This window comes from Haliotis rubra, unplaced genomic scaffold (genome assembly GCF_003918875.1).
Source record: "Haliotis rubra isolate DU_JTF1 unplaced genomic scaffold, ASM391887v1 Scf306, whole genome shotgun sequence".
NCBI classification, from domain to species: Eukaryota; Metazoa; Mollusca; class Gastropoda; order Lepetellida; family Haliotidae; genus Haliotis; species Haliotis rubra.
The window spans coordinates 1060056-1132144 of NW_025766976.1; the positions used below are offsets into that span (position 1 = coordinate 1060056).

The 72089-nt window shown below is 40.0% G+C and overlaps 2 protein-coding genes and 1 long non-coding RNA gene across 3 annotated transcripts; 2 read left to right on the forward strand and 1 right to left on the reverse strand.

Moving 5' to 3' along the window:
• The first annotated feature begins 5605 nt into the window (after positions 1-5605).
• On the forward strand, positions 5606-18837 carry LOC124282910 (EGF-like domain-containing protein 2). Its single transcript, XM_046718960.1, has 11 exons — positions 5606-5757; positions 9461-9531; positions 9884-10018; positions 10891-11022; positions 11414-11640; positions 14453-14607; positions 14999-15141; positions 15619-15703; positions 17111-17291; positions 18095-18215; positions 18653-18837. Exons 2-11 carry the CDS (start codon positions 9483-9485, stop codon positions 18820-18822), a joined length of 1398 nt encoding a protein of 465 aa, XP_046574916.1. The 5' UTR covers positions 5606-5757; positions 9461-9482; the 3' UTR covers positions 18823-18837.
• A 3964-nt stretch (positions 18838-22801) lies between these two features.
• Positions 22802-39299, forward strand: LOC124282887 (cytochrome P450 3A8-like). The gene is made up of 13 exons (XM_046718920.1): positions 22802-22875; positions 24477-24564; positions 27109-27161; positions 27792-27888; positions 28153-28269; positions 28931-29019; positions 29734-29941; positions 32052-32151; positions 32544-32701; positions 35075-35163; positions 36915-37052; positions 37399-37549; positions 39222-39299. The coding sequence occupies exons 1-13, from the start codon at positions 22802-22804 to the stop codon at positions 39297-39299; spliced, it is 1440 nt and encodes a 479-aa protein (XP_046574876.1).
• Positions 39300-58721: 19422 nt separating this feature from the next.
• LOC124282913 lies at positions 58722-70020 on the reverse strand. Its single transcript, XR_006900280.1, has 5 exons — positions 70008-70020; positions 68603-68610; positions 68515-68522; positions 68251-68258; positions 58722-58813 (listed from the first exon to the last, which is right to left on the reverse strand). It is a non-coding gene; the product is annotated as an uncharacterized LOC124282913 (long non-coding RNA).
• Positions 70021-72089: the final 2069 nt, after the last annotated feature.

Genomic DNA, 72089 nt, shown 5'->3' on the forward strand with positions numbered 1-72089 from the left:
ATATGTGATGGGGACAGTATCTTAACAAAACACATGTCGAGTGTGGAACCGTTATTCGTCGCGAGATGCTATCACTCTGTAAACAAATACCTGTGTACAGGTGCGCATTCTCACCGAAGGTAATCAGTGTAAGAATGTGGGATGGTATTCGTTCAAAGATTCCTTGATATAACTATTTGTTTAGAGCTGTCGCAGAACGTCCAATAACTAAGCACATACTCTTACCATTTATGGCTATTGTTACCGTTTCCTCTGTGCATACATACATGCATGATACATACATACATACATACATACATACATACATACATACATACATACATACATACATACATACATACATACATACATACATACATACATACATACATACATACATACATACATACATACATTGTTTTTAACAAGTTTTTTATAATATGAATGAATAAGAATGTTTAAAATTGGCTCTATGAAACGCATATGAAAACCCGTGAACCTGTGTAACTGAAACTGGTAACTGAAACTATGCGGAAACTATGTCGGATTGTTGGTAACCGAAACTCTGCGGAAACTTCTTGGATATTCCGCGGAAACCCCTTAAAAGTGGGTAATTGTAAGTTTCCTTTCCTGCGGAAATTCAAATGTAAAAGAGCTTGCCGCACTCGTCAATATTCCAGTTTTATGGGGGCAGTCTGTAAATAATTGAGTCTGGACCAGACAATCCAGGGATCAACAGCAGGAACATTGATCTACGCAACTGAGATACGGTGATATGTGTCAACCCAGTCAACGAGCCTGACCACTGCACCCGACCCCGTTAGTCGCCTCTTACGACAGGCACGGGTTACTGAAGATCAATATTCTAACCCGGACCTTCTCGGATTTCAGAGTAAAGAACGGAAACTCACTGGATTCTAGGTAGAAACTTAAGTTTCACTCAACTTTCTATCAGGTTTGAATTATTTATTATTTATTATGTATATCCTTCGTCGTGTCCCACCTCTACAGACATGAAGAAAACGATATGGTGTAAAATTACGTTACCTAGATCCGGGATCGGGTGGTATTTCTTGGTGAACATTCCATTATTAACCATGCATTAGTTTCTTGGCAAGATGATGATCGTCACGATGTATCATGGATTCGAACCCACCAGAGTAGTCCCCTACACCGTTTCGGGAGTAAGAAGATGCACAAAATACCATAATTATTATAAGCAAGCGTATGAATGAAATTCTCTATTTTTTCAGATTGCGTGTACCAAATGCCCTTCAGTACTAACTTGCAAGCATGTGTGTTGTAACATGTGTCTAGACACACCTGTAGACACATTCCCACCTCAACAGACATGAAGAAAACGGTGAATCGTTCGACATGTCAACGGGTTTATATGGTGTAAAATTACGTTACCTAGATCCGGGTTAACATTAGCCTCAGGCAACCCAACCTAACGGGATCGGGTGGTCAGGCTCGATTTGGCTGCTGCATGTTGTCGATTCTGAAATTCCTCGATGCTCACGATGTCAATCACCGGATTGCCTGGTCGAGACCTGTTATTTATATACACATGGAACTGACTGTGGCGTTAAACACGAACAAACATACATGCGTGATTCCTTACCACAACACCTTGAAGCCTATGTTAAAATTAATAATCTGTTTATTATTGTCCTCAGATGAAAGGTCCTGCAAATTAGGAATACTTTTGACCTCTGAGAACGATGTTTGATTTTCATCACATTTAAACTTTTAATGTGTGTTCAACCGTTGATCTGAAAGTAGCCGAATCCGATGACTTGGTTGAGAGTGTGGCACTCCAACGGTGCAGATCATTTCTCAATATGTCGGTCGCTGATTGTCTGATCAAGGTTCGAACGTTTAATGTCAACGCACGACTGGCTTAGGAACTGGGATCTGTGGCGATTGGCGAGATCAAATATTTTTCACGGAATGTGAAAGGTTATAGTTAGGATAAGCAACGTATTTTCTTTCCAAGGACACCCGGTGTCGTCTAAATTTGGACATTCCATTTCCTGTGATTAGGATCCTTTCGGTGATTAGTATGGGTCCTTTTTCAACAGATATCAGACATTTTCAAACATTTTTACCCACAGAACCATTGCAAATATCAGTATATACAGCAACACCAGAGAAAATACAGTCTCGATTATCTGCCGAAAAATATTCCATACTTTTGAAGACATACATGAGAATACAAGTTGTCTCATGTGTTTGGGTTGCAGTAAAATTATGCAAAAAGGTGTATAATAAACTTTCCTTTTCTTATGATTGGAAAGCGTGACTTGGACCTGTTATTTCACCAATCTGTGTTTTAGCATGATTAAGTCCTATTTTCCTATTTGGAGTTTCGGTCCAGCTAATGTGATTATTCAATTCGTGTCATGACTTTATAATTATCAGTTAATAGGCATCATAAAATGAAGGCTTGAAGACAGTCGTGATAAGGATTGGTTGGTTCAAATCACATTTGCCGTATCACAAGCATGATGTCCAATACCATTCCGTACTTTTGCTTTCGGGAACAAACGACCTGCATTTACAGTGTTGGTGAAGGCAGAATACGCTCATCTTTACGCAAACACTTGTTGATTCGTTAACACATGCTCATGATGATGTCAAGATAGTACAGGACACTGCTTTTGGCAGATATTTATCATGATAACAGAACGTACTTGGTCGTTTCTATTTGCTGGAGTTACGATGCCAAACGTAACGAGCAGAGTCACTTTTTAACTGTATTAGTAACGGCCCTTTACAAAGATGAAGCTTACAGTCACCTGTTCTAAATATACACATATCACCAAATAAACTAATGGAAACGATACTTTTACGCCGACAATATGCTAAAGCTTTATTTTCCACAACGACATGTATAACAGATAACACTTAAAAGCATATATCTTCTATATGGATTTATAATGGTACATCTCAACATTAAAGGTATTTCATTATGTGTCACGTCTGATTTCTATAGTTTCTTTTTATATAATCCCATAATTTCTTATATTTGGTGATAATATCTATTAATGATACACAGCTTTGTGCTTGAAAGAAAAGGCAATGAAATGAAACGTTGTGGATCACAGAACAATGAATGTCATAAAGAAGAAGATTGAGAAATGTAATGTTATATGGTGGAGATTGGTATGTGTTCAACTAGGAGTAACCCAAATGAATGGATTCACGCAGGACGACGTGATTCATCACGACATCTGGACATTTGTAGGTTACGGTGCTGCTGGTCGGGATACGGGCAGGGTGGCCAGCGATATTACCGCGGGCAACATTCATCACCAACACTGCCAGCTGATACCCAAATCACTGATAGAATTTGTCAGCTGCTGAAATTAGTCTAACTATTCTCTTTAAAACTGAGGAAAGTTCTATAAGAAACAGTCAGTCATTGCACACTCTGTAAGCATTACATTTTAGTATATTTGGTAGGATTTGTCCTTTTTTCATTCAACTGCTTAAGTGTAAGAAACGAACACTATTCTGTTACAAAACTGAGGAAAGTTCTATATGAAACACCGTCAGTCATTGGACACTTTGTAAGCATGACATTTTAGTATATTTGGTAGGATTTGTCCTTTGATTATTTTACTGCTGAAGGTGAAGAAAACAAAATATTTAATGTGTTAAAATTAACAAAAAGGATTTACCGGTGCTAATATGGCGTTAAACAATATTTGCCCACTGACTCTATCCTACTGCAAAATACCCTACACTTTTTGGTTTATTGTAAGAGCGACAACAGAAGACTCTCAAAAGCTACTTTTTGATTTTCATGGAGGCGGTGTGTGTTGATTTCAGATCGAAATCTTTTTAAAGCACAGGAGCTCGTTTTTCATACTGATGCTCAAATCTTTCTTTTTTTAAAAACAATCATTGTGGCTAGAAGCACAGTTATGGGGCACTTTACTTTAATTTGAAAGTAAATGGTCATTATTTCTTTTCCTACAATGCAAATGAAGTTTTTGAATGGCATTTGGAAGTGACACTCAAAGACACATACAGGGTGAATATTTGTGGATATCAACTTATGTAATAGTCTTACTCCTTTATCAGGTCGTGGCCCTAATATTACAGAAGTTGACCTTGTGAAATGTTCACTTTTTAATGCAAGGTGTATTCACTAAAACTAGACTTGACTATCTTTAGAAAAAAAACCACCATGAAATCGTCAACAATAATTATTTTTGTCTAGATTTGTGGGTGTTAGTCGTTGCTACAGAACTCGGAGTTCTGTTAGGACTGTTTCAGTGCATTAATCCTTACAAACACTAGCTTTTGTGGAAAACACGTGATTTTTGACATTGAAAAATTCACATAAACTGTTATCAGTTCTTTTTGATCGACCAAAACAGTAGTGAAAATACACAGCGTCATTGGAAAACAAAAGCAAGCAAAACTTTGCCAGTATAATGAAGAAAACATAAACTATTGCGCAGTTTGAAAATATTTAATCAGTTCTAAAAACGATAAATAACTTATATTTTGACATAAAATCTTAAAAAATGAGAATAATATTCGTAATACTATAGGGATAGGAATTCATACGCATGGATCCAAGCCCAATTACAAAAATGTTTATCAACCAGCTGGTTACACGTTCTACAATGTTTTCTCCATGTTTAAACAATAAGGGCTCATGGTCTCCCAGGTATAATACTATTGCCAAAGTATTATATCTAAATGATAATACGTGGCTGGACAAGTCACGAAAACAAAACCTGTGTCACGCTGTTTGACGCGCAGCGCCCTCCCTACCCCATCTTGTATCCCTGGTACAATATGATTCATATCAAGCCGCGTAACCGACAGTTGTTTTTATTAACATTTCCTTTTTCAGAAGAGTCCGGTTTTTGTCAGACGATGACAGAAGGGTTTGAGTTTTGAAGATGATTATCGGTGTATTATGACGGTTGTTTGTGAGGGTGCACTACCCTGTGGCTATCAACAACACAAACACACTTATCTACGCCAAGATAGCATCATATTTGTGCTAAATCTACTTTAAAACACGCATCAATACACGCACAGAGATTTACATATTCGCTAATGCTTTAAAGGTTCGATTCTGACCTTCATACATGTGTGCACAGGGAAGTATACTAATAAACAATATTCTGACGTTATGTCGTTACGGGTGGTTCATGGGAGTTGGAATAATAGTATGAATTACCAATATTCCTACATACAAATCATGCAGATAAAATATACTCTTCCATTCACTATTAAGTCTGTTTTCTCTGTCTGAAAGTAAATCTCAAAACTACTCAGAGCTCATAATATTCTATTACCTTCGCTCGTGCATCCAAAGTAGATACTCAGAACAATCTTTGTATCACACACAGAGCGCTGGTTACAAACTAAAGAGAAAAACGATATTGTGTAATATATTAGTAGGACTATACGTGGTTGGATAATCTCGTTCTGTGTCCAACAGTTGACATGAAGCCTAAGGTTATATAGGATCTATATATAAATTCAGCCATTCTGGGTTGGACATGCGTGTGGGCGGTTCTTGTATAACCCACGTGGTGCGACGGTGTTGATTTTCTATTGGCCACTTTATTTACTGCTCTATTCCAACGATCCAGGTGAATATACAGATAATAAGAACGTTATCAACACGACAGTCGTCATTTCCAGATGATGTGTATAAAAGGACTTCGCAATCGAAACAAACTGCAGCAGTGTCCAAGAATTTCGACAGCTTCTTACTCTGCCTGAACTTGTCAAGGGCCAAAGGTAAGAAATTGTGTTCTTCTTTTCAAAATAATATTTCAACTTACACTTATATTTATGACAATGTTTTATTTATTGTCATGGTTTGGAGTGGTGGGGTAGCCTAGTGGTTAAACGTTTGCTCGTCAAGCCGAAGACCCAGGTTCGATTCCCCTCATGGATGCCATGTGTGAAGCCCGTTTCTGGTGTCCCCTGCTGCGATATTGCTGCAATATTTCTAAAAACGGCGTAAAACTAAACTCACTCACTGATTCACTATCATCATTGTTTAAAACGAGGGTTGTCAAAATGACAAATTTATTGATGCTTTTTGTATGTAATATAATACTGTCTTGGCTTACCAAACCAAGTCATCATTGACCTATCAGATTACCTTATTAAATATTGTTTACTTTGTACGTATTTTTGCATGTATCTACATACTTTTCAAATTGCATTAAACATGATCTGTATAGTAAAATACTTCTATGGTGCACTGTCATGATGTCTGCTACACCATATAAGGGGTCAATAAATGACAGACAAAACGGCTGTGGTTCAGCTCAACTGTTTACTTTCCATGCCATGTGATGATGATACAAAAATTAGGAATAGAACAATTACGAAAGTGGACTTTAGGTGAAATAAAAATGAACCGGGAACGGTTTGATTATTATAAAATGATATTACAACATGCACTATAGATGTTACCAGTCTTTGTGTGGAGTTGTATCCCTTTACTGTCAGGTACAGCTGGGTTTGAATCCAAGATTTCCTCTTGTTATGAATCTATGAATCTTGGTTTTCAAGCGTGCATTAATGGTTCACAAAGATCTAAAAGCCCATTGCCAGTACGCCTGGGGTCTCCTCACAAATTCAACCCCATGAAATGTCAAAATTACCGATACGATGATCACTTCACATAATACAGTTCTTCCATGCAACATTGCTAAAAGCGGCGTAAAACCAAACTCAATCAGTCAGTCAGTCAGTCGTACATGCACGCCTTGAGAGAAAACTTTCAGAGAATTCGTTCCTACTGGTGCGATCACTAAGTCAAGTCATTTCATATACGACCTTTCATTGGTCATATACTTAGGTTCAAATTAACCGTGATAAAAAATGTGGGCGTTATGCAAGTATATAAAATCGGAACTTTCCCTAAATCATAAGAAACGTCTTCCAAATGTCTTTCGTACGACCTTGACTACACCAGAGTAGCAGAATATACACAGAAGTATCCTTTTAACTTTGCTTCATAAATGTCTCGGCGAGGGGTAGATGTTGAGCGGAGAATAAACAAAGCTCTTTTAAAACTTTTTTTTGTCAATTATGGATAACGTTAAATGTCGCACTGAATTAGTGAGTGAGTGAGTTTAGTTTTACATTCCAGCAATATCACGGCGGGGGACACCAGAAATGGGTTTCACACATTGTACCCATGTGGGGAATCGAAGCCAGATGTTCGGCGTGACGAGCGAACGCTTTAACCACTAGGCTACCCCACCGCCACATACTGAATTAAAGTTTAAGATGTCACTTACGGACAAGCATCAGTTGCGGAACAGTCCACTGTCGGAGGTCCGTTTGTCTCGAAGTACAGACAAAACATTGTTCGGGGAGGTCAACAAATTGATTGTAGCTTCCGGACGAAGGTTATTTAATCCCTTTGTTATGGAGTTGCAATGTTCGTAGTGCTAGGATCGCATAGTGGAACAGGATTCTGGAGGTGTAAAAGGCCTAATTAAGGCAGATTTGGATTTGTTGCTAAGACACGAGATAGGTGACTTTCTAAAAGGTTTTAAAACGAGAATTTCGTAACTTCTAGAACATGTCTAGAATAAATATTAAAAGGACTCAAAGCAGTTTATCGATAGCGTAATCATGTGTTTAACATCTGCGTTATACAATACAAAATCCGTAGCCAACATCACATATTAAAAGTGAGTGAGTGAGTCAGTGCGTGCGTGCGTGCGTGCGGGAGTGAGTGAGTGAGCGGCCTGAGTCGAATTGTTTCCCCTCTCTTTTCTTTCCTTCGTTGAGCGGATAGGTGAGTGAGTGAGTGAGTGAGTGAGTGAGTAAGTGTTTCACGCATGACAGAACAATCTTCGGTAACGCTAGTGTTCGTGTTAAGAAAACTTCCGATGTAATATGAGGACTTTGATCTTCACGGAAATTTGTTAAATCAGGTAACAAATTTTCTTCGACTCCGACGCATGCCTTCAACTGACACACTGTTCTTGGTGATTGTAACGTCGATAAGTACTATTTGTGTGTAGTGACACTAATACCACTACCAGCTCACCCACATCATCTACAAGGTATCAATTATTGACGAAAGGCATTCTGTGTAATTTCATAGCCACATTTCCTGCTCTACCTAATATAGCAGTATTGTACCTTAAGCTTTTGAAGTCATTCGGTCTTTTGGGGCTTATGTTAGTTTCTTGTCGTGGTATGTGGTTGAGGGCTTAAGTATGCCGGTATTCTCTATCGCGTGTTTTGGACAAAACATTGGTCATTGCCGGTCAGGCAAACAAATACGGTTAATATAGACCCCCTTTAGCGATCGCCCGTGCTATCTAAAGGTTATCTACCGTGAATTATAATAAAAGATGATTTGATGGCTTCCCGTTATTGCCTACAAAACGGAACAATGAAGGACAAAGGATGTGTACATGAGTAAACACACAGGTCGGGCATCTATGGAGGTCACAATAGAATTGTATATGCTAGTTTGTTTCAAATAAAGATCACAATGTATTCCGTGCGAGTTAATATATTTATCCATCGTAAATGCGATGACTAGATATCTGAGTCATACTATACAAAGTCCGTAGCTAACATCACGTATGAAAAGTGCGTGCGTGCGTGCATGAGTGAGTGCCCTGACTCGCACCGTTTGTCTCTGGCAAGGTGGTGCATCTCTCCATTACTCTTCATTTCCCTTGATTCCTTATTTCTTTTTCTTTCTGTCTCTCTATTCCTTCCCCCTCCTATTTACTCTCTCTCCCACTCCTGTATGCTTCATTATGTTCCCCACTGAGTGTGTGTCTCACTCATTATCTCGTGTATCTGGCTCTTTTTCTCCCACCCTCCACTCTTCTCTCTTTCACTTCTTTCTTCTCTCCGTCTTATCTCTTAAGGGAAGAGTCTTGAGCCTCTCCTCTCTTCTCGCTTTCTTATCTCTTAAGAGAGAACTATTTAACCTCCCCTTCCCTCTCTCCCTTCACTCTTTCTTATCTCTTAAGAGGGAATTCTTTATCCTTTCATTCTCTCTCGTTCTCTTGCTCTATCTTCCCTTCAGACTCCTTCTCTGTCTCTGTCCCTAAACGTCTTAGTTCGGACACCTGTTATTTCGAAATTGTTTTCCGTACGACAATGTAGAAGCAGCTACATGTTCTGACATACCTTCTGTGAAAACATTGCCTGTCTCAGACAACAGAGTTTAGATAACACTCCTGAAAAACTATCAGAGGAGATATGTGCCAGTTTGGACATCCAAATGGCCAGTTTCACAGTTTACCCGATGCAGAAAATATCACCATAGTTCTGTTAAATCGTTCGCCAAAATTATTTTGACTGTTTATGAAACTACTTTTTATACGAACATCTTTCGGTTACATGCAGAGGCATGTTGAAGTTATGTACTTCGCCATTAACAACCTTTCACGGGATTTAAGGCACACCGGGAACCATTGCTTTACATGTACCCCTGTTTTCCAAGGCGATCTTCCCACGGAATCTGCATGATGAGGAGTTTGACCTTCTGTTTTGTGGCTTTGCTGGCTCATCTAGGTGAGTTCAAGTATCACCTTGCCATTGTCCACCTTTCACTGTAATGATAAAGTGGTAATTGATAATTAATGTTCCAACATTAAAGTTCCATCAGAATATTATATTATAGAACAAGTTTTTGAATAGATATTAAGTATTTATGAAAAAAATATTCAAATAATTATTTGCATCGTCATTGAAAAATAAACTGAAGTGCGATAGAAAGTACACACCTGGGATTATAACCCCGAAAATAAACCAGCGTAGATATCTTGAAACTTACGTGTACGTGTTGCCAAAACACCAGATCGTATTATATGTGAAATATGTCATGTCTTTGTGAAAGGGTATTAACCTGATGTCCAATGTCTAGGGGCTGCGTCATTTGATTGCCGTCGAACATCGCAATCCTGTACAGCACCAACAACCTGTGCTTTCACTTCAAGCACCTGCGATTGTTCCTCCGCCACAAGCCCATCGGAGGGGTACGACTGTGGTTTAGTAACAGGTAAGTTCTCACCTCTGAACTGTCCTATTCATGTGGTCTTTGATTTTGCCTATCTACACTTTGTAGTGAGTGAGTGAGTGAGTTGACTTTTTTTGCAATATGCCAGCAATACCGCCAGAAATGGGCTTCACACATTGTACCCATGTCGGGAATGGAACCTGGGCCTTCGGTGTGACGAGCGAACGCTTTAATCACAAGGCTACCCACGCACACCTTGTAGAATAAGCGAGTGAGTGACTGTGGTTTACCAGCGCCAGTATTCCAGTCATATCAGGTCGTGACAGCTTAACGTGGGCGGAAAGCCCGAAATGAAATTGACGAGCACTGGTATGGTGGTGGAACACTAATCCAAACAAACCGGGATTCGAGCACAGAATCGACTAACGCAACTGCGTACCTACAGCAACTTACAGCGCCTTTAGCAACTCAGTAAGCCCAGACCTCATTGTACAGCGAGCAACAATTCAGAATTTAGAACTCTGAATTAAGAGTCCTGGTTTCTGTATTAATATTCATATTTCCCTGGAAACATGTATTGCAGTAAGGCTGTTTATATTGCAATGATGAGTTTGTCACCAGGGATTCATTGACAAAACCCCATTAGGTTACAGAACACATTTGAGTTGATCCAAGCTAGGCAGCGGCGGTACACGCCAGATGATTTGTTTCTCAAAACTTGGCCTATCTTCATATGCTTCTTCTTCTTCCATGTCTTGGCTAAGGGGCATAATTCAAAAGTATCTCGACGCCGTTGACCCCGTGACGCTCGGGTATGTGTCGTTATCATACGACTGACATGAATCGGTGTTAATTAGCATTTAACATCGTCTTGTATGATTGTGAATATTAATGCGAAAATATGTTCCATTTAGCACAGATAAGAGCCGGCGCTTGTGCGACTTCGGATCCGTGCAGCACCCACGGTACCTGCTACGACAGTGCTGGAACAGCCCTCTGCTATTGTACTGCTGATTCCTATGGTACCAACTGTGACGAAAAACGACGTAAGTGAAGCATTGGGTTAGTGGTCGTCAGATATGAAACGATGACGTTGTGAAGTTACAATAACAACTGAAATATCTCAGTTATATTACCTTTGGGTCTTCCTTTATCGAAGTAGTTTCCGTTGCAAAGACGTTAAGAATGTATTACATTGGGGCGATGTTCAGTTTCAAACGTGCATTAGTTTATGACGGGTAGCAGTTGGGGCAGGATACGGTCATCAGTTCGTGAACCTCCGGTAACATCACTGTTTGACAGCGATTCATTAACACATGCTCGCGGTATGTTTGGAATCGTACAACCGGCTCTGCTTTTAACAGGTTTCTATCGGGTGTGGGAAGGGTTTTGTTGCTTTTATTAATTGTGAATGTTTATTATGTTATCTACATCCAGTGACAGTGGCGTGTGAAACAGGGAAAATGGTGATAGGCGTGAACCCAGCTGGAGCGTCGTTCACAGGGCATGCCTACGTCCAAGGTTACCGCGCCGATGCAAACTGTAATCTTGCTCAAGTCCCAGATCCCACGTTGGCCTCTGACAGCATTCCAGATACGTGGATGGGATATGCACTTGACTTGGACAACACCGGAACAGCCTGTGGAGACGTTGTAGCCGTGAACGTACGTTGTATTGATACTACTACTACTACTACTACTACTACTACTACTACTACTACTACTACTGCTAATGCTAATGCTGCAACTGTTATTACTACTACTTTACTTCTACTACTACTACCGCGTCTTCTCTACTACTGCTACTACTACTACGTCTACTATACTACTACTACGTCTACTATACTACTTCTACTATACTACTACTACTGCTCTTCTACTACGCCTCTACTCTGGTGCTAGACATCTACTACTACGACGTCTACTATACTACTTCTACTGCTCTACTACTACTACTACCTCTACTCTGGTGCTAGACATCTACTACTACGACGTCTACTATACATCTTCTACTGCTCTACTACTACTACTACTGCTCTACTCTGGTGCTAGACATATACTACTACTACGTCTACTATACTACTTCTACTGCTCTAATACTACTACTACCTCTACTCTGGTGCTTTAGACATCTCTACTACGACGTCTACTATACTACTTCTGGGCGGTTGGGTAGCCTATTGGTTAAAGCGTTGGTTCATCACGCCGAAGACATCTACTACTACGACGTCTACTATACTACTTCTACTGCTCTAATACTACTCTGATTCCCCACATGGGCACTAATGTCTTAAGCCCATTTCTGGTGTCCCCCGCCGTGATATTGCTGGAATATTGCTAAAAGCGGCGTAAAACTAAACTCAGTCAGTCAGACTATACTACTTCTACGTCTACTATACTACTTATACTGCGTCTACTATACTACTACTACGTCTAGTCTACTATGCTACTACTACGTCTACTATACTACTACTACCTCTACTATACTACTTCTGCTCTACTACTTCGACGTCTACTATACTACTTCTACGTCTACTATACTACTACTACTTTTACTATACTACTACTACGTCTACTCTACTACTTCTACTATACTACTTCGACGTCTACTATACTACTTCTGCGTCTACTATATTACTACTACGTCTACTATACTACTTCTACTATACTACTTCTACTGCTCTACTACTTCTACTATACTACTACTACGTCTACTATACTACATCAACTGCTTTACTACTTCTACTATACTACTACTACTTTTACTATATTACTACGACGTCTACTATACTACTTTCTACTGTACTACTACTACTTTTAGGACTATACAAGTTACAGCCCCACTATACTGCTCGACTGCACGACGTCTACTATACTACTGATCCACTGCTCTACTCACTTCTAATACGTTATACTACTAGATTTGCGCTATCAAGTGCTACTATCTACTACTACTTCGACGTCTACTATATACTTTTTCTACGTCTACTACTACTACTACTACTACTCACTACCACTACTACGTACTAATGTAAACTACTACTACCACGTCTGCTGCTATATGTACTACTACGTCTATCTATGTATACTCACTTCTATCCTGCTACCACCTACGTCTAGCTTTACTACTGCTACTGCTAGCCTACTACTCTACTCACTATACTACTTCTACGTCTACTATACTACTGCTGCTACTCTACTACGTCTACTGTCTACTACTACTACGTCTACTACTACTACTACAACGCCTACTACTACTCTACTACTTCACTACTGCTCACTACTACTACGTCTACTATACTACTTCTACTGCTCTACTACTACTCTACTACTACTACTACTATACTACTTCTACTACTACTACTACGTCTACTACTACTACTACTACTTCTCTACTACTACTCTACTACTACGTCTCTATATACTCTACTCTACTATACTACTACTACTTCTACCTATACTACTTCTACTATACTACTACTACTACTATACTACTACTACTACTACTATGCTACTACTACTGCTATACTACTACTACTACTACTCTACCTACTACTACTACTACTACTACTACTACTACTACTACTACTACTACTACTACTACTACTACTACTACTACTACTACTACTACTACTACTACTACTACTACTACTACTACCACTACTACTACTACTACTACTATACTACTACTACACTACTACTACTGACTATACTATTCTCCTGCTCTACTACCATCACTATTACTTCTAATTCTACCACAACCACTACTGCTACTACTACTCTACTACTGCATCTTACAACCACCACTACTACTACTACTACTACTATCACTACCACTACTTGACGACTACTATGACTACTACAATGTAAATGCTACCAATACCACGCTACTACTGCTACAGTCATGCTTGTCGCAAGAGGCTACTAAAGGGACCAGGTGGACAGGCCCTCTGACTGCCATGTCCATCTGCATGTATCGACGTCAGTCACATGGTTGTCTGATCCAGATGCGATTACTCACCTTTAGTAGTCATAAAGCTATATATTTTATTATCAAGTGCTGCATTAAGCAACAATAGCCAAACACTATTTCTTCGTCTCCATCTACTTCTACTACTGCTACTGCTACTACTACTACGTCTACTACTATTACTACTCCTACTCTACTACTACTCTACTACCACTATCACTACTACTACGTCTACTACTACTACTACTACTTCTACGACTACTACTACCAATGCCACTAGTACCACTACTTCTACTGGAAACACTATTACAACTACTGCTACTACTATCACAACTATAACAATCAAATGATTTTTATATGATTAAATTTATTCTCCGTTTGTGAGCCCTCGGGAATATTTTATTACAGAAAGTGGTTCAGTTTCAGGATGATCATGTTAGTTAAGTAATGTTTCAATCTGTGGTATATGTAGTCATACAGGCTTAAACTTAGACAATATTTTTACAGACTGGAGGTAAAACTGAATACACACGCATTATCGTCGTTCAATACGAGAGTGATTTCTTGACCTCCATCGACGACCTTTTCACTGCAAAGTGTGTGTTCAACCACGCTGGGGCTTTGGTATTCAGCGGTATCGCCAAGCTTGATCCAACGGCTCTGTGAGTGTCGTTTATACGCGTCAAATATTGAAATAACTGATATGATTCAACCCAGTTAGCAAATTGACATTCCGTTGAAGAATAATAGAACACAATAATAAAACAGAATAGAACAGAATAATGGGATCATACAATGCAGTCTTTAAATTTAAACACGGCTATGTTACGAATGTATACCATGTCACGACTTTGTGGCATTCAAACTCAAGGAGCTAAGAGTAAATGTTGAAAAAAAATGTGACCGATTTGTAATGATAAAATTTGTTTTAATCACGTTTTATATAGCAATAGCGACGTTACTTTGTGTAACGTCACTTACAGCTATTGACGTGCTCATGCTGCCTGTTATATGGCTTTTAGTGAGATAATATTGATTGGGTGTTATGCGCAGGACCGGAAACCTGAACGAAATATCTGCAGAAACAGAGTTCTCTCCCGTGAGCTTGGCACTGACGAGCGGAGGTTCACCGGTCGTTTCAACAACGCCTATTAACGTGGGCTCTGAGATCGTGTTTACCTTCACAATACCTACAGGTAAAACATTTGGGATAAGATTAGACTTTTTATTATATTATGATATTAATAGTGTCCAGGTTTGCGTAAATCCGAATATGAGATCTAACATCCTCGAACGTCCTTTCCTTTTCTAGTCTTAAACGACATGTGAGTGGTTCTGTAACCACGATTTATTACGTGTCATTGTCCAACTGCTGTGTTTTGTTAGTCGTTTCAAAATAACGCCGCACTCAGCAATATTCCAGCTATATGACGGCAGTCTGTAAATATTCAAGTATGGACTAGACAATCCAGTGATCGGCATCATGTGCATCAATCAACGCAGTTGGGATTCGATGACATGTGTCAAGATTTTCCAAATGTGAACTGGGATAGTTATACGAGTTATCCTCCTCGAACTTTGTGAAGTCTTTCACTTTACATCTATATTTTCTCAAAGTGTATGGTAAACAAATCATTTGAAGGTATGCTTACACATCGTTTGTTAATGTGCAGAATACGAGTCGATGAGGATTGTCACAGCCGTCGCTGACAACACAGTTACTGCAGATTTGAAAACTCTTAATATCGTCACCGCCAGGTATGTATATGAAACTATGTTAAAGTTGATCATAAATAGCGAAGACATGCTACATTAATTCCTCAGGGGTAGTACTTAGTGCAGTAAATGTTCATCATTTAAACCTTCCATTCTTTATCAAAACATGCAAGCTATACTAATAATAACACAGCAAGTGATCTATTTTCGTCTGTATTGGTTCAAAAGGTGGCCTTGTACTGTCATGGCCCTTTAGCCCATTAACAAAATATAAACAAGCCCCTTATCACCTTAATAAGTATAGTTATCTCCCTTATACCAGTGGTGAAGGGCTTGGGAAATTAAGCTCCCAAGAGTTATGTCCCTTTACCTTAGCCTACGTGGGTTATGATGTCAGATTTAATATCAAATAAAATAGTTTTATTTTCAACGTAAATATGTTTAATATATTTATTTATGTTACAATTGATCACAGTGTAAGCCAAACCTACAAGGAGATAACTGTCTTCCGATCTGATTAGCTGATGGTTGTTTGTTTTTGTTTTGCAATATTAATGGCGCGGTCGCAGTCTCAAGCAATATCAGCAGCATGAGCATCGAGCTGGGATACATATGGCGGCGGAAGGCAGTAATGGTTAAGTTATATGACGGTGGTCTGAAATTGTCTGGGCCAGAGAATCCAGTGATCATGAGCATCGATCTACGCATTTGGCATTCGGTAACATGATTATCTGATAGTAGGTTAAAGTGGTTTGGATTCCATTATTGCGTGATGGCACAGATCGACCCCATGTGTTATTGTCGACGGCTTTTTTGGCGTTGATATAAATATTAAGGAATCTGAGACGTTTTCATTGTTATCCTATTTATTTAAGAGAATATACTTCATTGTGTTTTTGAAGGTGGTATATGAAGATATAAACGTAAAACTATTTGTACACACTATAATCACGCCCAGTATAGGGGCAGTGGGGTAGCCTAGTGGTTAAAGCGTTCGCTCGTCACGCCGAAGAACCGGGTTCAATTCTCCACATGGGTACAATGTGAGAAGCCTATTTCCGGCGTCCCCCAACGTGATATTACTGGAATACTGCTAAATGCGGCGTAAAACTAAATTTAATCACTGAATCGTTTACAGGCGGCCGACACACGTGCTAGTGTGCGACGTCGGATTGTAGTTACGTTTTCGATACACTGATTAAATGGCAGGTGAAACGGCAGGACATGCTTACCCTTTCAGCGAACCCCAAGTGGCGTCACGGATGTTCAGTGGTCCATGTATAAGATTTTCAGAGAATTTTCATGCCATTTTCTACACTTTGGTTGGGCAAGGCTGGTATTTAGTTTTACTTTTAGGTGTATACATACATAAACGAAAAATATATTGAAGTTAATTCGTAGTTATAATACGTATGTCGATACTTAAATTAATTCTGTTATGTTCAACAGTTGCATGGATAATGCTGCCTATCCCATCTCCGTTGAAGCCCCAACCCGGGGCTCAACCGGAACAGATAAAAGGGAGATAACTCTCAAACTGAAAGCCTTCCACTTTGATGGCAATGACGAGGTCGGTTTCAAGTTCACCGTTAAAGTATGCCTCACAGCAAATGATGCAGACTGCAACCCTGTAAGTATTGACCTCTGAATATTCTAATGTTTAATAGAAAAGTTTCTAAGAATTATAAAAAATGGTCAATAAAGTTTCCCGTTCCAATCGTTCCTTTCGGTATCGCCTTTTAAAAATACATAAGATAGCTACAGTAGAGTTCCCACAGAAGAGTGCAAAACGTGGAATGGCTGTATGCAAAAACGTGAAATTGGTTTGTTTCATATTCATTTTTCGTTCAATAATGTGCGCACTATAACCCCGGGACTATCAACTGATTTCTGAAATGACTATCAACTGATTTCTTGAAATGTACCGTCCTGGTTGATACCGCAACCATGGCACCTGTTGGTGTTTTGTGTTGGTTCCGACTCGATGGTATGACGTCACACAATCACGTGATTTGCGTCCAAAAATGTGGATTATTACATTCATGCTGGTTTGTGTGCACCAGGTTTTGCTGAATAATTTTGTTTCTTTTTGAACTCATACGATTGAGATGTTAAGTAAATGTCAGAAGTTTCCATTGGTGGTATTGTATACCATTTATTAAGAAAATTGGATTTTACAAGAAATGTTTACCGTATCATTCAAGTACATCGTGCTGGTGACCCAAATACGGATGGAACCTTGCGAAGCGCCTAATTTATACTTATCCAAAGATTTAAAGAACACCCATTTATTTCAAATTACAGTCTGTCCTGCCATATAACTTGTGAGTAGTATATATATATATATATAATCCCTTCCCACTGGATTATATTTTATGGACAAATATGTTCTTTTTATCCAGCTGTAAACAAAAACAACAACATCTATTTCAGGAAACGTGTAACGGTGTTGCTGCCAGTGGCTTTGGCCGAAAGAAACGAGAGGCTAGTGCTGGTGAGAAAGTCATCACTAGATTCATCACTGTGCGAGACCCCCAGTCTTTCGGACAAGACGGTAAGGACGTTATGTTTAGAAATGATTTTACAACTATCTTATTAACATATTTTATTGACATTAAAGTCAAATTGATTGGTTGAAAGTTGTTCAACCAATGGTTGTGAGGATGGTTTGTTGTTTAACGCCACACTCAGCAATATTCCAGCTGCATGGCGGCGGTCTGTAAATAATCGAGTCTGGACCAGACAATCCAGTGATCAACAGCATGAGTATTGATCTTCGCAATTGGGACTCGATGACATGTGTCAACCAAGTCAGCGAGCCTTGCGACAAGCATGGGTTGTTGACCATCCATTCTAATCCGGGTCTTGACGGTTTAATTTAAACGGTTTAAATGTTTCTATAGTTTTCCAGGAACTTATTTATCGTCTAATGACGCTCAGTACATCGGCATCTTGCATTAGACAACTCATGTAACTCTTCAATCTTTTCAGGTCAAACTGGACTGACAAACAGCAACTGTCAGATAACTGGACAGACAACTGCTGCCATGGTTGCCATGGGAATTGTTATCTTCACACTCCTCATCCTTTGCCTTGTGCTCATCGTCCGCTTTGTGTCCCACCGTAATCGCTCCGAATCCAAGCAGGACCTCCATGCTTAAAAGACATGATAGCGACCGGTGGCACAAAATATCTACAGGAGTAATGTTCTTATATCACCTGAACAATTGACAGTTTCGTACACATTCTTACACAATAATTTAGAAAATATGTATTCAATGACAACTTAGTTCTTAAGAGTTGTCTAATTCATATTTGTGAGCGCAAAGATTTTGTAATAATGTCACTTAGGTTTAGAATATAAGATACACCAGAAGAAGGTTCTCTTTATCGGGCCCGTATTCATACTGTCGCAAACAGAATGTTTTGTCACTCCTATGCATGTGATAGTACCTACCTTAGATCTCCTTCTGCTTATATCGATATCGACATTGCAAATCTTTATGTTATATTCTTTATAGTTTTATATTTTCGTAATAAAACATCTGACGCTTTGCATTGTTTTCATTCTTCTAAACTAAACTGTAGAAGGAAAATATTCATTCAGCATTATGATTTCGCCGAAACATTAGGGCGGTGGGGTAGCCTGATCGTCATGCTGAAACCCGGGTTCGAGTCCCCATATGGGCACAATGTGTGAAGCCCATTTCTGGTGTCCCCCGCGGTGATATCATACTCACTCACTCACCGACACATTGCAAATATCACCGAATCATTACCAGACCGCGGGGGTAGCCCAGTGGTTAAGGCGTTCGCTTGTCACGCCGAAGACCCGGGTTCGAGTCCCCACATGGCTGTAATGTGTGAAGCCCATTTCTGGTGTCCCCCACAGTGATATCATACTCACTCACTCACCGACACATTGCAAATATCACCGAATCATTACCAGACCGCGGGGGATAGCCCAGTGGTTAAGGCGTTCGCTCGTCACGCCGTAGACCCGGGTTCGAGTCCCCACATGGCTGTAATGTGTGAAGCCCATTTCTGGTGTCCCCCACAGTGATATCATACTCACTCACTCACCGACACATTGCAAATATCACCGAATCATTACCAGACTGCGGGGGTAGCCCAGTGGTAAAAGCGTTCGCTCGTCACGCCGAAGACCCGGGTTCGATTTCCCACATGGGTGCAATGTGTTAAGCCCACTTCTAGTGTCTCCTGCCGTGATATTACTAGAATATAGTTATAAGCGGCGTAAAACATCTTCAGCTTCTACAAACCATTGAGTGAGTTCATTTTAACAATGCTTTAATCAGCTGAACTCCTCATCTCTGTGTTTACAAACCTTCGCCCTTTACAATTTAATAAAAACCAGGTGTATGGTAAATACACCATCACATATGTTACTATTAGTTACACACTGTAACATGCAGCATTCAGCTAGGCATTGTGACTTGTAGGAAACTGACTGCCAAAGAACATTTACCACCTTAAAAATGAAATTGCACAAATTTTAAAAGTACAAGTTCAAAATACATCAATACAATTGTCCAAACACAACAAGCGTGTAGTCTGTTGGAGCTGTTAGGATATTGCTTGACGACATATATAGAAATTTGACTTTGGAACTATTGACCAAATAGCTGAAGTGGCCATGATTTGTTTACTTAGATCGGAAGTAGTAGATACAATTTGAAAATTAATCTGTGTGATTGACATCTTAGATAATCTCAGATCAATGATAAGAAATGTGTGATACTTAATGGATGACAACGTCTTCATTATATACTCATGCCAATAATGGTTGTCACTCCCCTCCCCACCCCAAAGCCACACACCTCACACACCACCCCACACCCCCTCTCCAATTAAAAAAAATTGAAGGGGGTGACAACCATTATTGGCATGAGTATATTATTGATGCGACGTTTCGGTATAGACTGTTCTACCGTTGTCAAGCAAGAGTGAGGAATTATCAAGTTGGTTATTCTATACACTGAAAGTGACATTCATGGGCAGTGTTGTGTTGACCTATGACAGGCCCATCATCGGATAGCAAGAAACGCATCAGTGATTGATACTAGTGACTAACCGTAAATATGTATAATCAGTAAATATGTATACTTACCCATTTTTTTCAGTTATTATGTATATTTACTGGAATCAGCACGCGCTTGTTCGCTTGATTATTCTTATAGAGCTGTGCTTGAAACGCTGCTTTCACCTTCATCTCATCCATGGTGAAAATGTGAATTTCTTTGGGAAAATCAGACATAATACACCTGCCTAGAGATGATTGTCTTAATTAGGGAGTCATGATAAGGAGATGTCATAAACAGACGTACTAAACAGGATTAAAACAAGATAAGTATTTTTTTTAGGAATCATGAGCTGGAGAAGTAATAACTTGCATGACGTTCTTGAAAGGCTTTTAGAAGTTTGACGAACATGAATGCATGACACATTTTCATAGATAACTTCTTTGTACGACGTTTCAGGGCTTATTCTTGCTCCTTCATCAGGTGCACAGAGTGAATATATATAGATGAACCATGTTTACACAAAGCAAGGTGGGAGAATGTACAAAGATAACAATATAACTACGAAGCCAATTAGATACTTAGATGAATGTAGAAAGATAGCAATATAACTACGAAGCCAATTAGATACTTGGATGAATGTAGAAAGATAACAATATAAATACGAAGCCAATTAGACACTTGGATGAATGTACAAAGATAACAATATAACTTCGAAGCTAATTAGATACTTGGATGAATGTAGAAAGATAACAATATAAATACGAAGCCAATTAGACACTTGGATGAATGTAGATAGATAACAATTTAACTACGAAGCCAATTAGACACTTGGATGAATGTACAAAGATAACAATATATCTACGAAGCCAATTAGATACTTGGATGAATGTAGAAAGATAACAATATAACTACGAAGCCAATTAGATACTTGAATGACTGACTGACTGACTGAGTTTGGTTTTACACCGCTTTTAGCAATATTCCAGCAACATCACAGCGGGGGACACCAGAAATGGGCTTCACACAGTGTACCCATGTGAGGATTCGAACCCGGGTCTTCGGCTTGACGAGCCAAAGCTTTAACCACTAGGCTACCCCACCGCCCCAGATACTTGAATGAATGTAGAAAGATAACAATATAACTACGAAGCCAATCAGATACTTGGATGAACGTAGAAAGATAACAATATATAACTACGAAGCCAATTAGATACTTGGATGAATGTACAAAGATAACAATATAACTACGAAGCTAATTAGATACTTGGATGAATGTAGAAAGACAACAATATAACTACGAAGCCAATTAGATACTTGGATGAATGTAGAAAGATAACAATATAACTACGAAGCCAATTGGATACTTGGATGAATGTAGAAAGATAACAATATAACTACGAAGCCAATTAGATACTTGGATGAATGTAGAAAGATAACAGTATAACTACGAAGCCAATTAGATACTTGGATGAATATACACAGATAACAATATCTTGTAATGACAAAGCCAAGACTAGGGGTGGGAGGTGTTAATGTACGAAGATAACAACATAAAACGAAGCCAATTAGATAGGATTATTTTCAATGAATACATGTGATGAATCAGTGTAGATTTCAATATATATGTAAATATACATATTCCATGACGGAATCAGTAAATATAAATATTTACTGTAACATGTACATGCCAGGTCTCCAAATGTTAAGGTGTACGGCGTAACGTCAAACAGAGACTACTCAGTTACAGAGTTAGGCAATTTGTGAACATATTACTATTTATATACCGTTCTCACCTCGATGCATTTGCGGTATCTAGCTGAACTAACCATGTCCAGCTGGTCTTATATTGAAAAGTCGAACGCAGTTTAATTGAAATAGTGCCCCCTGAGTATTTAATTAAATATATCAAAATACTCTCTGCAGGGTACAATTAATTAGGCTCCCTAATAATGTCCACAAGGACATGTTAAAAACCCTCGCTGTGCCAACATCAGTGGACTTGCCCTTCAACGCAGCCCTGAATGCGTGGACAGCCCCTAGTTCCTATCGTTTTGTTCATTAGGAGGGACGTGCACGATTAACGCCTCACATCAACATGGAGATCTTGGGTCTGGTCGACGTCCCACTGTATCTCCTTCTGGCCCTGACGGCCATTGTGCTGACCTATACGTAAGTATGCATTTGTATGCACAAGCGCTTGGCTTCAGGAAAGTTACTTACGCCAACAGCAGGTTCAAAGTCTTCACCCCTAGTTCCCGAAGATGAAGCGCTGGAATTTAACGGCATTTTGATCGGAGTTTCATATTGTTATCAGTGTGTGTCAGTTTGAAGTGATTCAGTTCATGGATGTTTATCTCTTTGGTGAGTTAGTGAGTGAGTTCTGGTTTACGCAGATTTCAGCAATATTCCAGCAATATCACTGCGGGGGACACCAGAAATGGGCTTCACTCATTGTATCCATGTGGGGAATCGAACCCGGGTCGTCGGCGTGACGAGCGAACGCTTCAACCACTAGGCCACCCAACTGCCCCCCCCTTTTTGTTGATGCCCTTATGGATATATGTAGAACATGCTGAGAACGTAAAATCATAGTCACGGCGAGTCATTTTTATTCGACCGTCGGCCACAGATTCATGGCCTAAGGGAAGCAACTCTTTACAGTCAGCTGCAGTATCTGACACGACCGAGCGGACCCTGCACAGTCTTCAGAATGAGGGGTTTCGATGGAATATACGCATATATTGTTGACAATAACTACTTGAATCTATTCAAATATGGCAAAACTTGAAGCGGTATTCAGAAGTTTGTGCCTTTTACAGAGACAAACCAACTGCAACATTACGGTTTAGGCAACGTTTGGGTGTAGATTCGAACACATTATCACCTGTACCTACTGTCATCACAAGTGTCATCACCTGTACCTACTGTCATCACAAGCGGCATCACCTGTATCTATTCATATATATTTCACGGTGGTGGAGTAGCCCAGTGGTTAAAGAGTTCGCTCGACACGCCGAACATCCGGCTTCGATTCCCCACATGGGTACAATGAGCGAAACCCATTACTAGTGTCCCCCTCCGTGATATTGCTGGAATATTGCTAAAAGCGGTTTAAAACTAAACTCACTCACAATAACCGTTAATTTGCCTCTTACATCCAATGGAGTCTGGTTTAGTTGATAATCGTAGTTTTCTAGCGAAGACATTATATATTTACATTCTACACTTAAGCTACCCATATTGAAAGAATCATGACAATACTTTTAAAATGTCTTCTTTGAGAGTCATTTTAGAAGCTGTAAAGATGAAGGAAAACCAAGTTCTATCATGCAACTGATGCAAAGAGAGACGGCGTATAGCTTCTTTGAAAGGCATTCTAGAAGTTGTAAAGATAAACTTGCTTGATAAAGGTGTTAGTACCTATACCGAAACGTCGCATTCTTTTCAATAAAAAAGTTGACTATCCATAAAACTTGGTTTTCCTTTTAAAATGTCAATGTGTTTCATGCCAATATAAACCACATACGTGGTCAGGTAGACATGTCATCCGTCACACCAAAACACGTTGCAAGATGGTGGTAGTTTCACTGACATTGAGGCAGGACTGTGACTGAGTGGGATACCCGTGTCAAACTGTGGCATGGTATTACAAACACACGCATGTATGCATGTAACACTCTCGTCTTGAATATTGCGTTAAACTTCTTTTCTTCTCACGTTATCTTCAGAACCTTAAAGGTTAAATTATCTTGGTTGAATTTATTCTACAGATATGCAACCTGGAACTATGATTACTTCAAGAAGCGGTGCATCCCTGGTCCAACACCGTATCCTTTTATTGGAAGCAGCTTTAGTTTTGTAGGTTTAGACATACTTATTAAAACCATTTTGTACGTACTTCATTGCTTTTGTCAATATATATACGGTGTTGTTAGCAATTCAGAAAACGCAAATATCTTACATCATATAAATATACTAGGCACATAAAGAAACTGTGCATTGTCAAAATATTATCCCAGTTGTTAAGTACGATAACAATGTCAAAGGTACATATAAACCTTAATGGAGGGATCATGAGACCATAACAAGTCGGGAGAATTTCAACTGAAAAGTCAGTCACAATGACGTCACGAGTCCTCAAGCGGGACAGGGGTCAAACGACCATGTCACAACCTCAATAACGGGTATGTCCACCATCGGCATTGAGGACAGCAGTGCATCGACGACGCATATAGCCTATCAAACGTGCAAGGAAGGCTTGTGGGATGTCACGCCAGATTCTCTCAAGTTCTGTTGCAAGGTCAAGGACGTTATCTGGCGGATGAGGAAGACGGCGTAGACGTCGATCTATCTCGTTCCAAACATGTTCTATCGGGGAGAGATCCGGTGAATTTGCATGCCAAGGCAGTAAGTCAACGTTGTGGTGTTGCAAGAAATCCATAGCAACCCTTGCCGTATGAGGGCGGGCATTGTCCTGTTGGAATGTTAACCCAGGGCCATGACGTTGCAGAAAAGGAATCGCCACAGGTCGAAGAATCTGATCCCTGTAGCCCACACCAGTTAAGTTGCCCTGAACAATCACCAAAGGAGTTCTTTGGTGTGCTTTTATTCACCCCAAATCATATCATCACGGAACCACCACCAAAGCGATTACTCTCCAAGACACAGGCCTGTGCATAACGTTCTCCCACGCGTCTATAGGCACGTTGACGTCCATCACTATGGGAAATGTTAAACCTGGACTCATCTGTAAAAACAACATTTCTCCACTAAAACAAGGGTCTGCGAACATGATTTCGGCACCACATTCGGCGAGCCTGTCGATGACGTTGTGTCAGGATAGGCCGTATGGCGGGACGTCGTGGTCTGATCCCGTGATGACGTAAATGTTGTCGAACTGTGTTGGGGTGGATACGGCGAAGTCCTAGGGTGGTCCGGGCAGTCATCACTGCAGTCTGAAACCTATGGCGAAGATGGGTCACCCTTATCCATCTGTCCTGTCTTGACGTTGTTACACGTGGACGTCCAGAACGTGGCCGATCGATGACGTCATTTGTGTTCTGGTAGCGTCTCACCAGAGCAGAAATGGTGTTCCGATGGCAGTGGAAATGTGCAGCCACTTGTCGTTGAGACATTCCCCCACGGACCATCCCAATGGCCTCATGACGTTGTGCAGACGTAAGGCTTGGCATGCTATGAGTTTCAATAGCCGTTTAATTGTTTGAACGATCGCAAGGGCAGGGGTTGAGCTTTCCAAAGTGACAGTATTGTGTGGCATTCATTTGCTCTGTTTCTCTTTCCCGGAATGCACGTGCAACAACGTCTTGCACGTCTCAAGGTCAAACCACTGACATCACGGAACGTGGCACGTGCATGCATGTTGGATACATATCACTAATATCTGAGTTTAAATCCTTATGTGTCTACACAGGTTTGATACATTTTTAATTTAAATTTTTGTATGCACAGTTTCTTTATGTGCCTAGTATACTAACCGTTTCGTTAAATGACAAGGTCAGTGATGATCAGCTTTTCATAAAATAACAAGAGTGATATAGTCACCCTTGACTGTTAATGGTATTTACGTCAATTATATACTGAGGGAAACAAATGAGGCAACACATGAAAGTACAAGTGTTCCTTTACTCTTGTTTATATGTTTTGAATGACAATGTTGGTGAAACTCTGCGAATACATAAACAACACTGCTACTGCGCGGTGTTCCCTTATTTATTGTTTTCAGTATATTGACAGAAGCACAAAGAGAATGTTGTGTTTCGTATGGTCTGTCCCCAGGTCTTGTCAAGTCTAAGGTGCATGTGCCTAACGCCTATATATTGGTCTGAGAAAAATGAAATACCGCCTGGATCACGAGAAGTTGAAATCTAGGCGCTGGTCCCGCACCTATGACAGACAAGCATGTGCTATTTTCTGAAAGTATTACGCTTTCTCGAAAAGAGCACAATAGTCATGGCGTTTTAGAAAGAGTCATTGTTGGACAATTACTTTTGTATTATTGATAAAATAATTACTTTACTTATGTATGGCGCTGCAGGGTCGGGGGACGCGCGAGGGATGGGGAAGGGGGAAGGGTTCTATGTGGTCTGATTTACGAATACGTCATTTTCAGAACCACGTTCTGGTTTTTCTCCTACTTCTTTTCATTTCACATATTATCAATACGAAAAGGTTTCTCCTCAAAACGTTTACGTAGCCTAGTGGTTAAAGAGTTCGATTCCCCCATAGTTACAGAGTGTGAAGGACCTTTTTAGTTTCCCTGACTTGCTGTTGCGTTCCACACAATATCTCAAAACATACCTCATGGCAGTGAAACATGAAATGTGATGATTTCGTCTGGAATAAAATGGGAACGATAATATATTTGTGTTTCTTTTCCTACAGTCACTCTTCTCCAACTTCCCCACCTGGAAACAGACGTATGGAAGCGTATTTGGGTAGGCTCACATCACTATCCTTATTACAAACGTTTAGTCATACACATGGCCTGAAAGTGATTTTGAATAGAATGTATATTTGGACACAGTCAGCAAGCTCTTCCATCCGATCCCGTAAGTTTTCACTCACAACAAGCATTGGTTGCTGAAGAGCACTTATAATCGACCCTGAATATAATGGCAATATCACCTCTAATTCATATCGTTGAATAAATACATCATCTAGGAATTTACATAGAAATATGATCAGAAAACAGTGAGTGAGTGAGTTTAGTTTTATGCCGCACTCAGCAATATCCCGGCTCTATGGCTGCGGTCTGTAAAAAACGAGTCTGGACCAGACAATCCAGTGATCAACAGCATGAGCATCGATCTGCGCAGCTGGTAAGCGATTACATGTGTCAACCAAGTCAGCGAGCCTGATTACCCGATCCAGTCAGTCGCCTCTTACGACAAGCATGGGTTACTGAAGATCAATTCTAGCCCGGACCTTTACGGGTCGATCAGAAAACAAGAGTCTACAAATTCCACTCATTTGTCTTATCATTTGATCTGTATGAACACATGTTTTTGTTTAAAACACTGGCCCTTGCTATCATAACTATGCCCGCTATTGTTTCACTGCTACAGAGTCTTCATAGGCAAGGTTCCAGCCCTGGTCATATCCGATCTGGACATTCTGAATGTGGTTTTTGTCAAGAGTTTCAACGTTTTCAGGAACAGGATGGTAAGCAATATGTCCTATTTACGTTACTTATAAACATATAGAAATTGCTTTAAGATGCGTCAAATTTGGCAACTTCCTAAACATGTCTACAATAAAACTGAGGCCTTGAATGCCAAAAGAACTTCAATCAAGCAATACTTGAACAAGAGTGGTATGAACAATGACCTACAAGCTAAAAATGGATTGTCAAAACTCAGTCACACAGACAACTAGTGAGTACAGTTGACAAGTGTTCAGAAAAATAAAAGTTAAATTTATTTTCAGAGATCCATAATCATACCTTATCCATTTAATCTGGCTGTGGTTTACTTGGAAAATGCCCATTGGAAAAGAGTGAGAAACCTTATGACACCCACCTTCAGCACCGCTAAACTGAGACTGGTATGTATCAGTCCGTGTTGGGTATCTGTACATGATATGGGTGAAACTTATAGTGAGTGAGTGAATGAGTGAGTGTAGTTTAACGCAACTTTGACGCAACAATATTCAAGCACTATCACGACAGGGCAAACTAGAAATGGGCTTCCCACACTGTACACATTGGGGAATCAAACAGGGCCTTCGGCTTTAACCACTAGGCTACCCAACCGTCCCGACAAACTATGTAGATATATCGACGGGTGCAGTCCATCGAAACTGATACCATCAATCTGAGCATACATCATTGTAATCTCACCGATTGAAATATGTTTAAATTACATTGCAATTTTAAATTTTAAATTTTGATATCCCAAATTCCCAAATATGCGACACGACTTGGCAAATGGATACCCCATTTGCGATGTGATCAATATTTATTACAGCAGATAGATTCTTATACGGAAGCATTTTTCTTTTTTTTAAATTGTTCTTGAAATTTCAAGATAACGACTGAATATATCTTGATACTTCAGCTTAGCATCTTGAAATTTCAAATATGAATTTTTATATCTTCCAAACTTCATAAATACCCTGATAGATTTCCCGTGTCTACAAAAATTGTGCCCAAAATGATTCATTGCAGATCATTAGATGATGTATGGAACATCCTTTTTATTTTTAGATGTGCTTTAGCATCAACAATTCCGCAAAGACTCTTTCTAAAAACTTATCAGATGCCGTCAAGAATAATGAAGTGGTGATTACGAGACAGTAAGTATTATAACGTGCTAAACGTTATTAAACAATTTACCTACATTTGCATGTGTTTGTGACTTGATCTCACCTGATAATGATCGAATGCCTATAATAACTGAAAAGTTGTGCTATTGCATCAGAAATGCGTGCAACGAGCTGTTTTACACCTTGGGTAATGCACTGATCACGTTGTATATTCTAACTAACAATGACATTATGGATTCCTTACAATCTACAAACAGTTTCCAGTGCATTCAACAATGCAGTGAATCATAACTGTAAAATGCTTTACTGAATTTGTGAGTCTCATTTTACGCCATTATTGTCATTCCACAGCTTTTTGTAGAATCCACAATGACGGATTATCACATAAAATCATAATTTATACATAATATCATGAAGGTTCTCAGAAACGTCCTTGATGTGAAGTGGGGCGGTAGCCTAGTGGTTGAAGGGTTTGCTCTTCACGCCTAAAACACGGGTTCGATTCCCCACACGGGTACAATGTGTGAAGCCAATTTCTGGTGTCCCACGCCGTGATATTGCTGGAATATTGCTAAAAGCGGCGTAAACCCTAACTCATTTACTAACTCACACGCCAATTTCAAAGAGATAAACAACCATGACCGGAATCACTGTATTGTAAATAACCTAAGGCAATTATGATGTGATCCTTTGATGAATGTATGTAATTAATGCCGCGTATTAATCTAACATAATCTCTTTCAGATTCTTTGAAGCGTTCACCATGGATGTTATTTCACGAATTGCATTTGGTATAAAGATCGATTCTCAAAATGAAGTCGACAACCCTTTTGTTGCCCATGCTAAACAAATGTTTGAACTATCAAATATGAGAAGATTGACGTCAATGATGGCAGGTACCTTCCCCTTTAGTTTTACAACAGTAGATGCACTCGATTTCATGTCCCTTAAGGTAATGAATTATATTGTCATCTATTATTGTCCTGTAATGGCAATGGTGAGTATTACAAGAATGGTGTTTATGGTTGTCCACCGGGTATACGGGGAACCAAATGAGACCGCCTGAGACCATGCTGTCCTCATTGAGCACCCCGTAGCAGCATATGACCATCTGAGCCCTCATGTTGCATGGTGTTTAGAAAACGGACTAGGAATCGGGGACGATTCACGAATAAACGACTGATGTATTGGAGGCATCTATTCCCTTGTTGTCACCAGTTCGAGAACCATCCTGTTGCCACAAAACCTTATTACATGGATACTAACGCACGAATGTGCTGTACCGACAACATACTTCCAGAACAATGCAGTGACCCTGCCCGCCATCATATCAGATCTGATGAGTCCTCGTGACATCCTTAGTTGTCGGATGAAGTTTTTGCACTCCCTGAACTGAATCTGAAGTTGACACAGCTTAGCATCAGGCATGACTGCAGTTTCCGCGATGGATGACTCCCAGCATGGTGTTGGTTGTCCGGGCTTCTGGAGGGTTTACTCGATAATAAGCTTGTGATCTTCCGGTGTCATTTGGCGACAGAGTGTTTCATACTTATCGAGACGAGATCTGCAGCTCTATGGCAATATTTGTAGGGGTATTTAACTTGTGTGGTCTGAGCCCATATCACAAATCAGTTAACGTTAAGCAACGTTGGTCACAGAGAGACCGTGGATGGGTACCGTGTTTGGCAGCTTAACTCCTAAGAGTTTCTACGGCTTCCGTTCCCCAACGAAGCAGATGTGACACATGTGGTCTCACTTTAGGCAAGTGTATGTTCAAAATTGCCTCTGTTCACCCAGCAGTGAATGGGTACCCGGTGGAATTAAACAGTTAGGCAGATTTACTTAACCGGGGGAATAATGCTTTGGACATACTTTGTCCGTAACGCCACTTAGCTGTACAAATAGTTTATGACTACTTTATAGTCATATATATGATTGAAGGGAAACATTACCGAAGTTTGTGTTAAATTATCGCCATTGCAATCAAACCCCAGCCGACAGTGTTCACGGTTTATATTTGTCAGAGCAGTGTTCTTACAGATAACGTTAGTTTAATCGAGCTTATTTTGTTAGTACTTACAACGGTTGTTTTATTTGTTACTGCAATGTCCTGGGTGTATTTCTGGATGCATAGAATAGTGCGTTCTTTTTGTCTGTGGTTTGTTCAGATGAAGAATACATGGTTTCCATGCCGGAAACATGTACAACGAATTCAAAAATCAGCAGCAGTTGTTGATGGAAATTGTCATGAAACTAAGTCACAACCATTAAATGGAAGGAACAGAAAAAGGCAATACAACCATTCATTGGCAGGAGTAGAGATTACGACAATAATTGCGACATTGCCATGAGCGTGGAATTCAAGTTGGATCTATTTATTTATGGATTTATATGCGCACTGTTTATTATATGGATATTACTTGCACTAATAGAGTCGATGTCGTTCTTGTGGAGCAGTGAGAACGGGTTCGGTAATGTGATCACATGACATTGGTTAGTTTTCAAATATACATGATAACGTTTTTTTAAGGTTTCATTCCAACGCTTGCCCGGATCTTAAGAAAGCGAGGATATGGAATCTTTCCACAACATGTCGTAGACTTTTTTCATAGAAACGTCACGGAAATTGTCAAACAGCGACAGAACGACACAACGGATGAACGAGAGGTTAGGGATTACAGTTGAGATTGGGGTCCTGTGAGGTGTTCATAATGATATTACCTGTGAAAATTCCGGTTCGAATTGGTCTTCAGTAACCCATGCTTGTCGTAAGAGGCGACTGACGGGATCGGGTGGCCAGGCTCGCTGACTTGGTTGACACATGTCATCGTATCCCCACTGCGTAGATGCTCGTGATGCTGATCACTGGATTGCCTGGTCGATACTCGACTATTTACATACCGCCGCCATATAGCTGGAATATTGCTGAGTACGGCGTAAAACAACATACAAAATAAAATATAAGCATTACCATTGTTGCGATGCTTATAAAAGGCACATACCCAGGGTTGCCTTAATCTCAGATTGATTTTTTTAAAGTATGCATGACATTGTATTAACAGAAGAGAATTGACTTCCTGCAACTATTGGTGGACGCGGAAATAGAGATGGACAGAGACCTTACAGCCAATGGTCAGATCACAGAAAAACATACAGCCAGACGTAAGTCCAGAGACACTCAAGGTTGGGTGAGTCGTTTTTATCCATAGTCAACGTTATAACAAATTAAAGGTGTAGACCTACTTAGAGTTGTGGATATCGTTGACGTTCCCCCTTTGTAAATTCAACGGCGATAGTTGGTAACAAATTCAGGAATCGTATTCAGGGCAAATATGAAATAATCGAATCCTGGCACGCATTTCGTGATCCTTCTAACACTTTGGCAGCAAGGTATAGGTAAACATTACTGTCGTTAGGTGTATTACTATATGAGATTAGATGTACGTTGGTCAATAAGACCAGCCAAGCCATATATACGCCTTATTGGTACGATCTAATCCGATCTTATGACCTAATGAGAAGCATCATTTGCGTATTCTGTATTAACTTTACAGGTTTATCGACTGATGAAATAGTTGCCCAAGGCATGCTATTCTTTATCGCCGGATACGAAACAACTGCTGCAACACTGACGTTTGTGTCCTACAGCTTTGCAATGAACCAGGATGCTCAGGAAAAGGCGTATAATGAAATCAAAGAAGTGTTGGGGAATGTCAGTAATAGTTTCAAAGTGTTGTATGTCTAAACATCATTATTAGATTCAAGATTCTTTAATTCGGTATTATGGGCCAAATGACCTAATGCAAAATTACAATAAAATTTTTAATCACTTAGTCACGTGATTTACCGGAATTATGTACGAGGAAAACATGTTTCAAGTACAAGACAACAGATTCAATGATGTTTATATACTCAGCAGCAAAAAAACCCCGTCAGTACGAATTTTAAAATTAGATAGGCACTGTAAATCAAATCATTACAGAAATGGACATAATAAGCGGATCAAAAACATTTTTTGTGTGCAATATTTTGACACATCAATAAATAAGTCAGCACAATTTCAAGACATTACGTGAACGTTTGCAGTCCATTCAGACTCTTAACTTCAGTATCTAGTGTGACCACCACGAGCGGCAATAACTGCAGCACAGCGTCTATGCATAGAGTGCACCAATCGATTGATGAGGGCCATTGGCACCTGGAACTTCACCCTGAGAAAGGCCTGGCGCAATAAATCGGCTGTGTTCGGCCTTGGTATGACATTATTCAGTCTCCTCTGAATTTCATCCCAAAGATGTTCAATTGGGTTTTAATCAGGACTGAGGGCTGGCCACTGCATAATGTTGACACCGTTCTGCTGTAGGAAGTCCCGTGTAGCTCTGGTTGCATGGGCCCGGGCGTTATCATGCAGGAAAATGTTGTTCCGGTGACGTGCGAAATGTATGACGTGGGGTCTGAGAGCTTGGTCGATGTAGCGCACCGCTGTGATGCCGTCTCCTCTCCCTGGACCAAGGTTCTGGAACACCACAGGACCCACTCTCTGGTTCAGGCCTCTTCCAACCCATACCATGATGTTTGCACCTCATCATGAGTCTCTTTCCATAACACATTGGTCTGAGTAACGCTGGCCACGTCATCGCCATATTCTTGTTCTGCCATCTGCAGTTGATACGCAGTGCCGACTCTCATCTGTGAACAGAACAGTTCTCCATTGTCTGTATCGCCAGTTTTGGTGTTGTAGGGCAAACTGTAGACGTTCACGCCGATGACGACTGTGAGGATAGGTCCACGGTAAGGTCTACGGCAATGGAGGTTCCCGCTGTTAAGACGTCGGCGTACTGTATCAGTACTGATTGGTCTTCCGTGTGTTCCCACTGTCTGGCGTGCTGTTTCGGATGCCTGCATGAAGGGATTCTGTACATGCTCGCGCACAACATGGCGGTCTTGTCGTCTTGTGGTCACCCTTGGTCTGCCAGTACGGGGACGATCATTTGTGGTGTTGGTGGCCCGGAAACATTGCTGCAGCCTGTAGATGGTCCCAACGTTGACCCGGAAGTGATTGGCAACGGTTTGTGCAGTGCAGCCAGCTTCAAGTCTCCTAGCGCCTGGTTCCTCTGAGTTGGCGTGAGTCGCTTCATCCAGCTGACGTTGTAATGTGAATGTTTCAACCAGGTTTGGGGGTCCATTGTATAGAGCTGGTCCTACAGCATGAGTTGCATGAAAAATATGGAGAACACCGTACCATCTCCGAGGTCAGGTTGCGCTTTTGAGACCATTTCCATGGTTCCATTCTGGGTTAGGGAAGGAATGTCTTTGCTAAGGTAAAGTTGGAGATGTTGTCAAAAATATACAATCAAAATATGAAATGAGTTTGCAGTTATCCGTTTCTGCGAAGGAAAAGTCCAAACTGACGTTTCTTTTGCTGCTTAGTATATCTGTTGAGTTTAAAAGTGATAACCATATTTGCTTACTATGTTGTACATTATATAGCCATGGTAGAAATTTCCCCCGAATATGAGTATATTTTTAACATCATTATTGGACGGCAGGGTTCTAATTCTAACAGCGCATGTTGGAAATTAGACTCAAAGATAGTTATTAATACCTTGGCAAAAACAGAACACTTTGTGTGAACGTAACGACTTTTATTTCTCAATGTTTCATAAGACCCGTGAAGATCTGGGTTAGAATTGACCTTCAGTAACCCATGCTTGTCGTGATAGGCGACTAACGGGATCGAGCGGTCAGGCTGGCTAACTTGATTGACAGATGTCATCGTATCCTAACTGCGTAGATCGATGCTCATGCTCTTTATCACTTGATTGTCAGGTCCAGACTCGATTATTTACAGACCGCCGCCACAAAGCTGGAATATTGCTGAGTGTGGTGTAAAACTAAACTCACTCACTCAATGCTTCATAATTGCACAAGAACTAAAAAAATAGAAATAAAATATGGTAATGGTTCTTTAGTGAAGCAACTTCTAAGGTTTACGTATTCACTTTGGGGTTTCTCTGTGTTAAAGAGATTTTGCATAAAATATTCGATTAATCTGCGATGTCAGTTAAAGTCCTCTTTGCCACAGGATGAACCCAACTACGACAACATTGGGAAACTGAAGTACCTGGACAACGTCATCACCGAGACACTCCGACTGTATCCACCGATTACCGTGTAAGTCTACGATAATCGCAGCACAAAGGTTTTGTTTCTTCAGTGCACTGAATTGGCGTTCTCATCGAATCAGGTCTGAATGCCGATGGCGTCATCGCTTACGTTCACTTTTTAATTCAAATACATTTACTTAAAACACATTTTCACCACTATTTTGCTTTTTACTGCCAATAGAATAGGTTACGCCTGGGTATTATCTGACTTTGACGATTCATAGATACACTTCAAACAAAACGGTAGATCATGAAAATACAAACGCAAATATCACGTCTTAGAGCTTCGATATATTTTATGCGAGACCCATATGGCCGTTAAACGTAATACCAAATAACAGAGGCAAAACCTTTCCACATTCATAAGAAATCTCTGCCAAAAGCCGAGTCGATTATACAATTATGACTGTATCATGAGCAGACATTTGTTTCAGCAGTACTTCAGCTGTACAAAGACAATCCAGTGCTTGTTACCATGTGATACGATGACCTTGTTACTATGTGATATTATGAATCATTATAAAATAGTGATGATACCAGGTGTTCGCGAAAAGGTGGCACCCATCATAGACATAGCAAAGTAAATTGTTCACCTGAAATAATTCGGGAACGTATGGTTTACGCCCAAATAGGGAATTGCATCGGACATCATTTTTGTCACTGATGCAACAAATTTGGAAATTTCTTCCACATGTCTACCACATTACTTCTTGAAAGTTTTACTGAGGCCTTGAATGCTGTAACCTTGATTAAACAGCTTCTGAGCAAGAGTGACATGACGCCCTTTGAAATCCTGATAAAAAGAACATGCTCGATTGTACCGCAAACGAAGTGAAATGTATACACCACAGGATGGAGCTGATGGAATTGCTCGACATGAAAGGGAAGTTGACTACTGGAAAGTTGAAATCATCCGTTTTGTCATACAGCCTAGTGGAGTGTGGAGTGCCCTATATTTTTCATAGAAGGTCGATAAATTTATGGGTACCATTACTTCCATGTGAATCTTGTTGAATCTGCTGATCATACCGTTGAAATAATTTGACTTCACCCTCAAAAAGAAAGGGTTTCCTTATAGGGTCAGCACACTGAGGACTTTTGTCGTCCCGTTTGCAAGGCATATGGGTCGATGTTTTGAGTTCCAGTTCGACAACGCCAGTGATCACAAAGTGCGAATCCACCCTCACCTACAGCTGCACTCCATCCATAGAGTATCATAGCCAGCAATGGGTCCTGACCTTCACCCCACTGAACATGTCTGTGACATCAGTGGCATAAGCCACAGACCACCTTGGCTGAACATGGGCAGGTGCTGCAGGAGGAGTGGGACAGACACCATTAAACGGCCGTATGCCTGAGTTTGACAGATCGTGGCTGTATTACACACTACTGTTCAGGGACTCTTTTCACGAAGGAACTTATATTAAGGTTAACCTTAACTCACATTCTTTAACATTGCAATAGGGTTACCTTAGTGATTTACGATCACCTTAGTGCTTTGTGAAAGGACGCCCTGAAATAGTCAACTCCAAAAGTTCTTACTGGCTGCCGTTGTACAAAGCGATCTTTGCGCTAAGGTGATCGTAACTCCAATACCATTACATAGCGTAGCGCTAAGGTTGCTTTGTACAACGGCGCCCTGGACGTAAACAGGGTATCACGTATCACCAAGGCAACGAACGTCTGAGACTCCTCCTTCAGGTTAAGTACATGCATCACCGTCACCGTCAGAACCTACATCTGTGTACTCTATTTAAGGTTACATCGCAGAGCGTCAGAGACAATTCAGATCAAGGGTTTGACAATCCCGAAGGGTCAAATTGTCTTAATCCCAACGTTCGCTCTTCACAGAGACCCTCGCCTCTTCAAGGATCCTGATTCCTTTAAACCAGAAAGGTAAGGCTGTCCACCAGACTTGCCTAACAGAGGATATTGTTATAAAAACCAAGCATGACTTGGGTAGACACCCACGTACTAGGAAACGAGTAAAGCTATGCCACTATCCATCATTATGAAAGAAAATGGCCCGCATGTCTTCGTTATACTATGTTTCCATTCAGTATGAAAGACGGATAAGGAACTCAAATTTATTGTAGATTAGCAAAATGATTTCCCTCAACTGTAAGTAAAATATTTTACATGTTTTTCCTAGGGTTGTTGATTGTATCTTAAAAATATTAAAATATGATATTTGATTGATGTCAACGATCTGAATGTATGTTTGTCATCAATGTTTTTTCAGGCATGATGAAAAGTACAATCCTCTTACCTTCCTAGCTTTTGGATATGGTCCGAGAAAATGTATTGGTATGCGTCTTGCCCAGGTTCAGTCTAAAATAGCCCTAGTTCATGTCCTGAGAGCTGTGAAGTTTGAACGCATGCCAGACACGCCGGTAAGACACAGGATTGCGAAACAAATCATCATCATCACCATCATCATCATCATCATCATCACATTTTTTATATATCTACATTACTTCATTTCATTTTGTTGATTTGCAAAAGCCTTACTGATGTTCTGATGTAACATAGCATTCTCTGTCTCCAATAACCTGGTATATATGACCTTCAAAATGCTGATGTAAACATTAACAATGTCGACATCATTCTTATACCTGAGAGATGAGACTTGTGTGAGATGCACCCTTGTTTCAAAGTTAATCTGGTGTCATAATATGCACGTATCCTCACGGCGCCATAATGATAAACGAACAAAATAAAAAACAACAACCTTAATGAATGCCATAATAATGCCATTCAAAGACTCTGTTTTCCCAGGACAATGATACATTCACATCGACATGAACTAACTTTTTTTTAAATTACAGAGTTTCTGCTTTAATGCTTTTGTTTTTGACGAACTGCTGTTTATTAGGATTTGAAGTAATGAAGTGATGTTATTGATTATCATAGAAAACTACATAGCTGTGAAATGTATCAATATTATTTTGTCTATGTTCCAATTTTACGAGATCCTTTAGGGTAATTTGGGACTGCACTTTCCTATAAGTGTTTTCGTACAGATACTACATGTGAAACCCAAAGCTTTCTGTTCGTAACACAAATCACTTTCGTAGAAGATGTACTGTATGGCTTTGTAGTAATCATGTCGTCCTTAATATTATTATTATTTATTTGTCTTCCTGTGACATCACATTCATGAAATTCGCTGTTCAAGTTTGTTCCTAAGGCAGCCGTCACGCCTATGATCATGGGTTCGAATCCCAGTTCACGCCGACTGTTTTTCAGGGTATTCCGTATCACCAAAGCCTTAACATTTGAGGCTCCTTCTTCATTAAAAAGAAACGCCGAGAAAAAACTGAAATATTGTTCAAAGTGGCGTACAACCGATCACATTCACTCTGGCACTAATAACATCATATTTAGGACAACTATGAGTGAGTGAGTATGGTTTTAGCAATATTCCAGCAATATCACGAACAGGCCATCACACGGTCGTAAATGTCGTGGGGCTGTAAGGTAGCCTATTGGTTAAAGCGATCGCTTATCACGCCGAAGATCCGGGTTCTTTTCGCAACATGGGTACATTGTATGAAACCATTTCTGGTGTCACCCGCAGTGATATTACTGGAATATTGCTAAAACCATATTCACTCATTACCCATTATGAATGTTAATCCGCATCTTGTATAATGCATATGTACCTCCCATAAGTTTGTGTTAGTCACTTCAACTTGATAACGGTTTAAGAATCCACATGGTAAGGTCCCTTAATGCAATATACAGGAGTTGTTATCCATACCACCAGTGAAGATCCGGGTTAGAACTGATCTTCAGTAGCCCATGCTTGTCGTAAGAGGCGACTAACGGGATCGGGTGTTCAGGCTCGCTGACTTGATTGACACATGTCATCGATTCCCAATTGCGTATATCGATGCTCATGCTGTTGAGGGCTGGATTGTTTGGACCAGACTCGATTATTTACAGACCGCCGCCATATAGATGGAGTGGTGCGGCGTAAATCTAAACTCACTCACTGTTATCCATACGTTCCCTTAACTGTTTGCCATGACAATTGTAAATCAAACTCTTGGTGTTTTACAGGAGGTTTTGATGTTTAAGAGAAGCAATGTTCTTCAAACAGACAAGAGTATAGCACTGAAAATATCTCCAAGATGCTGACAAGAAGGAGGAAAACCGAGAGGAAACCGAAGATTCTATAATTATTTTAGTTTACGATGGGAAAGGACGATGTTGGCAAACCAATGATTTGGATTTCATGTCAACACAGTAATTCACAACACTGTGCATTTCATCAGCGTTGAATCAGACCATCGAGGATCATAAATGATTCTCCCAAATTAGGAATGGATCCTTTAGAGTTTTCATTTCTTTGCATTAGATGAACCATGCTGATACTAAAAGTCTAACACTGAGAAGAGGCAAAAGAGAGTATACCGAATTGTTTTATCCAACTGACTATTGAACGGCTGTTAAATGTGGTTGTTTTAACCATCACTCAATCATGCTACAGCTTGTATAAGGTAACCTGTGGCTTGGTAATACTTGTTCAAAACAAATTGTTGCAATTTAGACTTGGATAAGAATGAAGATGTAACACCATGACCCATATCTGAAATGTTGCGATTCTGTACCGAAATTTTTAAAGATGACATGATTCACAGGGACACTCAACAGCAGTTGTGTAATTTGGAATTCCATAAGTCTTCAAACAATAGCCAAAACAAATAACACCATGCAGATGTATTATGTGAGTACTGACTAAGAGCCAGTCCGTGTGGTATGCATATAGTCACTTAATTGTTCAACTGAAATAAAAATATGACCAATTCAACTGAGAGCTGTATTCCTTTGCTCTTGAGGTTTATGTTGTAATATTGTGTCAAAAGGGGTTTCTTGGTATAAACAGTGTGGTGCATTGTCACATCCGAACTAAGCACCTTGTGCATTGACTATAAAGTACAGTTGACTGATGCTGATGATAAAGCTAATTCATTGTGCCTTGTCAGATTGCTTCGATGTTACTGAAAGTCGTGTAATTTTAACTCCCTTCAACACAAGATGACATATAATTCACAATCAAAACGGAGGATTGAGTTCAAACTTGACAAATATGCTTAACACATTTCCGGGAATCAAATTTAGAGTTCACACAAGCAAAATTACCAACAATGGTACCAGTAAGATAACCCGAAGTCAGTATTGTGTGTGGCCTCCATGGGCATCAAAGAAAGCGTTGCATCGTCTGTACATGGAATGAGTAAGCCGGTTGATGAAGGCCATAGGCCCTTGCGTCCATACTCTGCGAAATGCCTAATCGAGTCGTGCCGCAGTTGTCAGCCTTGGTTGGAGGTCATTCAGTTTTCTTTAAATCTTGTCCCAGAGGTGTTCTATTGGACTGAGTGCAGGCTTTTGTCGGGTTTGGATGCCATGTTGTCTAAGGAAGTCCAGTGCTGCTCTGGCAGTGTGCCTTGTCGTGCTTGAAGAAGTGATTTCTGTAACGTCGAAAATGTGGTACAACGTGGGGTCTTATGACTTGGTCAAAATAGCGAGCAGCTGTGACGTCATTTCCTAATCTTGGACCAAGATTCTGGAACACCAAGGTGTCAACTAACTGGTCCAGACCGATTGCACCCCACACCATGATGCTTGGACCACCCTACGAGTCTCTTTCAACAAAACACTCATTGGAAAACAGTTCCCACGCCTTCAGCATACTCTCACTCAGTCATCAACCGTTGAAAAACAATATCGGCTTTCATGCACACACTGATGTTGGTAATAACTGTCAATTTGGATTGAAAAACATGTTAACAAAACGGTACAATCATAAGTAAAATACCACCTTGTAAGAACAAAATTTTGCATTTGACTTTGAAAGGCGACGTTTCTTTTGTGGTTCAGTAAACACACACACACACACACACACACACACACACACACATGAAGCAGATCAGCAGGAACTACAATGTTATACCTATTAACGTCATCCTCTCAAGATGTTTCTTTAAAACTTCATATATTCAAACCATTTAATTGTTTAATATATAGTCAAAGTACACCGGTATTCTATCCCCTTTGTCTGTTTAATGTATTCAGCAAACATTCGGTGTATCCCCTCTTATAACGCAGATCGATGAGCATGCTGTTGATCACTGGATTGTCTGGTCCAGACTCGATTATTTACAGACCGCCGCCATATAGCTGTAATATTGCTGAGTGCGGAGGAAAACTAAACTCACTCACTCACTCTTATAATAAACTCCCCTCCGGGCAGGAACCACAATTCTAATATTAGTAAATGTCAATTAACAACTCCCTACGTCGGCGGATCTTACGTATGTACGTGTGCATAGGTCAGTGACCTTGCACAAAGTGGCGTAATGTCCCTGTGTATAAAAGGTGTCCGCCCGGGAAAGCCACATTTGAAAAACATCAATTACCGCTAAAGCCACATTTCTAGTACAAAGCTCGGTGCCGCGAAAGCCACAATGAGTAAGGGGGTCCATACAGGGTTTTTTTTCAAATAAGCGTCACTCATTGATCACAATGGATTTCAATTATTTTAGTGACTTGTCCTTCGTTTGTTTAGTTAACATTTGATGGGTGTTGTTGAAGTTTTTGGTTAACAAATGATAACATATGTTCTGAGATAAAATGATACATGCTAATGGGTCACTCTATGGAATAGGGGAATTTCAGCTTTTGCTCTTAAGAAAATTTTATTTGTATTATCTGAATATGTTATGCCTTCATGTAAACTACTTTGGTTTGTATGACTGGTACATTGCATCAGCAAAGAAGTTTGGACAAGAATTTTCCATCAAATTTATTGTGACGTGAGTGTAAACATAATAACTGAGGCAACAATAGCTCTTATCTCAAACAGTTATCAGAAAAAGATAAAACATTGAATTGACCCTCCCATAAATTAAAATGCTTCAAAGAAATAATTGGTTGTATAATCATAAATCGAAGAAACTGTTTGAGTACCTACGTGAGGCAGCTGGTTTGCGTGATCTGAACAATTCAACTGGATTTCTAGATATTACATAATGAATATTTCACATCATTTACGATAAGATGGATTAGCTAATAGCGCATTGCCGGGAGAGCCACATTCACACGATCACTCAACCATGCCCATTGCCCTTTGAGCCACACCATTTTCAACTCTTGAATGTGGCTTTCCCGGGCTTCAACCTTATAAAATCTGACTGACATGGTCAGTCAGGAAGATCAATCAGGGAGACCAGTCAGGGACACGAGGCAAGACGAGAAAAGAGGGGCCCAGATCACCGACAGAAGCGGACGGATCGTGCGGCTAGTCGGGGCAACGGCCTTGGCCAACGACTACGTCGGCGATGAAGAATCGCCGTCCGACCACAGCCTGTGCGTGTGACAGAGCGGCTCTCCCTGTATCGGAAATATTGGCCACTCGGTCCCGGTGTGCGTTCTGTCACGTGTTTACAATCAACCTGTACAATTTCGAACATTATTATCCCACCCCAATAAAAACGGCTGCTGGGGTCCTCCGTCCGACTACTGTCCTCCATCCTGAACTACCATCCGAGGGCACCCCGGACGAACGCTCTTGGACACATATTTGCACCTCATCAAGGTTGGTTGGTTTGTTGTTAACGCCGCACTCAGCAATATGACTCCTGTATGGCGGCGGTCTGTGAATAATTGAGTCTGGTACAGACAATCTAGTGATTAACATCATGAGCATCGATCTACACAATTGGGATACGATGACATGTGTCAACCAGGCTAGAGAGCCTGGCCACCCGATCCCGTTATTCGCCTCTTACAACAAGCATGGGTTATTGAAGACGGATCTTCACTGGTGGTATGGAAAACAACTCTTGTATATAACAACTGTCAGTGGCTGCCAATGTTGCTGCCAGTTTCTGTTCATCTGACAAGTTGCATGAAGCAAGATAATGATCCCTGTATGGGACGTTGTACAACATTGAGCTGTACGTTTATACGGAATGGGTCTACCGGTAAAATCTGGTTGCAGTTAAATCTCGGTGTGTCGGGTTAATGGGAGAAAATGCTGAAGTAATGTAGTTCCAACACGCCCACTAGGTTGGGGAAAGCACGCGTGTGGTGTTCACAAAACTAGCGATATAAACAATTATTGTTTTCTTGCGCGAATTGCCTTGCCCCAGACCGATGAGTCACCCGCTCCCGAAGGAAAAAAACGAAAAAAAACCGGTTTTAGCAAAACTGCAGAAATATTCACAGTGGGGGACACCAGAAATGGGCTTCACACATTGTACCCATGTTGTGAATAGAACCCTTCGGCGTCTCGAGCGAGCGCTTTAACCACAAGGCTACCTCGCCGCCGCAGAAATATCAGAAACCATCCATTGTGAACAACTATTATCATCAGTCAGTACGTTTTACGAACACGCACACACCAATCAACGACAGAGATGTAGTGATTGAGGTCTTAGTGTCTTTTGCGACTGGCTTATATACTCTTCAAAAAAGTAGGGGAAACTGAAGTTTCAATTCGGATAGGAAGTATAGCGTCAACATTTTTTTCAAAGACAGACATCTTATGAACGCACCACCATTTCTCTTTATCACCACCCCTAAACACAACACATGGGATGAACGTGCACAACGCAGTAGCCCGATGCACGTGCATGGGGGAGTCATTCTTGATTTTGAAGGTCGATAAATCACTGTAGACCATTAAATTTGACAATTATCTTGCATCACACAGTTTTAGTGTTTGTTACTAGCCGGTTTTTTTTTTGTACGATGAAAATCATACGTATGCAAATTTCACGTCATACACCAGTCATCTTTCAAGAGCGATTACTGTACAAACAACTATGGTCATAAGGAAGTGCACTCTCAAAACATTCATTATTATCATATCAACATTGATTGACTAAGATATATCTCCCATTTTTTTAGTATAATATCCACGGGTTGATTCTTGCAATATAATTGAAACCGACAACGAAAGGTTGTAATATTTTCATGCCTGATTGTGATATATTTTTATACATTGTTTAAACCTGTGTGTAGATGTAATTGTACTGTCAGTGTTAATACCATCGTATACATGACCATATTCCGCGGCTTCGTGGTCTTTGTCTTTACGTACGCTACTTCTCTTACACCTTTTTTTCTTTTTGTTGTACCACAAACAAGTGGGGATGGGGGTAGCCTGTCCTTATGGTCTTGTGGCTGAAGCGCTCATTCGTCACGCCAAAAGCCCTGGACCTGATTCCCTGCATGGCTAATATGTGTGAGGCCCTCGTGTACCGCGCTTTGATACTGGAATATTACTGGAAGCTAAAACGGCGCAATATCATTCTTATTCACTCACTCACTCACTCATCTACCAGCAGCGTCTCCTTCACATGTATCTGAGGTGTGACGAGGACACTTCTATATGTCACCGTTTGTCACGTCACAGACGAGAAAGAAACCTTCTTGCTCCTTCGACGTGACATCAGTTAATGTAGATCCCATCTATTTCTTTCAAGGGAGTACCTTATCTAATTTCAATGGTCATCTGATTTTAGATTAACAGACGTAGAATCTTAATCATACACGTGATCAAATGTGAGCATTCTGCTCTCTCAAAAGGCGCCAAGAAGCACGAAACTGTGAATTTACAACAACAAAACAAGAAAAAAAGAAGGTTCATTACATATGCAATAAGTGGTACTGTGTGAGTTTAAGTTGGGTTAAAGATCAATATATTGCTAAATACATATACAAAATGTTACACTTTAATGCTGCGACGTTACACCTTATGCATCACCATACAAACGCATTCATTGTCACATCTAATGTGATATATGATAGAGATATATTTTGTTTAGGTATTCTATTAAAGTAACAGTGTTAAAATACGGTATAGAGACAATATATTCCGATAGCTGTCGCTCCAGTCGGTCATACAGACCCTGAAACAATCACTCCCAGAACAGCCCATGGAAGGCAAGTAAGATTACTGCAGTCTCTGCAAATATAAAGTCCTTTGGATCCTTATATTACTTTTAAATGAAAACAGTTCAACAAAAGTTCTTGTGAAAAATATGAGTATTTCAGAGACTGGATGCTAGTTTACTGTCACCCAATTGTGCCATTGTTCTACACATATCCATTGTTTAAACACGTGCATTAAGCGATAGTCCGTTTCTAGCTTTTGAGTGTTAGAGAATAGAACTCATCCCCCAATCGTTCCTCGTCTGTCCTGCCAATGTTAATTTTGAGAATGCTGGCAGTCTGGTCGGGAAACCATCGAGACGCGACAATAATTGATACTGACACCATTAGTATCTGTTGCACAAATATATCTATTTCAGCCATTTTACCCCTCATTCCACTCCACGACACCACGGAACCGTGTCATAAGAAAAGAAAATGATTTTATTTAATGGATCAACGCAACCTTGATCGACGCTAATAAGAAACTGCATTTACAGAGGCAAATCTACAGGCAAGGACGCCAGTTAGCTAGATAATGTGCTCTTTTTATTCATTTCTATTCATCATCCAGTATAAAAGCAAGGTTAAAGAATTGAACTGGTGCGCACATTGCGTGAGCCGCGTTGAGTTGGTTCTCACCCCTATTCGAACAGTATGTCAAGGGGTTATCTATCAAAACCCCTTTTGTTCTCAACAAATATGTACAGAAATCATCTCTATAGAGAAAGATGTCTTGTTCAGTGGAAACGTTTCGGGATGGCTGGGTTTCTAGGCTGCTGACTGTACCACTATACACGTCACACAGTGCAAGGCAAGTTGACGCCTCTTGGTCAGTTGCTTCTTTTTTCTCTACGTGCAATGAGGGATGAAATAGTTGTCTGCAAGCACCAGATTTCTCCGACCTTTAATTTCAACTTGACCTTCTAACACAGAAGGAAAGTGTGAATACCAGGGGCGTAGCTACTTTTATAAAAAGCCTGGGCTTACTCATGTTTGTTGCTAAAAAGGTTGGGCAAGACGTCAATACGTAGCTTTGCAACATAACGGGCTTGCACGAAAAAATTGGCTTGCTACGCGAATACATACGTACCCTAAGGTCTTAAGATGACAGCATTATATACAACCAACCCACGTGAAGTATTTGTATGGCATTTAGATATGATTCACATGGGGGAGAGAATGTATATCAGTGTCTCCAAACTACCAACAATGACCCATCACATTGAGCTACCAGCTGGCTCCAAACGACAATATCGTCTACTTTCCCAGTCAGTTTACAGTCATCGAGAAGAAAACCCACACAGTACCCCACATTCCAAAAGAGCCATACCTGATGACATCTCCAGTGGCCGCCAACAACGTGCTCCAAACATCAGTATCGACTATCTCAGCCATCATTTTACAGTTACCGACAAGATAATCCTCACAGTACCTCATTTCCCGAAAGAGCCATACCTGATGAAGAGTTAGGCCTATATTTCGAAACCGTGTACGTGGTTCTAAACAAAGCCTAATTCTTCTTATGTCCCCCCAAATCCATTTGGGCAGCATTTTTATTTTCTGTGTTTCTCATCGCCCGACCGACCCTTCTAATTTTATTGCCAACGCCTCCCCAAAACTGTTGTTTTTCATTCTAACACCGCCGACTCGAACCTAAAACGTACCGCCTCGTCATATAAAATTATTATCTTTTAACCAGTCGCCTCCACAAGTCCAAAGAACGCGAGAAATTGTAATAAGGATGACAATAAATGACAAGCAAGAACATTATTAAGATAATTTTGTCTTTATGAAGTTTTTATTTCCCGACCGACCCAGGTTCAAAATTTGGTGGCTACGTGAGATGATGCCCTTAGTAGGTATCAATGTATCTATAACACGTTCAACGTGCATACAAATGGTGTCTTGAAAACGGATCTAAACTGTCTAAATCTACAGCTAAATGTATACATTTCCAGCTGCTTGATTCTGTTCACCACCAAGGTCTAAGTCTTTGTCGTGGATCCTTCAGAACTCCTCCTGTTGACAGTCTCTACGTCGGAGCCGATTAACCTTCTCTTCACCAACGCCGTATAAAATTATCCTAACAGTATATAACAAAACTACCGGAGAATCACTATTCTAGTGATCAAATATTTCAACCATATTTAATCGCAGGGCTTAAATTCGAAAATGCACAATATTTTGATAAAATAAAGAGAATCGGGATTTCAAGTTGTGCTCCGGAAACAAAACCCACCCCTCCATTTTGAGACGTCCAAATTGTTTCCATGGAAACCGGAAAAAATATAAATGCAAAAATCTGCAAATAGCAAAAGGCACCACTTTGGGATCTGTCTCATAAATCTGCCAAGTTTCTGCTGAAAGATATTGAAAGGTGTATTCTAACGAGTCTAACCTTGCATTTAACTGTGTTTTTAATCCTCTTTATGAGGATCTGTACAGCAAGGAGTCGTCTCTTATTCCGCCTCTAGGACTAAGAATAAATATAGCCCCTTCCCGTCTTCTGTTTTTCTCCTCCTTGGCAATTAGTGAGGCCCCAAGTTGACCTAACACTGACAAAGTTTAAAAATTGGAAACTAATTAATTACAACATAAACAACAGTATAATCAATTAAAAAGTAAATATAGTACATACAAATCCTTATTTACAGATGGGTCTAAGATAGTGGCGCAGTAGCTTGTGCCACTGTCATTGGATCCAGTACAATATCTTCTAGATTACCAGATAACAGCTCCATGTTTAAGGCAGAAGCAAATGCCATATTAACTATTAACGTAAATATATTAAAAAACACCCGACATATAAACAATTCATAATATTTTCAGACTCTCTTTCGTGCCTTCAGGCTATTAAAAATATATTTTGTAAACGCAAACTTTTAATAGACATTATTGAATTGTAAATGATCTTGCTACTGGCCAATACGACATCGTCCTCCGTTGGTTATCCAGCCATGTTGGAATATCTGGTAACACAATGACCGATTTTGCTGCTCAAGCAGCACTCAACAAATCTGTGAGACCGCAGCTCATTCCACGCTTCGATTACAAAGCTGTCATTTGATCGTACATCGGTGATCTGGTGCAAAAATGGGACACAAGTAGGTATAAATAAGTTAAATGATATTAAACCAACCATCCGTTACACCTACTTTGGTTGTCAGTCCAGATCTGAGGAGGTCATTATGCGATGATGTCGTACTGGCCAAAGTAGATACACTCGTGCATATTTGCTGAAAGGTGAAGATCCTCCGTTTTGTATCCCCTGTGATGTAAGAATCACAGTTGAGCATGTCCTGCTTGACTGTATTGATTTTTCCATCACAAGGGATAAATATTTCAAAGTCAAAACAATTAAGGATCTCTTATAATGTTAATTATCAGAAATATAATTCATAGCCTTTCACAAAGGTAACTCGGATCAAAACTAAAAACATTTTATTGTAATACGTGTTGTCGCGTCTATCGTATCAACGATATGCCAAGACTTTTATTTTTGGAGCTAACGGAATTTTGGCTCTTAGATTGCAAATACTTTAAACAATACATCTTCAATTGTATAATTATACGATGACATCAAAGGATTATATATTAGGGAATATTTGATAGTGCTGTAAAGATTTTAAGACAGATAGCGAGAGTAAATTGAAGTTTTCGCATTTCTAATTCCTACAATTCATTTGAAGAGACACAGGAATCCGTTGTCAATATGACACGAGTTTTCTTTTATGTCATTGTTCTTGCTTGCGCTCCCTCAAGCGAGACTGGCGACAGTTCAGTAAAAATATCAAGATGAGGTTATCACCTCAGCATGGAGGAAGCATAATGGCCTATATGTGTGGGGAAAGCTGTGCATTGTGCTGTGAAGATTTTAAGACTCATAAATGGAATTATATTGCCTTTGAAATTCCTTCGATTCATCGGATTGTAAACGAGGTTTTGAAAAAACGTTTGACTTCAGAGGTTTTTATCGGTTGTCTGGAAAGTAGTACACAAAATCAGTCACAGTTTCTGAGCCTGAACACTTCGTAACCATTTTAGTCGGGCTAAGATTAATAACAATTTAAGGTCACAACTAGTTCACGGGAAAGTGTGTTTTTCTTCAGAGTTGTGTGATTGTACAGATTCTAGTACTTTTGTTGCATGAGTCCTACCCTCAGAGTCAGGCACCAAATCGCCAGGACACATAGTCAGCAGTGCAACCCACACAGCCATCGCAGCTTCCACAAAAATGGAAGTCGAACAACTGGTAGTTTAGACCACAAACTTTGTGTTCCTCTCTGATAAGTGTAAATTGGCACGGTTCCCACGAGCCATACATAACTTAAACCAATGTTATTAAAAATATTCTCTGTACATAAAATCCAGCTACAGCTGTGAATACCTTCATTATGATGATTATTTACTACAGAATAAAAGATTGAAGAAAACGTAGATGAAGTGTTTGTAAATAATTTAGACATAAAAGTTAACATACGAGTTTTAACATCTACAGAGAGTTTGTGAGTGGCTGTATCCTCAAAGGGGGTTAAAGTAGTGTAAAATGATTGTTCTCCTGAGAGGATACGTAAGTCTCAAAACATTCAAAGCAAATTAAAACTTTCCACGTTTTTAATCGTAGAATACGTGTCTTTTTAATGTATGACTAGATTTGCTAAATTGCTAACGGCTGAAGGGATGGTGTAAATCCAGCTAGGGTCCATGCAGGAAGCAAATGTACTGTAAGTCCCCATATGGTCCCTAGTGTGGTGATCTACCTTCAGTTGTTGGCAATATATAGCCTGATTTTACCTTGTATTGTCATCTATAGTTAAATTGTTTTAGATCTAATTACTAGTTTTAATTCGAATCTGATAATCTAGTAATTTTACTGTCCTTCGTAGACAGGTTTTTACAATTTACCATTAATTACTATGCATAAAATTAAATGTTCTCGTCACGATATGGCTGAAATATTGTTGATGTGACGATAAATTTTAACTCCCTCACTCACTCTACAGAAAATTGGATTTCATGTATAGAGATTATTTTCAATATCACTTATTTAAGTTATATATGGCTTTCACGTTCTCCTATTCCATCTTCCTCGATAAAAAAGGATAGCTCATGCAATTTTAAATTCCAATGCTATTTAAATCTGGAGCTCAGAGGTGGAAATTCTAAAAGCTAATTCACCACAACACATATACAATGGGGCAATTTTCTTTACAGGTAATAATTTTCAATTTGTTTTGTATTAAAATTATCCCCAAATTTTACAACCGTACAACAAGATTGGTTTCACCATTGAATCAAAGGGATATAGTTGACATTGTATTAACAAGATTAACATTCGGCGTAAAACAAAATACATGGCTTTAGTAGCTTGTTGAGAGAGATTTGATATAGATAATTTGGAATAACATTTACAATTAAAAATAACCCAAAGATATTTATACACAATACCAGTTTTCCTTAGGTTCAATTAACTGGTTGAAATATCCAATTGGGACATTCGCATTTATATATGGGTGTTGCCCTAATTAATCCTTAGTCCAGTGTCTGACAATTGGGGAGTCTAACTAATGGGAGTAAATCACAGACAATTAGGATAATGATCAAGCAGGGGAATCTACTTATGTCATTTGTTATAGTACAACCTACACACGTGGAAGAAAGTGTCAGTTAAAAGACAATGTTATTAGGGGATTTGTATGATATATTTCCCAATAAGATTATTTCAACGACAAATTAAACTGAATTAGTAGCGGTATGGGTAATACTTGTGACTCTTTTCGGACCTCAGGTCATCCTGCTTATCTTCTTGCTTGCGTCTTTTCTTCATCAGCAGGAAGCACATGTACATGATGACGATGATGAGCAGCAGGGTGACGACGCAGACCACGATGATGGCCGGGAAAATCACAGACATCTCCAAGAGGCAGTCCTTTGTAGTTGGAGAAACTTTAGTTTCGGCTGGAAATGAATGATACCCATCTCTTCATTTCATGTATGTGTTTCGCCTGTTTTATTGTACGTGATCATAGATCTCATCGGCAAAAGGCCAGACAACGTACGATTGTAAATTCTATGGATTACAATTGTACGACGAATAATATGTCTGCATTTAGTTGCTGAGTAGAATTCAGCTTATTCAAGACGATACATGGAGGTGAAAACGTACAGTTTGTTTGTGACGCTGGCGTGGACTCATCCTCGAAGTTTACAATGTGGTTGGCTGTTGCCTCAACTCCGCCGGTATTCGTTTGACGCTTCTTCCTGCGTCCGGTTACTCCGCATTGTGTCTTCAAACAAATACACGAGGCACATACATACACATGTATACATTTTACAGAAACGTTACATCAAATTCCAATGTGAAATGATGTAATGCAAACCCTGGGTACATAATTAGGAGATAAACATACTGTGTTGGAAAATCAGAGGTATATAACGAAATTTTAATAGCTCTAAATTGATTTAAAACCGAACGCGTATCTAGTGCGGTTTCAGATAAACAAATAGAGCTATTATAACTGATGCAACGGCAAGTTTGCTCTGATATGGGGTGTGGTTTGTATGTACAACCTTAGGCTGTAATCTTCCCTTGCAGTGGAGACATGTACTCATTACTGAACAATAGTAAATATCATTGCTGTATTGACACGGAGAGGGCAAGGAAATCTGATAAAATAAGTCAATTGTTGTCATCGAGGCGTAAAACAAGTTTCAGTGTCTCTAGTTTACTGCAAGGGGTGACAAAATCAGTCATGTATACTAACCGCAATCAACAGACCATGACGTGTGGGTTTAGCAGTGTTGTCGAATTGAGATGTTAGCGAAATGACACCCAACCTTTCCGCTCGCACTTTATTAGGTATTTGTGTGTGTGTGTGTGTGTGTGTGTTAGTGATCAACAGCATGAGTATCAATCTACGCAACTGAATACGATGACGTCATCCAAGTCAGCGATCCCTCTGTCAACAAACTCGAGTTGCTGAAGACCAATTCTAACACGGATGTAGAGGTGAACATAACTGTGGAAAGTATTCAACAAGTAACTGTGCATTAGTTAATGTTGTTCCATTTTTGAATGCTCAAAGATAATAACATGAATTGTGGTGTGTTCCTTCATAACTGTTCACTTAATCACAGGATAATATCGAAATCTGTATGATCGGACACAAGGCATCGTTACACGCCCTTGAAGAGATGTGGTGTCAAAAGTCAGTTTACAAATTCAGTATCGTGTGTCCACCATTGGCGTTGATGCAAGCTTGACAACGACGACGCATAGACGGCGCGGACCGATTGACAAAAGCTTGAGGAATGTTGTTTTCATGTCTGAACCAACTCTTGCCCCAATTCAGCTACCTTCAATGACTGATTCTGAGCTTGACGTAAACGTCCCCCCAAAGGGAACAGGTCCAGAGAAACAGTTGTCGGGCATGTGGACGGACATTATCTGGCTGAAGAGTGAAGTTAAATCTCTGTCCTCTAATGAACGGCCCTGTATCGCATAGCTGTCCGATTGCCATTGACAATGGCAGCTTGTGTCCTACCATGAGATTTGATGCTTCCCCATACCATAACACAGTCGCCACCAAACTGTCGACGCTGAACAAGTCAGCATGCGGTTCACCTCGCCGTCTGTATACTCTCGACTCGTCAGGGAACACCATACCAATCTTGTCTCCTGTAGATGCTCTGTTCACTAGGCAAGACGTGCCTGTCGGTGACATTGGAGCAAAATTGGACGTATTGCAGGTCGTCGGGGCTGGATGTTGTGCTCCCAAAATATGCAATAGTGTTTGATGTACACCAAAATGTCTGGCCACTTCATTTAGGAAAATTCCAGTCTCCAGTAAAACCACGGCGAGGAGACCTCATGTTCTGTGTTCTGGCATGACGTACGAGCAGGTTAGGTTGAAATTAACGTGTAACGTGCCACCAAATTTCATGTAAAGTTAAAAACCATTTAGGTTTTTTTATAACTTTTCAATTAACAATTATGTCAAATTTTATAATATGTACAGCTACTTTTGTCCGTTAGTACATATAAATAGGCCACTGAAAATCAGCGATAGAAGCAGCTGTTCGACAAAAGCGTAAACATCTTCTGGATTGCAGGGAGCATTGGCTATTCACAGATTCCTTTAAACAGTGAGTATTTACAGCCAGACGTCGCACAGCAGAACTCCTTCCATGCGAAAATGACAATGAAGTGGTCGATAGAACAGTATTCCGACTAGTACTACTGGGTACAAATTCAAAGATGGCACTGATAACAATACAAATTTGTTACAAATACATAACCTCCACGTACCAACCGACAGCCAGCTTGATCTCCTGCCAGGCACAGTTTGTTCTTCATCTCATGAACCACGGCTGCAGGCCCTGGGCGGAAGTAACCTGGTCTGTACCGCATGCAAATCATCGAGTCATTGATTCTGCTTGGATAGGAGTGCACGAGAGTCTTTCCAGCCTCGTCGCTGCATCTGTATTAGGAACAAATAACCATTCCAATATTGACTTCATCAACCATTACTCTACTGATAGTTGCGATTGTTAATCATCTTAGAATAGTAGATTATTCTTGACCATGATTGGGAAATGGAAAGGTTTCGTCAGAAACATCCTGTTTGTAAAAGAACACTGTTGAGCATTGTCTACATTCCATGCAATGTTATTCGAATGCTTTGATGATAGTATATAAATCTGTATCGTGTGTTATATTGTCGTCGAAACGACTCATTCTGTTAAAACATGCAGATATTACAACAAGAACAAGACTTCAGTTTTAAATTATAAATCTATTAGATTGTAACAAGGTCAGTAGATTAAGTAAATGTGAAGTGTGAAGAACAGTTGGTTTGGGGTGTGTGTGTGTGTGTGTGTGTCACAGATTATTTTCAGGTCGGAAGATCCAATAGCATGCCCATGATATAGACAGTGTCGCGCGCTCTGTGCTTTTAGAAGAGAATTAAGTGATTATGGAGAGACGTTTGAGGTTTCTTACCCATTGTCCCCATACACCACTGCCTCTAGTCACGATGAACCAGTCAGACCATTATGGACGATTATTTGGATCAAGCCTATGTATTCGAAGCCTGCAACGATTTATGATTGAATGAGACACAGGAATCAGCCATTTAAATGATGTTTCAGTTGAATACTGTTGTCAACTCCACTTGCCACATGCCGTGAGGTCTTGCAACCCAATATTAAAATATTGGTACCATGGTAAAGAAGCAGAACCTTTTTTCAACTAGCTGTTTGCAACAACATGTTTGAAATAACAAACCTAAAACACAAGACATTTCTTTACTACATAAGACATCAGTCAAAACCATTATGTGTTTCAAGTCCAGTTTGGTGAAATGTTTGCATACAGCAGCAAGCCACACAACATATCTTGCCTCTCTTCATAGCAAGGGTATTCTTTTTGCCTGTTTACATTTTGAAAAGCATTTCAGGTCCAATTACATTACATCAAGTCTGCTAACGTCTTGTCTGGTTTGGAAATACAGTCGTTGAAAAGACGTTTATAGAAAGGTGACAATATAAGACACGTAGCTTTGATAGCTTCCGTCGGGATACCATCTACCACAGGGGATTTACCGTTTTTCAAGTTATGAACTGATTTTCTAATTTCTTCCTCCGTAATTTCACACAACATATGGTCACAGTCTTAACACTGGTCGCAATTTGTAACATCATGGTTATCGATAAAGTGTTTTACATCGTCATCAAATTGGGATTTATAGTCGTTATGTAGGTTGAGCAGTGAACTGAAATATTCAAACCAGTTAAGAGCTGATACATTACAACAACTACGTTTCGATTCGCTGTGTTCCTTAATGGCCTTCCAAAAGTCTTTACATATATTGCTCTTTGCTGCATCTAAAATTTCATTTTCAATATCTTTTTTATATGCCGCTTTTTTGCGGTTGCATATCTCTTTAAAGTCTCGTTTTGCATCGAGGTACTCGGTACAATGCACAGGATCGGCTGTCGCTCTGAATCTATCGAGAAGTGTATACTTTCGGCGTTCAGTGGAACTGCACATAATATCAGCAAACTCACCGAGCTGTTCAGGTCTCCACGCCTTCCTGTCGAATGCATGTGACTTAGTGTGGGTGTGTGCTGCACGTGCGGGATCAGCTGGCGGGTCACGTGACCACAACAAGCTTACTGTAATCGGGAGGTGGTCAGACTCTGTTCTTGTGATTATTTCAAAATCTTTGTAATAATCATATAAGTCTGTGGGCACAATACAATAGTCTACCACGCTGTTACCTTGTCGCCCAATAAATGTGAAGTCCCCTTGTTTATCTGACCCCGATCCCCCGTTAAAAATGTGTACTTTCATATATCTACACACCTCTAATAACTGTTTGCCATTGGTATTTAAGGCATTGTCTCTAGACATTCTCGGAATACTGAAACAATCTGAATCATAATCCTGTTTATCAATAGGAAGATAGCCGACACTATCGTCCTCTATAAAGCACTTTTCTTGACCAATACGTGAGTTCAAGTCACCAAAGAATGTAAATATAGCATCCGGGTATTCAACATGAAGCAAAATTAATTTCTCCTCTAAAAGTTCTATTTCTGTACGATCCTGTGACTGCTGTGCCAAGGTTGTTGCGTCTTGCACATAGACAAAACCAAAGATTTGAGTCTGGGCGTGGATGCTGGTCAGGGAGAATACGCAGTCTGTCCATTCACTGTGTATTCGGGTGAACAGTGTGGATACAGGCTTCCTGATGTACACAGCAATACCGCCGCTGTATCCTCCCAAGGAGTGAGTCCTCACTGGTGTCAAGTGTGCTCTGGAAAAGTATTTGCAAAATCGGTAGTATTTTTGGCCCATGTTTCGATAAGAGCAAAAACGTCAAAATTATTTAAAAAGGTTAGGGTTTGTAATTTTGAATACAGGCCGTTTACGTTCCAAGATAGGAATGATATAAATGTACTGTTCATAGAATTCACTTCGTCTTCATCATACTCATATTTTAGATTATAGTCAGTATTAGAAATATCATGGTTATACGTAACTTGTTAATGTGTCTGGCCTCGACCACCTTCCTATCTGTCTCCCTGCTGCTGGCCGGCAGCTCGAGACAGGCTCGTGTTGCTGTGTCGTCTGCTACGACTGGTCTTTCGTCTGCGGGGTGAGTCTTGACGGTCAGGGTTTTGGGGTGCGTCTCGCTGGGTGGCCTGGTATCTCCTCCCCATCTCCACGAGACACTTACTTGTATCGTCGTACTTGAACACGGTGCCATTTAGGACCAATTTATCGTACGAAATATAACATTCGTCGCCTTTCTGTCTGTGTTCTTTCAAGTACTCACCCAGTATTCTCCGAGTCTGTCTCACTGCTTGAGTGAAGTCAGGGCACACCCTGAACGTCCTGTTGCCTCTGAGGTTCGACCTCGCTGCATCTAGCACCTGCTCTCTACACTTGTATGAGGAAAACTTAACTATAATGGGCCGGGGAGTGTGCCTTGTGGGTAGTCTGCACTTTCTCCACACTCACACGTGCTGCGTCACTCTCACTGAATTTGAGTTTTTCCTTTAAAAATTCATTAACTTTTTCTTCACTTTCGACCCAATTTTTCATTTGCGTTTTCCTCTATTCCAAAGAATATCATATTGTCTCTTCGGGATTGTGATTCAAGGTTTTCCAGTTTGTTAGATAAGGATAGATTTTCCTCTTCAAGTTTTTTCTATAATTTTCCACATCTCGTTTTGATCTTTCTTAATATCAGTTTTCTCAAATTTATCATACTTACAGTGTAGAGACTGTAGGTCGGCCTGTATGCTGTGCAGAATAGCTGTAACCTGGTCGGGCTCGGACGACTCTACGTGTACACCTGTGGAGGACCGAGTTAGTCTGCTCTGTCTCGTCCCGCGTGGTCCGGGGTTGCTCTCCACGTTGCCGCTCATAAGTAACAGGACAGCTATGCACATCAAAATGTGCAGTTGTCGTGCACAAAACACCCCGCGAAGTTTAATTCCATGTACACTGAGACATTTCTGCTTAGTGGGTTGTACATTTAGACCAATACGAGCCCTCCAGAGTTCGTTCTCTATCCCCATAATGTTACACATGTCTACCCCTCGCCATTACAGGTGGCTGTATACTGTCTCCCGTTCTATTTATTCTATATATAGAGGAACTCGTAAACGATATTGTGAATAGGGAATATAGTGATGCTTTCAATGATGAAACTGTAGATGCATTATCTATCTTATTATTTGCGGACGACGTCGCCATATTTGGAGATAGTATCATAAACTTGCAGAAGAAAATAGATGTTCTTGAAACATATTGCAAAATATGGGGACTATCGATTAATACCGAAAAGTCTAAGAATTTTGTGTTTAAAAAAGGTGGTGGACTTTCAAAAAATGAAAAATGGTTAATTGGCTCTGAAAGACTGGAATCTGTTTCTTATTACAAATTTCTCGGAATAGTGTTTTCATGCCGGAACCTGTTTTCAAGAGATTGTGAGGTTCTGTGTAAACAAGCCGAGAAGGCGTTATATCCTATCAAAACAATTATATGTCGATTTAAATCTCTTCCCCCAGATACATTCCTTAAGATTTTTTCAACCAATCTTGCTCTACGGCTCAGAAATTTGGGGAACAATGATTCGTCACAACATTGAAAAAGTCCACTCTAAGTTTTGCATATTTGTCCTAGGAGTTGGTTACCGCTCTTCTAATAAAGCTATTTTAGCGGAATGTGGATATCCACTTCGAGTCAAATATAAAACAAGAGTTATATCATACTGGTTACGACTACTCAGTCAGCCAGCTACAAAACATTCTAAACGTTGCTATGATATGATGAAAAATCTAAATGATAATGGAGATACTAACTGGACCTCTTCAGTTAGAACATTGTTATTTCAATACGGTCATGCACATGTATGGATCCGCCAAACAGACGGAGATCCTAATATGTTCCTAAAGCAATTCAAACAACGCTGTTGAGATATATATTACCAAGAATGGTCATCCGATATTGCAAGCTCCAAATATTGCATACATATTCATTATTTAAACATGACATTGTCCATGAAACATATTTAAAAGTATTATCCTCTATGCAACTCCGCAGATCTCTTACAAAATTTAGATGAGGCATCGGTAAACTGAATGTCCAAACCTATAGAAGATCCGACTAGATGTCATACCATCTACTTGCATTTTAGATATCATCTTTTCTTGTCATGATACTATTTCATATATCTATGTATATTGGAGCGGTCTTCATATAAGTTCTTTCGAGCTTGTTGACCAATCCAGTTCATGAAAATTCTGTCTTTGCTTTTTCATGAAATAAATATGTTTAAACCATAGAAGATCCAAAGATGATTATATCAGTTCTGCCATGTGTTCCCACTGCGGCAATATTGTCCAGGTCGAGTACCATGTTCTATTACAATGTCCTGTTTGTTCTGATTTACGCATCAGGTATATACCCCAATATTATTGTGTAAATCCCAACATACAGAAGTTTGTAAATTTACTTAATACCCAAAATGCAAATGTTATTTTACACCTAGCCATATTTGTAAACAAATTCCATAACGTTTAATGATGCTTTTAAATACCAGTGTATTTCTCATGCCAGCGCTTCAAAGAACATGATGTAAAAATGTCACTGTACTTTTGGCCTCATGGCCACTCTACGAAATAAATCTGTCTGTCTGAAATACAGTCGTGTCCCGTTTATCCGAACCTCAGATATCCGGAAAACTCGGCTTCCGAACGAAACTTCCTTAAAACGAATTCACAACGTTGTAAAATTACTCACTTATCCGGAAATCCGGTTTCCGTAACCGGACGGTCATTTTCACATACAAAAAACGCTAAATTATGTGCATTTTTTTCTCGTATACCTGTATACGGATGGCTGAGCACGTCAGTCTTTTACCGAGTGTCCTTGCGTGCCCTAACATAAAAGATGTCGGCAGTCTTTGAAGCATGAGAGGATTAACTACCTGTAATTAGGAAGGTGACACTGAGTTAATTGTGAGTTGTGATTGGCAAGGCTAGACGTCCCCGTTGTTTTGATAATGACTTTAATCGGGATGTTTATGTCAGGTGCAGGAGCAATGCGAAAGCGTGAATGACATCAGAACTGTTTCGTGATTGGTTCCTAGCATTTGACAGACAGATGCATGTACAGGTATGTTCGCACGTGTTATTGACTTGACTACTTTATTTGACAAGATGTGATTTTATGTATGCATTGTTATTTAAACGAGGATAAACGAGGCACGACTGTAGTACCATTTTTAGACAGGGCTCTGTATTCTTGTTACCAGGGAGACTTTATAAGGTTATAGATTATCCCTGTTGTAACCAATGAAGTAAGTTACCACGACTTCTGGTTTAATGATACTTGTCGCATGCTGTGTTGAAGTCCATGTTCAGAATATTCTTTTTGACAATTTAGTTTATAATTAGGACGTAAGAAAATACTTAGATCGTGGAAGCAGAATAACTTTCTGGTACCGTATCACCTAAAAAGGTTTGCCCCACATAGTCGTGGGTTGAAAATTTGGCGAGGGTATGACCTTGAAAGTAAATGTTACCTTTCTCTAAGCGTACCCGGCAAAACACAAAATAAAATTAAAACGGACAAAATCCTTTAGAGATGTTTACGAAAGACCTTCCTGTGACCTTGACATAAGTGACTCACATGCTTTCCTGATCTCGATAGGATCCTTTAAATGACACCTAAGGGACCTAAAAGAGATGTAAATCCAAACACCTGACCAAAAGAGGTGATATTTCGTCCGTCTGCCTGGTAGAATATACTATTTACTGCAATCTAATTTCAATTACTGTTACAGAAGCGTCAAGTCATTACTTGAATTATCAATGAATTCTAATACGTATTAATACAAGTAAGGCATCCGCTGTTACTAAAACCCTAAGCCGATTGAGGATTACATTTCAAACCTACCATCATCCGTTATGTCTAAACACAGTTGGTAGATTTCGTTCAGAGGAAGTGGGCTATCTATAGGGCGGCCATAATTGAGCGTGGCGGACAGCTTCACACCCAAAAGTTTATGGCTTCTTGCTCTTTGTTGAAATATTTCCTGGAAAAGCAAATCAATTCACCGTAATAATCCAGTTTATTTAAACAAATACAATTACTTCAGTCATATAACGACGAGACTAAGTTTGCATAACATGTTGTCAATGATCAGGTGTTCCATAAATCTGTTCCTCTACTCACGTTGCTGTGTCTGCTAGGATGGCATCTGTGGAGATGGTTTGTCCTGCTTGGTTGACACAGCATTTAGCGTACACAACTTCATCTGTGGCCGTCATCATGTTAGGGTTGTACTGGATGCGGTACGGAATTGTATAACACACATTCCCATCCTGCTGGACAGAATGAGGACACAATGCATTATGGCGATACAAAAAGGATGTACAGAGTGCACTGTATTCGTCATCAACATGATAAGTATCACATGCCTTTAACATTCCCTTGCATTTAATGTATGTCATGGCAATACATGCATGTATGTCAAAATATCTTTCAGAAATATACATGCATTTTAAATATTACATATTGAGCGGTGTGTATTGCTTTTCTGAATAGTTCTCAGGTTCATCAACGATGGTCATCTAAATGAATGTTATTGTGTGCAATTATGTATATTATTATCCATAAACGGATTATATTCTTAACAGAAAATATATGCAGCTTTCTATGGTATATTAATTCAATGATGGAACGTTTGTTCAAATTGAATATGTAATTCCCTAGACCGTGTTTGTAATGTCGACGATGTCGACGATGCAAATTCCGTTGACTATGTATGAAAGAAGGGATGCCACTTATCTTGTCGTGTTACATCCCTTAGTCTTATATGATCCTTGGTTAGAATCCAAGTCTGTCCTTGTTGTGATCGTTTTGTCTGTTAATATATCTTTTCTATCTGAAATGTCGCTTTACCTAAATCAAGAATCATACAGAAAGTAAAGTTGTGTCTTCTGGCGTAGTCTGATGAAATCATGATTGACGTTTGTGCATGGCGAGCTCGTATTGGGACCTTCACGATACCCGCAGGTACACGACACCTAGAGGTGAGGTGAGGTGAGGTGAGGTGAGGTGAGGTGAGGTGAGGTGAAATTAGGTTTAACGTCGTGCTTGAGATTATTTCGCTCATATGACGACGTGCATGCGTGTGTATGTGTAGGTGCGGCTTCTTGTACTAGCCCAGACTGAAGATGGTTTTATAGTGCTAGCCCACTGAGATACCATGCCGCAGTGAAGCATGAATACCCCACTCAGACACATTATACTGACTCCGAGCCGACCAGTCCTTGTTGTACCCATTAATGCCGAACGCCAGACAGGGACCAACAAGTACCATATTTTTGGTATGACGCCCAGGACAGAGCTTTTGGTGTGGCCGAGGGGACAAGACGTTGCTCCACATGTTGGGTAAGTGAAATTACTATTACTTGACTTTGTTAAGGTCTAGGAGGGGTAATATAGGCAAAATAGCGATTTCGGTCATATTTGTTTCCGACCAGTCGACCAAATGCCGCAACCTCACGTATATTTACAACTATTAGGTGTCCAAGGGCACACACGTGTTTCAAAATGTACACATACCATAATTCGCCAGTTTGTGGGAAGACCGCACGCGAGCTCAACGATCGTTTTTATACCCACACTGGGTTCGTTTGTTCCCCGTTTTGGGGGATAATGACCGGATTGGGCCATTATGTCCTAACTGGGGGATGTCCCGAACCTATCCAAGCGAGTGTTGTCGAAGCAAAGTCTGACTCTGATGAAGTGTTGCAGGAAGCTAAACGCTTGAGAGGTGAGCATGAAATTATGAGACTGGACGTGACGGAACTCCAAACTATGATAGACACTTTGGAAAATGTTGTGCACACCCAAACAGAGACTATCAAGAAGCTTGACAGAGATGTAGACGATCTGTAAGCGAGAAGCAAACGCGATAATCTGGTTATTTATGGAGTCGAGGAACTAGATACAGAAACTGCAACAGACTGTCGTACAAAGTCCTTCATGTGCTGAATGAGATTCCTTCTCTCTACCTGACAAGTGGGGACATCACTTGTGCTCACAGAGTAGGCCACCGTCTACGAGATCGTGACCGACCTATAATCATCAAACTTATGAACTCGGACGACAAACATAGAACCTTCTCCCAGCGGAAGCTATTGGCGCCACAGAATATCACAATATATCACGACTTGATACGACGACAACGTGATGAACTTCGACAACTTAAACTCGAGGGGAAGAAGGGGTACTACAAGCATGGTAAACTGGTGGTCGTGGACCAACAGGATACAGACGGACGTCCAAGTAGACCCAATCTCAGATCTTCAGTGGCTAACAGCAAAGGAACTAAATAGGGGTGTGGTCAAAGCTTATATACTACTACTTAAATGTGACTACCTCATTTGGAACATTGAAGGATGATTCTCAAAACTGATAGATGTTGATTTCACCTCTTATTTATTGGAACACAATGTTATCGCCCTTTTGGAGACGTGGGCGGATAAGGAAATTGACCACCCTGGTTTTAGTGAGTATAGGTGTTTTTTAGAGAATGCCAACATGTTTCACAACAAGGGTCGTTATTGTGGTGGTATACATGTATTTATCAAAAGAAATATTGTCAAACATTTTACTTGTATTTATAAATGTCATATTGGTATGTTTTTCAGTGTTGATAAACATTTTGTTGGTACAGAAAGTGAGATTTTATTAGGATTTGTATAAATCCCACCAAGGTATGCATCATTTTACGATGGCAATGTTAATAAAAACGGTATGATTGGTTTGGAAGAAACTCTGTTGGATATTTTACAACAGCTTAAATCGGACCCCTTAATTATATTATGTGGTGACTTCAACTCAAGGACTGGTCAACTACCTGCTTATATTGAACCAAACACACATGTGGATGAAGATGACATTTTCTATGATGGATTATCAACACCGAGAGCTAATGAGGACAATAATGTCAATCAATTTGGTAATTCTCTTTTGGATTTGTGCCAATCTGTAAATATATCCACCCTGAACGGTCGGGTGTCTACTCCAACTGGTAAATTTGCTTTCTTCTGTGACAATGATGCAAGTTCAATAGATTATTGAATTGCATCCTCTGAACTGTTAAGAGACTTTAAAGTTGGGAACAGATCTGAATCTAAACATTTGCCACTGACTTTTTCAGCAGGAACCCAAATGCTTGTCATTGAAAGCTGTACAGGGACTGAAAAATATGTTGGGGATGAGTCAAAGGTGGATGTATATGTGAACAATCTTTCCCGTGAGGAAACTAAATTATCTATAAGCAATGCAACTGATATGCTTCATGCTGATGTTGATGTGTCTATTTCTGTGTTTAATAATATATTATACGATGCATCTAAATGCTTTGTCAAAGAGTGAGTGAGTTTAGGTTTCAAGTCACATCGGCAGTATTTCAGCCATATCGTGACTAAATCAAGTTATAAACATGTTAACAATTAAAGGTAAATTATGAAATTCTGTCAGCGAAGGACAGTAAAACAACTAGATTATCACAGATATAAATTTAAAACTAGTACTTAAATCTAAAATATTTTAACTATACATGACAATACAATATAAAAACAGGCTATAGGTGCCAACAACAGAAGGTAGATCACCATACTAGGGACCATGGGGACTTACAGTACATTTGCTTCCTGCATGGACCCTAGCTGGATTTACACCATCCCTTCAGCCGTTAGCAATTTAGCAAATCTAGCCATACATTACAAGAACACGTATTCTACGATTAAAACGTGGAAAGTTTTAATTTACTTCGAATGTTTTGGGCCTTACGTACCCTCTCAGGAGGACAATAATTTTACAGTACTTTAACCCCCTTTGAGGATACAGCCACTAACAATCTGAGTTACTAATTTAAACTTCCAATCATAAAATATTTATCTATTTACAAATCATTTAACAAATCTAATTCTTTTAAAAATGCAATAAGGAGAACTTATATTATTTAAAAGATCCTTCATAGATCGTGATTTGAAATAGTATCCCTTGTGATGGAATATTCAACTTTTGTATTTTAGAAAACACCCTTGTCACATATCTGCTGTTTCAGTTGCAGGTTTCAGGAAAAGCTCTTTGCACTGAGGCCAACGGTCACATAGAAGCGTTCCTGGTTACCTGTGGTGTGGCGGTGTATGTCCCACACGCGCCACTGAAGCCGACAGTAAGACACTGGCCTTGTATTTCCGATGGGATCCTGTTTTCAGAGTCAGTTATATCCCCAACTAGATCGGCGGTGCATCTATCAGAGGTGTAGCCAGACAGTGATGAGAGGCTTGTACGTGTTGATGGGGTTCATGCAGATCGTCATCTTGTTGTTGTTACAGGAAGTGATGGTTGCTAGGCATTGGCAATATGGTCATCAGCATACGAAGTAACAGGCATTAGGCAACAGCATATTAACAAATGTTTGAGTTTGAAAATGTGTCCAAGTAATGTCTAGTGCTTTACTGTCAGGATGGATCATGGTTGTCAATAGGCACGGGATCAGATGCTGGAAAATGATCGCATCAATCTTCTTTCAAAATACACTTAAGGTACAAAATCGGTCAATTATATGTTTATTTTATTGTTTGTTGTTTAACAGTTCACCCAGAAATATTCTATATATGTGACTGCAGTCTGTAAATAATCGCGTCTGGACCAGACAATCCAGTGACTAGCATCATCTGACGATCTACGTAATTGAGGGACGATGGCATGCCTCAACCAAATCAGCAAGCCTGACCACCCGATCCCGTTAGACGCCTCTTACAAGCATGGATCGCTGAAGAACTTCATGGGTCATCATCACGAGATGTAAATTTAATTTAATATGACACTTTCTTCGAAACAGGAGTGCGGAAGCATATCATTATCATTCTGAAGTAACATAACAAATAACGATGACAGAATTTGTGGGTGAAGAAAGGTCACCCTAACTATTATGTGTCAAAATGTACGGCTATACGCTCTATTCTTTTAGATCATAGTAACATTTCTGTATTAAGACACGTGGCACTTGGCGGCACAGTGATGTGTCTTGTTTCATATTATAATCATATAATAGAGAAATTAATGAAAAATATGAACATACTTCTCTTGAGTTCGCACTTCCCTTCATCACCACTGTAATAGCCCGAGTCACATACACATACACCAACTGACCCGTCTGAGACGCACCGTCCGTTTCTTCCACAATCCTTGTCAAAACAGCCTTCAGCATTGATGTTAGCTGCAATGAACACACAGTGGCATAACTTTCGTATCTTTCACGCCATTACATGTTCTTACTAAATGGTGAAAATATTCTCATGTCTTTTACGAAACGCCAAGCCCAGCTACGACTTACGTTCAATAATCCCGCAGTTGTCCCCTGTTCTGTCTGGAGCGGTGGAACAGTCACAAGTCGAACCGCTTGGCGGACAGATCCCCGCATCGCAAGTAACACCGTACCGGTGAATAGAACCGCGCCTGGAATGAGGATGTACAAGCAATAAGATGTAACAACTCTGTATAGTTACGATAGGTCGTAATGAAATAAAGCTTTGGAGATCAGGTCACATGCAGTTTCACGTTTTCATTTAGAGTGATTTTGGTAATGTGGTTGATGTTGTAATACTATGGATTTATAAGACTGTCACTATGCTCTATTAAAAGTGAAAATGCAAGAATAACATTTAATTTACTTCTTCTTTGTTTCAGTGTTTCATTACAGAGGTGTAAACTATATGCTCAAAATGAGAAATGGCATGTTACTTACTGTCGTCCTCGTTGATGCATCCCTTGATGGTGATATCATCATAGCCCGGAGCACTGATCGTAATAGAGAACTCTTCGGGTGACTCGACAACCTTAAACAGAATACATGTATAACTTCATGGAAATGACATTGAGAGAGGGAGAGAGAGAGAGAGAGAGAGAGAGAGAGAGAGAGAGAGAGAGAGAGAGAGAGAGAGAGAGAGAGAGAGAGAGAGAGAGAGAGAGAGAGAGAGAGAGAGAGAGAGAGAGAGAGAGAGAGAGAGAGAGAGAGAGAGAGAGAGAAAGAGAGAGAGAGAGAGAGAGAGAGAGAGAGAGAGAGAGAGAGAGAGAGAGAGATTTAGTGTCACAGACATATTGTCACAGTGTACCGTGTGCACTTCGCTAACATACGACCCGTATGCTCATCTGTCCAAATGTCCCTTTGTAATCCAGGGTAATATAGACCCTACATGTACACCTGTCTGTCTGACATCAGGGTAATATAAACTCTACATAAACATCTGTCCCTTTGTCATCCACGGTAATATAGACCCTACATGTACACCTGTCTGTCTGACATCCAGGGTAATTTAAACTCTACTTGTACAAATGTCCCTTTGTCATCCAGGGTAATATAATAAATAATATTGAATCCATTTATATAGCGCCAAACTCCACACTAGGTATGCTCATAGCGCTAACAATCAAGGCCATTATTACCCCGGATAACCCAAGCTGCCTGTTAGGCGCTAGAAGGTTATAGTCATATGACTTTTTTCCACCGGCTACCCATTTTCCTGCTTGGTGAACAGAGACAATTTTGAACAAACTCCCTTGCCTAAGGTGAGACCACATGTGTCACATGTGCTTCGTTGTGGGGCAGGACTCAAGTCCTAGAAACTCTCAGGAGTCAAGCTGCCAAACACGGTCACCCATCCAAGGACTCTCCCAGCTCGATGCTGCTTAACTTCACCGATTTGTGACCTGAGCTATAAGCACAGGATCACGCGCCACCACAATAATATAGACCCTACATGTACACCTGTCTGTCTGATATTCAGGGTAAAATACACTCTACATGTAAAGCTGTCTGTCTGACATCCAGGGTAATATAAACTCTACATATACAAATATCCCTTTGTCATCCAGGGTAATATAGACCCTACATGTACACCTGTCTGTCTGACATCGAGGGTAATATAAAATCTACATGTACAAATGACCCTTTGTAATCCAGGGTAATATAGACCCTACATGTACAGCTGTCTGTCTGACATCCAGGGTAATATAAACTCTACATAAACATCCGTCCCTTTGTCATCCAGGGTAATATAGACCCTACATATACAGCTGTCTGTTTGACATCCAGGGTAATATAAACTCTACATATGCAAATGTCCCTTTGTCATCCAGGGTAATATAGACCTTACATGTACACCTGTCTCTCTTACATCCAGGGTAACATAAACTGTACATAAACATCTGTCCCTTTGTCATCAAAGATAATATAGACCCTACATGAACATCTGTCTGTCTGACATCCAGGGTAATATAAACTCTACATATACAAAAATCCCTTTGTCATCCAGGGTAATATAGACCCTACATGTACACCTGTCTGTCTGACATCCAGGGTATTATAAACTCTATGTAAACATCTCTCCCTTTGTCACCCAGGGTAATATAGACCCTACATGTACAGCTGTGTGTCTGACATCCAGGGTAATATAAAGTCTACATGTACAAATGCCCCTTTGTCATCCACGGTAATATAGACCCTACATGTACACCTTTCTGTCTGACACCAGGGTAAAATAAACTCTACATAAACATCTGTACCTTTGTCATCCAGTGTAATATAGACTCTACATGTACAGCTATCTGTCTGACATCCAGGGTAATATAAACTCTACATGCACAAATATACCTTTGTCATCCAGGGTAATATAGACCCTACATGTACACCTGTCTGTCTGACATCCAGGGTAATATAAACTCTACATGTACAAATGTCCCTTTGTCATCCAGGGTAATATAGACACTACATGTACACCTGTCAGTATGACATCAGGGTAATAATAACTCTACATGTACAAATGTCCCTATGTCATCCAGGGTAAAATAGACCCTATATGTACAACTGTCTGTCTGACATCCAGGGTAATATAAACTCTACATAAACATCTGTCCCTTTGACATCCAGGGTAATATAGACCCTACATGTACAGCTGTCACCCTGACATCCAGTGTAATATAAACACTACATATACATCTGTACCATTGTAATCCAGAGTAATATAGACCCTACGTGTACACCTGTCTGTCTGACATCCAGAGTAATATAAACTCTACATATACAAATGTCCCTGTGTCATCCAGGGTAATACAGACCCTGCATATACACCTGTCTCTCTGACATCCAGGGTAATGTAAACTCTACATATACAAATGTCCATTAGTCATCTAGGGTAATATAGACCCTACATGTACAGCTGTCTGTCTGACATCCAGGGTAATATAAATGCTACATGTACAAATGTCCCTTTCTCATTCAGGGTAATATAGACCCTACATGTACACCTGTCTGTCTGACATCCAGGGTAACATAAACTCTACATAAAGATCTTTCCCCTTGTCATCAAAGGTAATATAGACCCTACATGTACACCTATCTGTCTGACATTCAGGGTAAAATAGACCCTACATGTACAGCTGTCTGTCTGAAATCCAAGGTATTATAACCTCTACATATACAAAAATCCCTTTGTCATCCAGGGTAATATAGACCCAACATCTACACCTGTCTGTCTGACATCCAGGGTAATATAAACTCTACATGTGCAAATGACCCTTTGTCATCTAGGGTATTATAGACCCTACATGTACACCTGTCTGTCTGACATCCAGGGTACTATAAACTCTATGTAAACATCTCTCCCTTTGTCACCCAGGGTAATATAGACCCTACATGTTCACCTGTCTGTCTGACATTCAGGTAAATATAGACTCTACATGTACACCTGTCTGTCTGACATCCAAGGTAATATAAACCCAACATGTACACCCGTCCCTTTGTCATCCAGGGTAATATAGTCCCTACATGTACACCTGTCTGTCTGACATTCAGGGTAAAATAGACTCTACATGTACAGCAGTCTGTCTGACATCCAGGGTAATATAAACTCTACATGCACAAATGTCCCTTTGTCATACAGGGTAATATAGACCCTACATGTACACCTGTCTGTCTGACATCCAAGGTAATATAAACCCAACATGTACACCCGTCCCTTTGTCATCCAGGGTAATATAGTCCCTACATGTACACCTGTCTGTCTGACATTCAGGGTAAAATAGACTCTACATGTACAGCTGTCAGTCTGACATCCGGGTAACATAAACTCTACATGCACAAATGTCCCTTTGTCATACAGGGTAATATAGACCATGCATGTATACCTGTCTGTCTGACATCCAGGGTAATATAAACCGTACATATACAAATGTCCCTTTGTCATCCAGTGTAATATAGACCCTACATGTACACCTGTCTGTCTGACATCCAGGGGAACATAAATTCTACATAAACATCTGTCGCATTGTAATCCAGGATAATATAGACCCTACGTGTACACCTGTCTGTCTGACATCCAGAGTAATATAAATTCTGCATATTCAAATGTCCCTTTGTCATCCAGGGTAATATAGACCCTACATGTACAGCTGTCTGCCTGACATCCAGGGTAATATAAACTCTACATGTACAAACGTCCTTTTGTCATCCAGTGTAATATAGACCCTACATGTACAGCTGTCTGTCTGACATCCAGAGTAATATAAACTCTACATGCACAAATGTCCCATTGTCATACAGGGTAATATAGACCCTACATGTACACCTGTCTGTCTGACATCCAAGGTAATATAAACCCAACATGTACACCCGTCCTTTTGTCATCCAGGGTAATATAGTCTCTACATGTACACCTGTCTGTCTGACATCCAAGGTAATATAAACCCAACATGTACACCCGTCCCTTTGTCATCCAGGGTAATATAGTCCCTACATGTACACCTGTCTGTCTGACATTCAGGGTAAAATAGACTCTACATGTACAGCTGTCTGTCTGACATCAAGGGTAATATAAACTCTACATGCACAAATGTCCCTTTGTCATACAGGGTAATATAGACCCTACATGTATACCCGTCTGTCTGACATCCAGGGTAATATAAACCGTACATATACAAATGTCCCTTTGTCATCCAGTGTAATATAGACCCTACATGTACACCTGTCTGTCTGACATCCAGGGGAACATAAATTCTACATAAACATCTGTCCGTTTGTCATCAAAGGTAATATAGACCCTACATGTACATCTGTCTCCCTGACATCCAGTGTAATATAAACTCTACATATACATCTGTCGCATTGTAATCCAGGATAATATAGACCCTACGTGTACACCTGTAAGTCTGACATCCAGAGTAATATAAATTCTGCATATACAAATGTCCCTTTGTCATCCAGGGTAATATAGATCCTACATGTACAGCTGTCTGTCTGACATCCAGGGTAATATAAACTCTACAGGTACACCTGTCTGTCTGACATCCAGGGGAACATAAATTCTACATAAACATCTGTCCGTTTATCATCAAAGGTAAAATAGACCCTACATGTAAACCTGTCTGTCTGACATTCAGGGTAAAATAGACTCTACATGTGCAGCTGTCTGTCTGAAATCCAGGGTAAAATAGACTCTACATGTACAGCTGTCTGTCTGACATCGAGGGTAATATAAACTCTACATGCACAAGTGTCCCTTTGTCATACAGAGTAATATAGACCCTACATGTATACCTGTCTGTCTGACATCCAGGGTAATATAAACCGTACATATACAAATGTCCCTTTGTCATCCAGTGTAATATAGACCCTACTTGTACAGCTGTCTGTTTGACATCCAGGGTAATATAAACTCTACTTGTACAAATGTCCCTTTGTCATCCAGGGTAATATAGACCATACATGTACACCTGTCTGTATGACATCCAGGGGAACATATATTCTACATAAACATCTGTCCGTTTATCATCAAAGGTAATATAGACCATACATGTACACCTGTCTGTCTGACATTCAGGGTAAAATAGACTCTACATGTACAGCTGTCTGTCTGACATCGAGGGTAATATAAACTCTACATATACAAAATTTCCTTTGTAATCCAGGGTAATATCGACCCTAAATGTACACCTGTCCGTCTGACATCGAGGGTGATATAAACTCTACATATACAAAAATCCCTTTGTCATCCCTGGAAATATAGACCCTACATGTACACCTGTCTGTCTGACATGCAAGGTAATATAAACCCAACATGTACACCCGTCCCTTTGTCATCCAGGGTAATATAGACCCTACATGTACACATGTCTGCCTGACATCCAGGGTAATATAAACCCTACATATACAAATGTCCCTTTGTCATCATGTGTAATATAGACCCTACTTGCACAGCTGTCTGTATGACATCCAGGGTAATATAAATTCTACATAAACATCTGTCCCGTTGTCATCCAAGGTAATATAGACCCTACATGTACACCTGTCTGTTTGACATTCAGGTTAATATAGAACCTACATCTACACCTGTCTGTCTGACATCCAGGGTAATATAAACCCTACATATACAAATGTCCCTTTGTCGTCAAGTGTAATATAGACCCTACTTGTACAGCTGTCTCCCTGACATCCAGTGTAATATTAACTCTACATATACATCTGTCCCATTGTAATCCAGGGTTATATAGACCCTACGGGTACACCTGTCTGTGTGACATCTAGAGTAATATAAACTCTGCATATACAAATGTCCCTTTGTCATCCAGGGTAATATAGACCCTACATGTACAGCTGTCTGTCTGACATCCAGGGTAATATGAACTCTACAGGTACAAACGTCCCTTTGTCATCCAGTGTAATATAGACCCTACATGTACACCTGTCTGTCTGACATCCAGGGGAACATAAATTCTACATAAACATCTGTCCGTTTATCATCAAAGGTAATATAGGCCCCACATGTACACCTGTCTGTCTGACATTCAGGGTAAAATAGACTCTACATGTGCAGCTGTCTGTCTGA

Excerpts from the sequence above, each read along its gene's own strand:
- LOC124282910 (XM_046718960.1), top strand. The coding sequence starts at position 9,483 with ATGATGAGGAGTTTGACCTTCTGTTTTGTGGCTTTGCTGGCTCATCTA. Across the intron at positions 9,532-9,883 it reads GGCTTTGCTGGCTCATCTAG|GGGCTGCGTCATTTGATTGC; the intron begins GTGAGTTCAAGT and ends TCCAATGTCTAG. Across the intron at positions 18,216-18,652 it reads CCAGTCTTTCGGACAAGACG|GTCAAACTGGACTGACAAAC; the intron begins GTAAGGACGTTA and ends CAATCTTTTCAG.
- LOC124282887 (XM_046718920.1), top strand. The coding sequence starts at position 22,802 with ATGGAGATCTTGGGTCTGGTCGACGTCCCACTGTATCTCCTTCTGGCC. Across the intron at positions 32,702-35,074 it reads TCAAAGAAGTGTTGGGGAAT|GATGAACCCAACTACGACAA; the intron begins GTCAGTAATAGT and ends TCTTTGCCACAG. Across the intron at positions 37,550-39,221 it reads AACGCATGCCAGACACGCCG|GAGGTTTTGATGTTTAAGAG; the intron begins GTAAGACACAGG and ends GGTGTTTTACAG.